Source organism: Grammomys surdaster, unplaced genomic scaffold, assembly GCF_004785775.1.
Source record: "Grammomys surdaster isolate TR1022 unplaced genomic scaffold, NIH_TR_1.0 125231, whole genome shotgun sequence".
NCBI classification, from domain to species: Eukaryota; Metazoa; Chordata; class Mammalia; order Rodentia; family Muridae; genus Grammomys; species Grammomys surdaster.
The window spans coordinates 851747-902408 of record NW_021620120.1 but is presented as its reverse complement, the minus strand read 5'-3'; the positions used below and the strand labels follow the sequence as shown (position 1 = coordinate 902408).

At 39.4% G+C, this 50662-nt stretch overlaps 2 protein-coding genes and 2 pseudogenes across 2 annotated transcripts; 2 read left to right on the top strand and 2 right to left on the bottom strand.

The window, feature by feature from the left end:
* Window positions 1–313, top strand: part of LOC114637239 — a 532-nt pseudogene extending 219 nt beyond the window's left edge.
* Window positions 314–22693: 22380 nt separating this feature from the next.
* Window positions 22694–29993, bottom strand: LOC114637261 (olfactory receptor 5V1). The gene is made up of 2 exons (XM_028785473.1): window positions 29966–29993; window positions 22694–23728 (listed from the first exon to the last, which is right to left on the bottom strand). Exon 2 carries the CDS (start codon window positions 23672–23674, stop codon window positions 22721–22723), a length of 954 nt encoding a protein of 317 aa, XP_028641306.1. The 5' UTR covers window positions 23675–23728; window positions 29966–29993; the 3' UTR covers window positions 22694–22720.
* Window positions 29994–37433: 7440 nt separating this feature from the next.
* Window positions 37434–39742, top strand: LOC114637234 (annotated as a pseudogene).
* A 5231-nt stretch (window positions 39743–44973) lies between these two features.
* LOC114637242 (olfactory receptor 12D3) lies at window positions 44974–45939 on the bottom strand. The gene has a single exon (XM_028785464.1). It carries the CDS (start codon window positions 45937–45939, stop codon window positions 44974–44976), a length of 966 nt encoding a protein of 321 aa, XP_028641297.1.
* Window positions 45940–50662: the final 4723 nt, after the last annotated feature.

Below are 50662 nucleotides of genomic sequence, written 5' to 3'. Positions count from 1 at the left end.
CTGCTTTATTGGGATTGTCATCTCCTATGTCCACATATTCTCCACAGTTCTCAGGATGCCTTCTGCTGAAAGCAGGTCTAAGGTCTTCTCTACTTGCCTGCCCCACCTTTTTGTTGTCTCATTGTTTCTTTCTACAGGCATCTGTGCCTATCTAAACCCAACCTCAGACTCTCCAACTGCTTTAGAGTTCTTATTTTCTGTCTTTTACACAGTACTACCTCCTACTCTCAACCCTGTTATTTATAGTCTGAGAAATGAGACCATAAAGAGTGTTGTAAGGAAGTTACTGTTTAGTACAAAATTCACTGGTTAGAATCATTTTTCCCTGTTGTTTCTGGCTGTTCAATTGTATACAAGAATGCTTATAGTCACTGGGATTCCTTCAAACTGTCATATTGAGAAGAGTAATATTTTGTTTTGTTTTCTTGTAGACAAACTACATTTTATAACCATGTCCTTGTCAAAGTACATTGTTTTATATCTTTGCATTTAGTATTAAATTGTTGTTCCTTCAAACTACTAAAATGTTTAAAACAGTTGTAGTATAGATTCTCTACTTTTTACCTCCTCTCACGTTCACATGCAGACACAGTGAGAATCTCAATATATTTTTTAACACTTTTGCAGAGGCAGAAATCACAAAAATAAAACAGAAAAATGATACTACTAGCCCTATGTCCACCACCAAGTTATTATTTACATTAACAGTTTATTTTTAAATTTTTACTTTAAAATTACTCTTGTCTATTAATATATATTTATACAAATGTGAAGGAAAAAAACATTCGCGTGGGTGAAACCGGAGGCATTTCCTGCGGCGGAGGTTTCCTACATACTCAAGAAAGTCCTAGATTCCAGGAGACACGTGAAATCCATGGAAGAAGTTTATTGATCATGCTATGAAAGTTGTATCTGGATGTGCTCCCTCCGCCAAATATCAGGAGGAGCTTTCTTATATGGGGAGTGGGAACGAGGAGGGGCTAGGGAGGGGAAAACATATTTAGCTATGTACTCCTGCTTTTAGATAATTCATTAATATGTAAATCTCGAGGCAGAGGCCTGTTATTCTCGCCCTCTACCTGTGTCTTATGTGACTGACCGTACAGGTGACATGGAGATGAGACCTTAGAGCGCTGGGTTCTGGGGGCGTGGCCAAACACCTGTAGTCTCAGGGTTCAACCCAGGATGCCCTTCTACAGCCCAACACAAATGTATATGATATCACTACATAAATTTGCATAATATCACAGTTAAAATTTTCCTGAAGTACTGTTTTCAATTCATATTATCTGTATATATTCACTCATTTTCCTATATAAAATATCTTTAATATTTAATTATTTTAAGTAATTTGATACATGCATTTGTAAGTTACCAATCTTTGTCTTTATGATTCTAAACAATAGGCTTATTGAATCAAAATGTACAAAACAGTCAACTCTTTTAAATGATATGACCATATTGCTTTCTAAAAATGAATTACTTATGTATCAATTATGAATGTAGGACCAAGGTACTTCTCTTCTTAAATTCCCATGATTTTATTAGTTCATGAAGAACTATGAATACAGACAGAAACTAAGAGCTGCATGAAATCTTCCCAGATGCATGGAACATATTGACAAACAGTACTCAAATCTGTTAGGATTTGTATTTTGGTAATAATCTACCTTTGCTATATTTCTTCAAATGTGTGATAGCTCATTGAAAATACTTGTTAGTTTTCATATCATTTTAATCTTATATATTTCCTTTTCTTTTTGTAGTAAGCTTCATAAGAATGATGAATTCCCTTATTTTATAGTGGGTAAAACAATTCTTAAGTCACAATTTCTACTATTCAGGCCATTTTTTATTCAAATTTTTATATAGTATACTGAGTCTTAGATTATGAAACCTGTAATAACAAAAGTTGGTCAGTCTAGATTTTCAAGATACTTCCACAAGTGACTGATCACCAGATATTTTACCTGCTCAGACATCAGACTATTCAATCCAACTTCAGAAGCATGTAAATTACATCTGATTCTCTTTGAGTTGCATATTTTCTGAAAAACTTGTGCTGGCCTGTTATTTTATTAGTTGATTGAATTACAACTTAAGCAAATCAATTCCATTTTTTAACCTTATATTTTAAATTTATTTACATGAGCATCCATATATAAATTTTAGCTGTAAAAATGCTGGCTTATCATTTCCAAATGACATGGGTAAATAGCTAATATTTTGTTTATAAGTATTTTGTTGTCTTCTCTACTATATATGTTGAATGTCTTCATTGTACTTAATAAAGTTATTTTCTTTGAGATTATTGATCTTTCAAATATATAAAATAATTTTGGGAATGTTGTGTTCTGTGACATTAAATTGGTTTTTGTCACAAGTATCAAAAGCTTTTCTCAAGACCCCCAAACAAAAAAAGAAATTTGCAATTCTTTTTTAAAATAATACATTTCACAATGCTTGATATATAATTATATTTGTGTGGTTCATTTACATATAACTTACTTTTATTAACAGTAACTCTGTGATGAACAATCAATGATATATGAATTCCATAAATGTGAGACGTTACTACTCCTTCCTTCCAAGTGAGAAAACACTTTCTCTTCATTTTTTAAAGTATAAGAATGAGTCTGAGTAAGCTGTAATATAACATGTGGAAAAATGTATTTAAGACATACCACAAAACTCAAGTTTCTTCCAGCTCCCTTTGGCCATTAACTCTATCACCAAACCCTGGGATCATTAGGTTATAAATATTATACACTGAAAAACATTAGTCATCTCGCTTTTCTGGTTGTATAAAATTTGGAGATCCCTCTTTCTTTTTCTTTTTTTTTCAAGTTGTTCAAGACATTTATTCATATAAATACAAAAGTTATTAATAAGGACAATCAAGGTTATTATTTGATCTGAGGCATCTTTGCAAAGCAAAATTGATATGGGATTTTAAATGCTAAGGACCTGATTATGCAACTTCTAAACACCCTATTTTTTTTTCATTTAATTAAACAGTATTTTAAAATTGTACTGGGTACGTCACAGGATCTCTTTGGAAGGCAGGTAACCAAACTTGGAAGAGATGAACCCAGTACCACAAATGGTACAGCATAGACCACAGTGATGACAACTGGACTCAGATGATTGCCATAATAGTGATTTACAGATTTGTAGATTGGATTCTGTATTCCAGGGACTGCTTTCTAAAGCTGAAGACCTAAACCACCAACTTTGGTGGAACTGACTGCTGCTTAGGGTCTTCTTTCTGTTTTTCTCTAAGCTGGTGTCTAATATGTAGACCAGGTCTTGTGTCTACATTCTAGATATAGGGGAACCTATATTTGCTTGGAATTAAAGCCCATTCCATGAGATGGAACCCATCTCTGACACTGCTGGAATGGCCAAGGACCTGAAACTAGATAGGCCAGGGGTATAGAGAAAAAGCTAATACTACTAAAGGAAGATAGCAATAAAATTACTCGTCACAATATTTTGGAATATTGATAGATTAGTGCATTGCTCAGGCATCATCAGAGAAGCCTCTACTTACAATATATGGGAATAAATACAGAGATTTACAACTGAACAGTGTGCAGAAAATGAAAGACTTAGAAATACCCTGTCCTAAATGGAATAGCTCTATCAAATATCTCTCCTCAGAGGTCAGAGAATTATTCAAAAGAGAAGGCAAAAAAATTTTAAGAGCCAGAGGGGATAAATGAATGTAATAGCTAGAGGGGATGGAGGCCAATAAAGAAATAAGGCTTTCTAAACACAGGAGTACTAAAGCACATATGAACTCCCAGAGACTGTGGTAACATGCCAAGGGCACCAGATTGGGTCCCAGCATTGAAAAGAGAAGTGGACACAGTTCCCATCTATAACACAGAAACAAAATGCAGATATAAAATTAGTTTTGTCCAGTGGAGTCTCACTCTTAAGGGCAGGTCCCACACTCAGTAGTAGATGGCCAACATTTGAAAAACAAAACAGCAATAAGAAAATACACTGACACTATTAATGATATTCTGATATATTTGCAGGTAGGAGCCTAGCGTAACTGTCATCTGAGAGCAACTGATGGAAACAGATGCACAGACCCACAGCCAAACATTAAACAGGGCTTAGGGAGTCTTGTGGAAGAGTCAGGAGAAGGACTGAGGGAGCCAGAGGGGTCAAGGATCCCATATGGAGACCTACAAAGCCAACTAACCTGGGCCAAGGGGGCTCACAGAGACTGAACCACCAACCAAAGATCATGCATGGACAGGATGCAGGCCCCTTATACATATGTAGCAGATGTGCAGCTTGCTCTTCATGCCAGTCCTCTAACAACTGGAGCTTGGGCTATCTCTGACTCAGACTCTGTTGTTTTAGGATTCGTTTACCTTAGCTGGGCTACCTTGTCTGTCTCAGTGGGAGAGGATGCACTTACTCCCGAGGCAACTTTCTTTGTTTTGGTTTTATTATTATTATTTAGATATCTAATTTTTTTCTACTGAGAGACAGGGTGTGATATGGTCCATTTGGGTCAGTCAACAGGGTCTAGCAAGAGAGAGAGTGGGGATGGAGGGGCAAGAGATGAGAAGGATGGAGACAAAACAGGGAATCTGATCAAGTCCTATTTATTGAAAGGAAATCCTGGGTATTTATAGGCACAAGCAGGGGAACACAGCTGAAGGCACCTTACCACATGCCTTACAGCTGTGGACACTAAACAACAAAACAGGATATGTGAGAAAAATAAAATGTTTATCAAAGTGTGCTCACCTGTTGTGGGCTGTTAAAAACCAAGTCTCTTGTCAGGGTATATGGGCTGAGATGGCTGCAAAGATGAAAAGATCTGAAAAGATCTTTTTGAAAAGATCTGGAGAGAATGGTCAACCTTGCCTTTTTAGTGAAATTTCTTTGAGTTTCTCTTCATTTAAGTTGATCTTGACTGGGCTTCCTGCAAACTGCCTTGTGCTTTAGCTATATTTGATATCTCAGGCCTTCACTGGATTTTAAGAGCATGTGGTGTCTGTGAGTTGCCTGATACAGAATGTTTCTGTGTCCCTGGCAGATAAGGACACTGTGGATTATCAGATACAATTTGTTTCTGGGTGTTAGAAGCTGACAAGAAGGAATGGGGATGAGCTGGGAGAGTGGGGGATGAGAAAGAAAGGGGAAAAATGGGTCTGCCCCAAGGGTCTGTGGAGTCCCTGTGGAATGAAAGAAGAGAGGGTAGGCAGGCCCCTGCATGTGGTTTGCTTCACAATGGGGATGAGATTGGAGAATTGGAAGTGGAGGACAGGAAGAAAAGTGAAGATAACCTACCTGAATCCCAGGTGCCAGTGTGGCCAATGGTTTTCCATGGTGTAAGCAATTTGGGTGTTTGTGGGTCAGACAAAGGGATGAAATGAGGAAGGAATGCTGTAGGAGATCTGCTTAGTCACTTTGGAATTAGGGCAGAGAGAAAAGAGAGGCCTCAGCAGATTGTCTGCTACAATGCTAAGATAAAACCGGGAAACTTAAAATACAGGAAGAGGAGGAAAATAAAAGACTGCCCACCCTTTTTTCTGGATGATATGACCAGTAGGTTCCCAGGAAGATCTTTGATAGGTAATCTTAATTGTCAGTTTGACTGGAATTAGGATCACCATTAAAAAAAAAAAGGTAGGGGGACAGTGGGCAGCCTTGTCTAGTCCCTGATCTTAGTGGGATTGCTTCAAGTTTCTCTCCATTTAGCTTGATGTTGGCTACTGGTTTCCTGTAAATTGCTTTTACTATGTTTAGGTAGGGGCCTTGAATTCCTGATCTTTCCAAGACTTTTATCATGAAGGGATGTTGAATTTTGTCAAATGCTTTCTCAGCGTCTAGTGAGATGATCATGTGGTTTTTTTCTTTAAGTTTGTTTATATAGTGGATTACATTGATGGATTTCCGAATATTGAACCATCCCTGCATTCCTGGGATAAAACCTACTTGATCATGATGGATGATTGTTTTGATGTGGTCTTGGATTCGGTTTGCTAGAATTTTATTGAGTATTTTTGCATCAATGTTCATAAGGGAGATTGGTCTGAAGTTCTCTTTCTTTGTCGGGTCCTTGTGGGGTTTGGGTATGAGTGTAATTGTAGCTTCATAGAACGAATTGGGTAGTGTTCCTTCTGTCTCTATTTTGTGGAATAGTTTGAAGAGAATTGGTATTAGGTCTTCCTTGAAGGTCTGATAGAATTCAGCACTAAAACCATCTGGTCCTGGGCTTTTTTTAGTGGGGAGACTTTTAATGACTGCTGCTATTTCCTGAGGGGTTATGGGACTATTTAGATGGTTTATCTGCTCCTGGTTTAACTTTGGTACCTGGTATCTGTCTAGGAAATTGTCCATTTCATCCAGGTTTTCCAGTTTTGTTGAGTATAGGCCTTTGTAGTAGGATCTGATTATTTTTTTAATTTCTTCAGTTTCTGTTGTTATGTCTCCCTTTTCAGTTCTGATTTTATTAATTTGGATACTGTCTCTGTGCCCTCTGGTTAATCTGGCTAACGGTTTATCTATCTTGTTGATTTTCTCAAAGAACCAGCTCCTAGTTTTGTTGATATTTTGTATTGTTCTTTCTGTTTCTATTTGGTTGATTTCAGCCCTGAGTTTGATTATTTCCTGCCTTCTACTCCTCCTGGGTGGATTTGCTTCTTTTTGTTCTAGAGCTTTTAGTTGTGCAGTCAAGTTGTTAGTGTGTGCTCTTTCCAGTTTCTTTTTGTAGGCACTTAGAGCTTCCACCAGAGAACTCCTAAACCTGATAAACAACTTCAGCAAAGTGGCTGGTTATAAAATCAACTCAAACAAATCAGTAGCCTTCCTCTACATGAAAAATAAACAGACTGAAAAAGAAATTAGGGAAATGACAGCTTTCACAATAGTTGCAAATAATATAAAATACCTTGGTGTGAATCTAACCAAGCAAGTGAAAGACCTGTATGACAAGAACTTCAAGTCTCTGAAGAAAGAAATCGAAGAAGATCTCAGAAGATGGAAAGATCTCCCATGCTCATGGATTGGCAGGATTAATATAATAAAAATGGCCATCTTGCCAAAAGCAATCTACAGATTCAATGCAATCCCCATTAAAATCCCAACTCAATTCTTCACAGAGTTAGAAAAGGAAATTCTCAAATTCATATGGAATAACAAAAAACCCAGGATAGGAGCGAAAACTATTCTCAACAATAAAAGAACTTCTGGAGGAATCACCATCCCTGACCTCAAGCTGTACTATAGAGCAATAGTGATAAAAACTACCTGGTATTGGTACAGGGACAGGCAGGAAGATCAATGGAATAGAATTGAAGACCCAGAAATGAACCCACACTCCTATGGTCACTTGATCTTTGACAAAGGAGCTAAAACGGTCCAGTGGAAAAAGGACAGCATTTTCAACAAATGGTGCTGGTTCAACTGGAGGACAACATGTAGAAGAATGAAAATTGATCCATTCTTATCCCCTTGTACAAAGCTCAAGTCTAAGTGGATAAAGGACCTCCACATAAAACCAGATACACTGAAACTAATAGAAGAGAAGGTGGGGAAGAGCCTCGAATACTTGGGCACAGGGGAAAAGTTCCTGAACAGAACACCAATGGCATATGCTCTAAGATCAACAATTGACAAATGGGACTTCTTAAAATTGCAAAGTTTCTGTAAGGCAAAGGACACTGTCAATAGGACAAAACGACAACCAACAAATTGGGAAAAGATCTTTAACAATCCTTCATCTGATAGAGGGCTAATATCCAATATATACAAAGAACTCAAGAAATTAGACTCCAGACAACCAAATTACCCTATTAAAAAATGGGGTATAGAGCTTAACAAAGAATTTTCAATGGAAGAAACTCGAATGGCTGAGAAGCACCTAAAGAAATGTTCAGCATCCTTAGTCGTCAGGGAAATGCAAATCAAAACAACCCTAAGATTCCATCTCACACCAGTCAGAATGGCTAAGATTAAAAACTCAGGTGATAGTAGATGCTGGCGAGGGTGTGGAGAAAGAGGAACACTCCTCCATTGTTGGTGGGACTGCAAGATGGTGCAACCACTTTGGAAATCAGTCTGGCGGTTCCTCAGAAAATTGGACATAGCATTACCCGAGGATCCAGCTATACCACTCCTAGGCATATACCTAGAAGATGCTCGAACATATAACAAGGACATATGCTCAACTATGTTCATAGCAGCCTTATTTATAATTTCCAGGAGCTGGAAAGAACCCAGATGTCCTTCAACTGAGGAATGGATTCAAAAAATGTGGTATATTTACACAATGGAGTATTACTCAGCTATTAAAAACAATGAATTTGAGAGGTTCCTAGGTAAATGGATGGAACTAGAAATTATCATCCTGAGTGAGGTAAGCCAATCACAAAAGAAGACACATGGTATTCACTCACTGATTATTGGATATTAGCCTAGAACCTTGAAATGCCCAAGATGCAACTCACAGGCCACATGAAGCCCATAAAGAATGAAGACCAAGTGGGGGTGATTCGGTCCTTCTTAGAAGGAGGAACAAATTACTCAAGGGAGCAAATATGGAGACAAAGTGAGGGACAGAAACTGAAGGAGGGACCGTTTCAAGACCACTCCACCTGAGTATCTATCCCATGTGCAATCACCAAAGGTAGAGGCTGATGTGGAAGTCAGGAAGTGCATGCTGATAAGAGCCTGATATGGATATCTCCTCAGAGGTCTTCAAGAGTCTGACATACTCAGAGGCAGATGCTCACAACTAGCCATTGAACTGATCATGGGGTTCTCAATAGAGGAGTTAGAGTGAAGACTGAAGGAGAGCTGAAAGGATTTGCAGCACCATGAGGAGAGCAACAATACCAACCAACCACAGCTCCCAGGGTCTAAACCACCAGCCTGGGAGCACTTAGGGAGGGATCCAGCGCTTCAGTTGAATATGTAAAAGTGGAGGGCCCTGCTGGGCATAGGTGGAAGAAGAGAACCTTGACTGCATGAAGGCTGGATGCCCCAGGGGGTGGGAATTTTGAGGGTGGGGAGGTGGGAGTGGGGGGGGTAGATAGAGGTTACATCCACAGAGAAGGAGAAGGGGTGAGGGGATTGGGGGTTCCTGGGTGGGTGGGGGATGGGGTAAGGGGACAACATAGGAAATGTAAATAAAACATCCAATAAAAAAAAAGGAAAAAAAAAAAGAAACACCTCTGCATATGCCGTACGAGTATTTTCAGAATGGTTGAACTGAGGAGAGAAGATATACTCTGGAGGTGGGTGGCACCATCCCAAATGCTGGTCCTGGGCTGAATGAAAAAAAATGAAATTGTATGTGTTTATGATGTTCTGCATAATGTTTGAAGTATATAGCTGCTTTGTTAAATTACTAAATCCACCCCATTAGCATCTGTACTGCCTCACGTAATTATGAGTTAAGCTTCCACTCCAGTATTTTGGATAACACAAGTATATTACTCTGCACAACAGTGAACACATTGTGCATTAGACTCCTGACCTTGCACCCTTTCTACCTGAAACTTTGCATCCTTTGACCAGCATCTCTACAATACTTCCTCTAACCAGTCTAGCCTATAGCAACTAAACTTCATTTTCATCATGTACAAATTAACTTCCATCAGTGAGGAAGATGGTGAAGTATTTACCCCTTTTTAGATGATCTATTTCACTTACTGCCACAGCCTCTGGATGCATCTCTATTGTAACAAATCATAGGGTTTCCTTCTGCTTTACACACAGATAGTATTGTATTATATGTACAGTATGTTTCACTTACCCATTCATTTGGTGAACACAAATTTATTTTATATCTTGAAAGTTATAAACAACACTGTATACTATAATGTATAATATAATAAATTTACTTTTTATTAATATACCTCCTTTGGATTCATATACTCAGCATGGAATGGATGGATCAAATGGAATCTCTAGTTTTAATTTTTAACAATGCTAATTTAGATTCCTACAAACCATCATCATAACCAAAGTAATGATTGTATCTCTTTCCTCCCAAAGTTTACCGGTGTTTCTCTCTCTCTCTCTCTCTCTCTCTCTCTCTCTCTCTCTCTCTCTCTCTCTCTCTCTGTGTGTGTGTGTGTATTTATGTGAAGAGTACTTAATGTGAGCTCTACCTTCTAAACAAACTATGACATCCACAGTACTCTATAGTTAACTACCAGTACTGGGTGCTATGCAAACATCTAGAGCTTATTCTTCATAACAGAAAAGTTGTACACACTAAAAAAAACATCATTTCATTCCCTTGTTCTGGACAATCATTAGTGCACTTTCTGACATTAAATGACATATTGTTAATATCAATGTACATTGAATTTTACTATTATAGATGCCTTCCACTTTCTGTGGAATTGCACAGCATTTGTTCTTTAGAGATTTGTTCGTATCTTTAGCATATTTCATTCATCTATTGGGAAATAATATGAATCTCTTTTTAAATGACTGATTACATTTTCAAGCTAAGAACTGAAATACTTCTTTGTTTTTGGTGTTTGAAAATGGACAGCATACAGAGATGCAAAATAATGGTCACTACATTCACAACTTCATGTTTTTGCCAGATGTCTCTTCTTATCTGAGGTGGATATGGATCCATTTGGTTATGGGTTGAGTGGGACATCAGCAGAAATTGTTCTGAGATCTGGGTGAACTACCCACAGTACCAATTAACCTTAAAGCAAGATAATACTTAGTCACATTATCTTGCTATATTATAGATTGCTATAAAAATTAGTCACATGCTCTAATATAAATCAGTAAGAGATCTTCTGCACTGCTTTGATTTTTACTTATATTAAATTTGTTCACCTCTTTATAATTATGAAGACTGTTCTAATAATATGGGGGAGATTGCAGCTGGAAAGTCAGAGAAAATCAAAATTTTGATTTATGAGATAAGTTTTAATAAAATCAAATAAATTAAACAATTTTACTACTCATAAAATAAGCTTTCAATGTTGAAAAAATGAATGAATGGGTTGTATAACAAGTTAATAACACAAGAATGTTCAGGTACAATGTAACTATGCCATGTGAAATCCTTATTTGTGTTTATAATTTAGGATATTTAATAGACATTTTCATATAGCTTAGAAAGTAATGTATAAATATACAGAGTATAAATATACACTGAAATTATCTTTTTCTTATCTTTTACCACTTCGATTGACTTTTTCCAAAAGAACATTGTCACTAGTTTCTAGATGCTATAAAAGTAGGGGGACAGAGTCATGGGGATGAATTTGGCTCTTTCAAATGCAATTACAGAAGAATTTCTATAATGGAGCAACTGAACTCTGAGTTTACAATTAAATGTTTCTTTGGAGGAGAAAACCATCATCACTGTCCTTTTCTCAAATAACTTCTATATCTTGGACCAGAATATGACTTTTGTAGGTCATTCAGAGAGATGATTCATGTTTTGGGGGCAGGAATAATCTAATGAGATACACAAATTCATAATTCTATTGCATATGTCTATATGTGTTTATAAATTTATACAATGTTATAGGTGCATCTAAAAGTATAAGTAAGTTTACAACATGCACCTGTTTTTTTAAAGTAGTACAAAAAGTAATTATGGGTGATCAATTAACAAGTATTAGAAATAAGGCTGTGAGTTCATAGGCAATAAAACAATAACAACAGTAAACTGTAGGAAAGAAAATATGTCAAATTGTAGGACTGAGACATAATTTTAATTGTTCAGAGTGATATTGACTTATTATTGTGCTTGAACTATTATTTGTACTTGAATTAGAACTTAAAACATGACCATTAATACTGATTATGAACTTGATAGGCTTTGCCTAAGGAGACAAGACTGGGCACAAATGTGAGAAATTATTTTGATTAAGTTAATTGAGATGGAAAGACCCACCTTAAAGTGGGCAATACCATTCCCTAGGCTTAGATCCTGGATCCTGTAAAATGAGGAAGTAAGCTGGCACAAGATTTCATCACTCCCTGCTTCTGGTATAGATACAATGTGCCCAGATGCTCCAAAAGTCCACCACCATGGTTTCATGAGCAAGATAAACTAGCCTTTACCTGTGGCCAAACATACTTTTCTGTGATAATTAATCCTGACTGATAACTTAAACTGTATCTGGAATTAAGTTGATTTACTCTATTTTCAAGTTTATCTAACCTGCCTTTGCTGACATCGAAACCCAGCCTCTTTGGCCTTTCAACATGAACTGAGGATATTTGAATCTCCAAGAATCCCCAGTGCCAGACTGAGACTACTGAGACATCCATCACACAGCCTCCTGGACTGAGCGTCTACCACGCTCAGCCTTTCTAGTGTGAAGATAGGCATTGTTAGACTACTCTCACCACACCATGTAAGCCAATCTAATAACCTTTTTCAGTTAATATTCTTCTAAAACCCCTGACTAACATACCTTCTTTCTTTAAGTAGCTCTTTCCAGGGTATCTTATTACAGCAATAGGAAATAATTCTGATATAATTGTTATAACAATTCTTTAGTATATCTAAATAATATACTAAATACAATAAATGAATAAGAAAATAAATAAGTGCATGTACACATTTGCATAAACACACACATATATAATTTGTTCATTTGGTATAGTGATGAATACATATATTTACACACACATCTACATACATGTATGTATTTCCTACCAATAAGGTTCCAATTTACATTTATTCTGGGATAGTGACCTTAATGAAAAAGTAAGCTCCTTTGTGATTTCTTTAATTTTATTCTTTTTTAACAGAAATGACTCTCATGTATAGTAGACTGGAGCTTTGTGCAGTCACCTATTTCTTTTTCTCTAAGGAGAACTTAAACTTTCTGAGAGTTTATCGCACTATTGTTATTAAGTGGCTCACTACCAAAGGCCTCTTCTGGGAGTAATTGCTGAAACTATAAAGCAAAATTGAGACAGAGGCACCAGGGCTACTTAACAAGGAGGCTGCCCCTGAGGAGAACTTTGGGGATGATTAGCATGTGACCTGTTGAATCTCCTTCCTTTTCAGAGGACAGTTTTGATCCTTAGCAATTATGCATTTGCTGACCTTATTAAAACATTTATAACATTTTAATAACATGATTCTCTGAGAGCTTCCTAATGAGCCCCCAAGGGATCCACTGGTAGAACAAAACTTTTTCTACAAGAGCAGGTTTCCAGGAGACCATTTCTAACTGCAGGAAAACTGAAAACTGAAGGCTCTAATCAGCTGTGGTTTGTTCTGTGTACAGTGAGTGCATTATTTCCCAGTACAAATAAATATCAGAGAACACAGACTCTCAGTGAAGATTAGCAAGGTCTTAGAAAGACTGTACACTAGAACAAGGGATTCAAATTCCAAATTGTTTAGTATAATATTAATATAATAAAATAAATTAATATAATAAAAATATTTCTAACAGGTTCATTCAGCCTTTTAATTTTTTAATATTTCATTAAGCAATGATCAGTCAGGTGGTAGTGGTGGTGTATGTCCTTAATCTCAGCACTCAGGCAGCAGAGGCAGGCAGATCTTTGAGTTTAAGGCCAGCCTGGTCTACAGAGATAGTTCCAGGACAACCAAGGATACACAGAGAAACCCTGCCTCAAAAACAAAACAACCAAGCCAATAATCTCTGTTTATAACTTTCAATATAGAGTAGTATAAATGCTAAGACTACAGATTTTTAATAAAATTGTAAGCATGTAGACAATGTTTCCCCACTCATTAGGAGTGTGACCAAAGGAAACAACTCTGGCCTGGGTAACAGTTCTGGAATTCAACTGTTTATCAGTAATGATGACAGTTGCAGGACCTCCCTGCTGCTATGAATGTTAAATGGGCTGATATAGGAGCTAGCCGTATTAAGTAGAGTCACAAACAATAAACTTTCTAGAAGCAGCTGTCATCGGTCAGCTAAGACAATAACCATGTATTGTTTTTCAAAATTATTCTTTAAAGTACTTTTGCTCTTTATTTTCTTTTTCAATTAGTTCATTTTACAAAAAGAAAGTCATTATAGAAATTGTGCTAGTATTTAGTTATATTTTATCCAACTGAAAAACCCATGTCTTCCACTTGCAAGTCTAATCAGGGTAGTGTGTCTAGCGCCTGTTTTCATAGCTGTTTATTTGGCCAGTGATTTCAATCCCTTCTCTGTCCACAGAGATTTAAACAGGATGGGAAACTACATCTGGGAAAAGTAACCTCTGACTAATTTCATTTAAAGTTTTAAAATATAAAAACTTAAGCCCTAATTACTGGTAACACAATTGCACTCACTCTATTCCTCACTATACAGACGTAAAGCCTGAGCAACCTAAAGAACATGCTTGAGCAAGCTGGAAAGTGTTCATGAACACCCAGATTGAGTAAAACCACAAGAATTTAAAGAACCACCAGAGGTTTCCATCCTCTTTCAGATCAGGGTGAACACAACCAGAATGACAATAACATCACAGGTAGCTCTGCAGCAGAGGGAGAGAAAAACTCTAGAAAGAGACCTCTAACTCCGAGTCAAGGAGCCTGAAAAGCAATTCTTATACTCTGAAGCAGGAAGACAGAAGCCAAAATGTGTACCTGTGGTGGTTTCCTTAAAGAAACAGAACCAGGAGACAAATGAGTGTGCTTGTGAGGAGGCAGTGGATATTTTAGGATATTGGCTCCTTTGATTATGGAGATTCTCAAGTTCAAAACCACAGAGCAATAAGCAGGAGACCCAAAAAGGAGCTGATGTTGCAAGACATGTCCAAAGGCTCTCAGGCTGAACACCAAGGGAAAAGGTACTGTTGGTATTTAGTCTAGGCTCTGCCCCACAGTTACTTGGCAACAGGTATGCCTGACTCACTATAAAAGGGGCTACTTTCCCCCTCCTCTCTCTCTCTCTTGCTCTCTTCTCCTCTTGCTTCTGCTCTCATGGCCAGCTTTCTCCTCCTCCTCCTCCTCCTCCTCCTCCTCCTCCTCCTCCTCCTCCTTCTCTCTCTCTCTCTCTCTCCCTCCCTCCCTCCCTCCCTCTCTCTCTCTCTCTCTCTCTCTCTCTCTCTCTCTCTCTCCCTTTCTTGAAACTCCTCTCTCCATGCCCTGAATAAACTTTACTCTATACTATACTTTTTATTTATACTATTATACTATATTCTAAACTCTATTCTATACTATACGGTGTGGCTGGTCCCTCAGGGGAAGGAATGCCTCAGCATGGGCCTGCAGAGGCATCTCCTTCCTCCATACCTTACCATACCCCCACCAAACATATTCCTTTCTTCCCTATCTTTTTATAAAACACAACAGGTATTATGATTCAAATCTCATTTTTTAACTTTATTTATGTTTTATTGTTGTTGCTTTGTTTCCATGCCCATCCAATTTCATGGTAGCAGTAGCATGGGTTTCAGTGGGAACAGTACTCAAAGAGCAGAAGCTATGGGTTCAAATAGAGCTACACTTCCATTAGAGAGGAGGTAAAGAAAGCATAGCCCCTCCCCTCTCTTTCTTCTACCACCCCTACACACAGAGTGATTTTGTTTCTGCCCATTTCTCATCATGGAAGGTCTCCACATCATCTACTGTCTTCTTAAATTTCTTTTTTTCAGTGTCTTAAACCTTTCTTTGTCTACCCCTTTGGTTAGGTTTATTCACATATTTTATGAAAGAAGTAGGTAAGCAAAGGGGAGATAAAATGTCCATCACCTCCAGAACAATAAACCAGCAAACTCCTAATGCTAATAAAGAATTAAAAGGATGGAAAATAATGCAACCACCACAAAAAACTACCAGCAAAATTAAAGGAATTAGTAAATATCTCTAATAATAATTCTATTTGTCTTAGCTCTCCAATTAAAAGATGCAGACTAAGTGACTACATTAAGAAGGAAGATGGTGTGCCTTCTGCCCACTTGGCTTTCCCTTTCACTGCTAGGTTAATTTACTGGCTTGCTACTGCTGCTGCTTTCTTTGTTGATGTCAGGACAAGTTTTCTAGGCTTCCAACATAGAAAGAAGACTAGTGGGTCTCTAGGACCCTTCCAAATTTCAATTCCAGGACTGTTGAGACACCCATCCTCGGGAATTTTCCCAATCAGTGTGAGACAGCCATTATTTGACTACTCCAACTACTGAGACACCTAGTCTTACAGACTTAGCAACAACTGAGTGCTGAGACTTTTAGCTATGAGACTGCTGTTATTGAACAATTTAACAATATTGTGTAAGCTGATTTAGCGTGTATGTGTGCGTGTGTGTGTGTGCACACGTGTGTGGGACTTCGTAAGGGTATTCTGGTTCATGGCTGGGCAGGTGCCTAGAACCCCAAGACTCTGCGGGAGAACCAGCAGGAGTTTGGCACACCCTAGAACCCAGGGTCCTGAAAAGCAGTCTAGTCTCCATATAATTACATTGCTCAATCACATAGGCCGGCCATTACAGCTCCTCCCAAAGTGCACAGGTACAGGGTGTGACTAGAGGCCCCAGGCCCTAGGGATTTACATACTAATGAAGGCCAGAGGGTGGAGCAAATTAAGCATGCCTCCCCAGATCCTCCCCAGATCCTCCCCAGATCCTCCCCCTTTCTCCCTCCCTATATAACTCGGGACTGCCCTGAGTTTTACGGGGGTACTTCCAGATTCACCCACCATCTGCCATGACAATAAACCCTTTTGGAACCAAGGACTTCCTCATGCTATTGGGGCCTGCTGCCAACAAAGCCTCAGGCCACTGGAACCATAGGCATTCCTCCTGCATGTGGGATCCGCTGCAGAGTGGAAGCCTCTGGGACTCCACAACTGCAGCCCCCCTCTATTTTTTCCCCACATTTGGCACATCCAACGTGGGGCCACGAACAGCCACACAGCTACAGAAACTAAACAAGCTAGCTGAACAGCCATGTCTAAGCCAACTGCAGCTGCTTAATCTCTCACCCGGAGGACCTCTGCATTCCAGACACGAGGACCCACATCTTCAAGCAAGCTAGCCAGGCCACTGAGTCTGTTAAGCAAGTACAGTCTCTCCCATGGGTGCTGCTAGGGCCTCTTTCTTCTCCCCCAACCCCTCGTTTCTCTCGGCTGTGGGTTGTCTGGTTGTGCGCCCACATGCCCCCGTCTCAGTCCTTAGGCGGCCTCTCATCAGTCTGAGAACCCAAGAGCTTGAGACCAGTCGATCCCTGGCTGCCTCAGAGCACAGGGATCCCCAATCCCTCTCATTTTTCTCAGCTGTGGGTTGTCCGATCATGTGCCCTCATGCCCCTGTCTTGCTCCTTTGGCGGCCTCTCAGTGGTCTGAGAGCCCAAAGGCTTGAGACCAGTTGGTCTCCGGCCGACTTTGGGCCTGGAGATCCCCAATCCAAGAGCTCTGCACCCCTGTGGAACCAGAGTGAGAATTCCCTGTAACGGCCGTTTCTTTTGTAACGGCCGTCAGGTTCTGCTACTTTGTAAAGGCCGGCTGGTTCTGCTGCTCCGGTCCGCAGGCCAGGGTCTAGCAAGAGAGAGAGTGGGGACGGAGGAAGGGGGAAAAAGGGGCGAGAGACGCAAAAGATAGATACAAGCCAGAGTCCAGTGGAGTCTCTTCAAGTCTTCTTTATTCTCCTCTCTTCTTACTATATTCTCCTCACTCCTTCAGTCTCCTGACACCTCTCACTTTCTCACTCCTTCCTCTACTTCCTACTTCCTCCTACTACTCACTACCTCCTACTTTCTACCTCCTACTCCTCACTCCTCAATAGAAAGGAAATCCGGGTATTTATACCCTTTACCACGTGACTTGCCCTCGTGGACAATCTCAACTGAAGCCACTACGTCACGTGCCTTGTAGCCATGGATACCAGGAGCACCTGGCAGCTGGGGGCACTAAACAGTGTAACAAGATGTTTATCAGAGTGCGCTCAGCTATTGCAGGCTGTTGAAACAAGTCTCTTGTCAGGGTATATGGCTCAAGATGGCTGTAAAGATGATAGCCACTTTCGGCTAAGAGTCGGCTCCCAACAATTCCCCATGCCGGGCAGAGCCCCGCTGTGCTTGCCTGATGTTGCAGGGAATAAACTCAGCCAAGATCCCGTGTGCTCCTGCCATGCTGAGCTACAATCCCAGCCTACTGCGTCATGGCAGACGCACGGACCCACAACGCAACAGAGACTCATGCCCATGCATGCCCATGCATGGGCCTACATCATTCCCTACAGGTGGTAGAGGATTCAGGCAAAGCCAGCTCCAAGAGTACCTCCCCCCACACTGGTGCCCACCAAGAACCTCTCCATGGAACTGTGAGTAACTCCAGCCTAGTTTACAAGACTAGGCAGGTCTCTCTCTGTCTCCCTTCCTCTCTCTTTCTCTCTCCAAGTGTTTCAGGCCAGCATTTTCTCTCTGACTCTTAGCTACCACTAGCTCCTGCCTGGCTCAAAAGACTAGGTCTATCTCTTTCTCCCTCTCCTCCACGTGTTCTGCCGTTCAAGGACAAGATGGTGGCAGCTCCCTAGCCTCCACTCTGCCCATCCCCCAGCTCCACAGAGAGGGTTCCTTCACAGCTAATAGCTGTTTCAAGCCACAGCGCCTGCTGTGAATTGTTTTGAGCACTCCGGAGTGCCTACTTCAGTCTTTCAAGTGCTGCCTGCTCCAACTCAACAAGATGGCAGCAATTCCCCTAATCTCTGTGCTCTGCCCCTCCCCCAGGGTTCAGCCTTTTGCGCTCTGCCTGCTAGCTTCTCAGGAGCAATGGCTCTAAACTCTAGTCCTCAGTGATTTTTTCCCCCAGGGGTCAGTTTTTCACAGGCTGTCTGCTAGCCTAGTGTAGACTTCCCCCACTCCACCATTTGTGACCGGCTGGTTAAAGCCCAGCCAGCTTACCTGAAGCAACAGGGCTGGCTCCCTGCTTGCCCCCTTCCCCACTTCACCTTCTAGGTCATTTGCGGCCAGCTATAGCCCAGCTGGCTTGCCTGACAGAAGGTCTGAGACTCAGTCTGCTCTCTTTGCCCCTGTGTACACAGCCTTTCACTCCTTCTGACTCTCCTATCAAACGTCTATGTTTCTTGCTTTGAGCTTTTCTTCAAGGTTGGCCTTTTTCTCCTCTACATTTAGGATTCCTAAGAAAAACAAATGGAGAATTCTTTGGCCACTCTGCTAGAGCACCCAGCCACCACATGGTAGCCCGGCCACCACATGGCAGAGCAGGCCCCTACTCTTCTACTTCTAAATCTTCCATTAATGCCTTTTCTCCCAACAGGAATGCCTAAAACAACAGTGTTTGTGCTTTTCAACCCAAAATTTTTTGCTTTTTGTTTAAACGTCTCCTTTTCTCTCTAACACTCATGATATATTCCCAACTTTTTTTTTTAATTTTTAAGATTTCTTCAAGGTTCAAAAGTCATCTAGATCTACTTCCACAAGTTAAATCAACTATGAGATCACCATTTTTCAAATCTTAATTAACAACTAGTTTCCTTTTACAGACAAACTGTGCCTGCCTACATAATTAATATGATGTTTTTCTTCCTCCAAAACAGACTTACAGGTGACTTCTAAGAGTAGAATTTCCTCAAACACCTTTGCCTTTCTAGGATCTCAACGGCACACCATGACATGCCTGGTCCCAAGTAGCCTAATGCTTACTACACACCCTTTGCACACACACACCCCTGCCTGGGTGCTGCTTCCCTGTTGTAATTATTCTACAGGTGCTCCCACAAGTCCAGCAGAGACAATGCCACCTCCTGGAACCTGCCTAGGATGCCATGCTGTCTTCTTGCAGCCACAGCACCTGACTGCAGATTCCAGAGACACGCTGAGATCCAGAGACACAGGCTGAACTCTAGACACACGCCAAGATCCAGAGACGCTCACTGAGTCCTACAGACAGATTCAGACCTTCCAGCTACAGTTGAACTCTTTTGTCAAAGTCAAATAGCTAAAGTTACATGTTAGTAAGGAAAATATAATGCCTATTTAGATTAGTCAGCTGTCATTACCCTCAAACTGTATCACCTGCGTTCAATTGATTCAATGATCCCTTGCCTTCCCAACACCCCCCTCAACTCCCCTTATCCTGTGACTTAATTTTGCTAACCCCTCTGGCCTACATAGTGCTTTATTTTGGCTTCCTCATCCATAATTTTCACCACAGACGACACAGTGACCCCCCCTTTTTTTAAAAAAAAAAGTAAAGGGGAGGAGATGTGGGACAACGTAAGGGTATTCTGGTTCATGGCTGAGCAGGTGCCTAGAACCCCGAGACTCTGCGGGAGAACCAGCAGGAGTTTGGCACACCCCCAGAACCCAGGGTCCTGAAAAGCAGTCTAGTCTCCATATAATTACATTGTTCAGTCACATAGGCCGACCATTACAGCTCCTCCCAAAGTGCACAGGTACAGGGTGTGACTAGAGGCCCCAGGCCCTAGGGATTTACATACTAATGAAGGCCAGAGGGTGGAGCAAATTAAGCATGCCTCCCCAGATCCTCCCCAGATCCTCCCCCTTTCTCCCTCCCTATATAACTCGGGACTGCCCTGAGTTTTACAGGGGTACTTCCAGATTCACCCACCATCTGCCATGACAATAAACCCTTTTGGAACCAAGGACTTCCTCGTGTTATTGGGGCCTGCTGCCACCAAAGCCTCAGGCCACTGGAACCATAGACATTCCTCCTGCATGTGGGATCCACTGCAGAGTGGAAGCCTCTGGGACTCCACAGCTGCAGCCCCCCTCTATTTTTTCCCCACACACATGCACGTGCATGTGCACTTGTGTGTGTTCTATTATATTCTGTTTCCTCTAAAGACTCCCAACTAATGTCTTCATATGCTTAACCAACCTGTCTCCCACCAATAAAACCAACTTGGACATTGTATAATTTTGATGTGATCTTGAATTCAGATCACAAGTGGTTTGTGACTTTTTTGAGTCTATGTTCACCAGAAAAATTGGTCTGCAGCTCTTCCTTACTAGATAATGAAATATAAAAACAGTAATTAAATACTTATACATACCTTTTCTGATGACTTGTTACATAACTAAAAATGTTACTCCCTCTCAAAAAGTCTACTTCATTTTCTATATATTTTATATCATGGTCTTCTACACTTTTAGAAAAATGTTTCCTAAGCTTAAGATACTCTATAACATAGCTATGTGAACCTAAAAAATTCCATTGTGATACTCTATCTTTTGATGCAGTTATAAATATGAACTGAAATACCTTACTGTCTTTCAAGCAATATGTGTGTGTGTGTTCACATATGTGCCACATCATGTGAATGCAGGCCAGAGAACAAATCATAGGTTCCCATGTGGGACCCTTGGATCAACCTCAGGTCATCTGGCTGGACAGCAAGTGTGTTTACCTGCTGGACCATCTCACAGATCTCTTATTTCTTTTGCACATAGAAAATATAGTACTGATGCTAAAATTCCTTGCCAGGGGAAATGTAAGCAATGTCTCCACTTTCTTCTAATGTTCCAAGGTTTAGCAAATGAAGATACAAGTTTGCCAAAGTTCACTATGCAAATTAGTTTATTGAGCTTACAAAGCATAGGTAAAGAGTAACTTACAGGAGTGTGGATGTTCCTCCTCTAATAGGCTGCATCTGAAGAGCATTACCCAGCAGGAATGAGGTATCCTGTAATAGCTATTCCTGGTTGTCAACTTGACTACATCTGGAATGAACTACAACCCAGAAATGGAGGGCATACCAGATATTGAGACTGGAAGACACAAGTTTCTGATCTGGATCTTGACATGGAGATCTTGAGCTATAGTAGCCATGAAAAGCTTAGGCCCAAGCAAGGAAGTACATGCTTTAATCCCAAGAGACTGAGGCAAGCAGATCTCTGAGTTCGATCTCAGTCTGGAACAAAGCAAGTTCCAGAACCAGGCAAGGTGGTACATACCTTTAATCTAGGCTACACCTTCTTCTGGAGGCCTACATAAAGGCATTGGAAGAAGGAAGATTCACTCTTGCCTGCTTGCACTTACTTGCCAACACATCTGTTGGAACCTACCTCTTCAGAATTCGACCTTATATGGCAGACCAGGTGAAACAGCTAGTTTTGAGGACTGAGAAACTCCTAGGCTTTTGAATTTGCCATTCACAGGTGCCTATTGGTGGGTTAGTTGGACTACAGACTGTAAATCATTACAATAAATTCTATTAGTAATATAAAGATATTCCATAAGGTCTGTGACTATAGAGAACCCTGACTAACACACACCTATAGCCCCATGGATGGGGATTCCTCCCCTAGTCTTCTGGCCTATATACTGTAACCCCTCCCTGAGTCCATGTTGCATACAAGTGGCAGGGAGCACCTGGATACTCAAGTAGGGTCTGTGGCACTTGTACTCCTCCATGAGAGGGTATAAACAGTAAACAATCTCAGATAAGATGATATTTTGCAAGAGGGTGCAGTCGAATGTCCCAAGACAGCAGTTGCTTGGCTCAAGGACAAGTCTTTCATGGCAAGTAATAAGCCATGAAGTCTATCAAGCAAATATGGATAGCATGAGAGAGAAACCATCTTTAGCTGAGGATGCCAATATGAAGAAGACAAATAAAAAGGACAGAAACTAAATAAGAAATTCTGTTACAGACTAACAAAAGCTCAGATATGTACACTTAGGGTTCAATATGCCAACTCTTCATTTTATTTCCAAATATCACAAGCAGGTTTTAAGTCAAATATAACTAGCAACAACTGTGTGGTGAAAGGATTGTTGATTACAGGTAAGCAAGGTTACATATCAGAAGAGAAAACTAGTGGCTGCCGCTTTCTTCCTATGGCCTTCACAGCCTCTTTGATGTCCTTATTCCTCAGTGTATAAATTACAGGATTCAGCATGGGCGTGACAACACTATACAGCACTGAGATCAATCTGTCTTTCTCTAGCGAGTAAGATGAGATGGGTCTTACATATGTGAAGATGGCACTGCCGTAATAGAGAATAACAATGAGCAGGTGGGAGGCACAGGTGGAAAAGGCTTTGTGCCTCCCCTCAGAGGAGTGGATCCTCAGGATGGTAGAGATGATGTAAAGGTAGGAAAGGATGATGCACAGGAAAGGAGTCCAACCTATGAGGATCCCAATGGACAGCAAAGCCAGTTCATTGAGGGCAGTATCACCACAAGACAAGATCAACAAGGGAGGTATGTCACAGAAAAAATAATTGATCTGATTGTTACCACAGAAGGGCAGGCGGAAGGTCAGAACTGTGTGCACCACAGAGTTGAGAAACCCACCTGTCCAGCATGAGGCTGCTAACCAGATGCACAGGGCCTTGTTCATAATTAATGAATACCTTAAGGGCTTACAGATAGCAATGTATCGGTCATATGCCATTGCTGCCAGGAGGAGACATTCTGAGCCAACAAAGAAAATGAATGCAAAGAGCTGGGTCACACAGCCTCCATAGGAAATGGTTTTCTTCTCTGACAGAAGATGCGCCATCATCTGGGGGACGTTAGTAGTAGTATAGCAAATGTCTATAAAGGCAAGATTTCCTAGGAAAAAATACATGGGTGTGTGTAGGTGGGAGTCACTCATGGTCACCACGATTATAAAAACATTGCCTCCTAAAGTACATATGTAAGTCAGAAAGAAGATGGTGAAGAGTAAAAACTGAAATTCATTCAGGTGGGAGAATCCTAAGATGATGAATTCAGATGGAGCTGTTTGATTCTTTCCTTCCATGATGTCAGCTGGTTTCTCTTTGTGAATTTGACAAATGGGTGCATTGATAATAGTCTGCAAAACAAGAAGGCAAGTGCTAGTACCAATAATGTCACCACCAACTACATTGGATACCAAACCACAAATGAAGCACTTCTTTGCAAGACACAACCCATACCTGCTGCTCAAGATATATGTACATGTTCCCAGTGTTTTTTTATCCCGGAATCAAGTCCCTGTGGAATATACAATGGTAACATTTTAAACTGAGAAAAATCACAGGAGGACTCTTATCTTCTAAGGCTGCTCTTTTGATAATGCCTAGGTCTAGCTCTTCTGCATTTACTTGGTGACAAGCAGACATGATGCATTGTAGACAGAATAGTTGATCATAACTGATAGAATCCCAGGGCTTCAGATTCTATTGTACAGCCATCTCTGCTCCTTTCCATCTTTGGAGACGAATACTAAATTCATGTCTTTTTTTTTTCTTGTTAAAATTAATGTGTTTTCGGAAAGACTCAAGTCCACATACCACATAGATATTTGTACATCCATATTGGTTTCTGTACTTGTTATAATAACTACAAATGAAACCAGCCTAGATACCCACCAATAGATGATTGGATTTTTTAAATGTGGTGCATATATGCAATGAAATTTTATGATAAAGAATCAGTTAATGGTATTCCATATAAATGCATTAACCCTGACTTAGATATAAATCAAGAATGCTGGTCTGAAAGTAGGTACAACAAATAGCTGCAGTCATTTAAAGTTTTATAAAGTAACTACAGGGCTAGAGAGATGGCTCAACAAGTAAAGGAGCTTTCAGAAAAGACTAATTACTTGAATTCAATCCCCAGAACCTGTGAGATAGAAGGAAAGAGTCAACTCTTTCATGTTGTCCTCTGATCTCCACACACACATGCCACAAACATACATGTTAATAAATAATTAAATAAGTAGTAAAACATATAGATTATTTTTATCCCATTGTTATCTATATTTCTGATTCTACTGAAAATCATCGTTTGCTGTTAGAAGTTATTTAAAAATAAAGCAAACTTTTCCTGTTTCCCATCCTCATAACACTGTTTTATTTACCTGGGGCCTGGTAAATTTCAATAGTAAGAATTAAAATTAGACTCCATGAATTTGGGATCTTGTCACTTTTACTTTTATAAATCTTTCAAGGATTTATGCCTGTTCTAGTTAGGCTTTTATTGCTGTGATAAACACCATGACCAAAACCAACTTGATGAGGAAAGAACTTATTTTAGCTTATTTTATAGTCCACCACTGTTGGCAATCCAGAACTCTAGGCACGAACCTCAAGACAGGAAATAAAGTAGAGGCCATGAAGAATTGTTCCTTAGTGGCTCCTCCCCAGAATTTGTTTAGCTTGCTTTCTTATACAACACAGAACCCATCCAGAGATGTTTGCCACCTGTAGTGGGCTGGGCCTTACCACAATAGTCACTGATCAAAGAAATATTCTATGAACTTTCTCACAATCTGGTGGGAATATTTTCCAAATTAAGGGTTCCTCTTTACCTCTTCCCAAATGATTCTATTGTGTCAAGATGGCATTTTTTTTTTTCGAGACAGGGTTTCTCTGTATATCCCCGGCTGTCCTAGAACTCACTCTGTAGACCAGGCTGGCCTCGAACTCAGAAATCCGCCTATCTCTGCCTCCCAAATGCTGGGATTAAAGGCGTGCGCCACCACCACCCGGCCAAGATGGCATTTTTGATCAGTTTTTAAGCAAGACAATACCAATCAGGGAGATTCAAGAGCCATTGGCTGATTCAAGATTCCCTTTCTGATGAACCATCAAAAGTACTATAGGAATTTTCTCACTATTTTGAAGAAATTTAGCCATAATATCTCAGCTACTCTTGTTTGGTTTGTTTTTGTTTTGTTTTGTTTTGTTTTGTTTTTGAGACAAGGCCTCATCCTGTAGCCCTGGCTGGCCTCACTACTCACTCTGGAGACTAGGCTGGCTTTGCATTCACAGAGATTTGCCTGCCTGTGGCCTCTGGAATTAAAGGCATGTATACCACACTTGGCTTCAGCTACTCATTACAAAAATCCAGTGGGATGCACAGCATTCTCTCTCCCATATTCTAGAATAAGTCACAGTCTCAGCAAGATAAATCTGTCAGAAGTAACACAGAGGATAAAAAGACAACTTCCCTCTCCCAAGAGAACGTACATACAATTGGTGGCTGAAGTTGTAATTTGTTTTATCTAGTGACAACAGAATGCTGTTTAAAAATATTTTCTTGTTTTTAAGACAATTAAAAATCATGCAATTGGATGTTTTAATGTTTGTTCCTGTAACTATTAATGTGTTCTGCCCACATTCACAGAATCAATAATTAAGCCCAATTGTTACCAATCTTCTACTTGAATGGTTATTTTAAAAAATTAAATGCTAGTGTATTTTTGCATCTTACCCAAGTTGAACACTATTTCAAGTTTTATGTTTGTGTTACTAAAAGATACTCTTCCAGAGCCTAGGCTAAGTCAATTAGTTAAAATATTTTAACTGCAAGGAGAATTATTACACAACAATTTGATTACCAAATAACACCATATATGTGTGTAATATTTATTACACAAATTATAAAAATGTTGAGTTAAATAAAATATTTTCCTTTTTAATGTCATTTTAAATGAAAATATTGTGTATTTATTCAAACAATGTATTTTATTGATTTCCCTGACTTATACACAGTTTTATACATTTTAATTACAAGTTTGAAAAGCAACTGTCTGTATTTTTAATTGCTTCCTTCACTTGTCATGAACTATTATGAAGATTTTCAGTGGCAGGAAAGGTGAATTGGATAAAGATTTGCATTTTCATAATGTAATGTCTCTTCATCAGAATAAATGAATTCTGTAATACAGCATTTATTCCTCTACAAAAGAATCTCCAAATTCTAATCTCTGATCCACATCTTATCCAACTTAACTCTGCCTCTGCTTTCAAGTTATTATTTTTTTAAATTTTTACTTCTGTGGAAGCATTAAGCCAACCCTGTAGGCTCATGTTTTCTGCTCATTTTATTTAGCAAGCATATTTTCATAACTCTCTGCCTGCCACATATGGGCTAGTTTACTAAAGATGAAAACAGAATTTGACCATGCACCAGAATGATATACTGAAGATTATCTTGCATAAAATATTTTCATAATATCTAAAAAATCATAATTATTACTGTAAAGGAAAGCAGTAAAGAAGATGACCTGGTTTGAAGACTAGTTAACAAAAACTTTCAAGAAAAGAAAATTTATGTGAGCCTCATGAATGAACCTGAGTTGAGTAGATCAGGCAAGCTAGACGTAGAAATCTCTTCATGTAAAATAAAGGACAGATGAAAAGGCTCCAGGTGTAAAGGCAGCATGAGACCTTAGTGTAGGCAAAGACGCTGCTCTTCAGGGAGCAAGGGCAAGAGACTTCTTTGGGAAAGATAAAATCATTAAGATATATGAGCAATAGAAAAAAATTCAAGGACACGAGATGTCTGTGTTCTGACAAAGGTAAGTGTTCTCAAAATAAAACATAACATATTTATCAAAATAAGACAAGCATTTGAACAATGAAACTGGGGTGGAAGTGGGGGTGGGAGAAGAAACAGATGAAATGAGCCCATTGGATTTACTCTTTCCATCATTCAGAAAAGAGTCACACTGGAGAGCTGGGTTGGAAAGAAATGGAGGAGCTGGGTGACATCAGGAAATGCCATCCTTAAAATTCAAAATGAACAAGGAATACAAGTTTAAGATAATAACTGACATAAGCTAAACACTTTTTAAACGAACCATGGGATAAGTCTCATGACATCTCGTTCTGACAAATGCACAATACAAAAAAGTAAATATAAAATAGATATGCCGTGTTAGAAAACTTACGGGGGTTAAATTATTTTCTTAAAATGGTACTAATTTAAAAATGGCAATATTGAGAGGCACATTTCAGTCCATTTGAAGCCACAATGAGATCCTAGTTTAACAAATGGTCTATGGAGTTTCTCACTGAAACAAAGACAGCAGGAAACAGTCTACAGCTGGAATGGATCATGGTTCAGTTGTGGCCATGTGCAACTAGAGGCATCTTTAAGATATCAAAGAGAATCAGTACTTGAACTTTAGAAGAAATGTATGTACTAGAGAGATAAATTGTGATATATCAATATGCATGTGAATGGAAGCAGATGAAGAAAGAAAGGGAGGAAGGAACATGGAGATGGACATTTTTAGGGCCTTGATTAATTGCCACACTGGTTAACTAAAGAAAAAAGACCGACAAAGAAAAAAAATAGAATAAAGAAAGCCAGGGAATCTCCAAATCAGACTTGAAGTATAAAGCCTGGTGCAAGGAAGATGTTTGTAAATACAAGAAAAGCCCTAGTTAACCACTCAGATATTTTTCATGAGGAACTTTTCCTGCTGATGACTATACCTGAACAGACAGGCCTTATTATATCAGCAATCTAGAGCCTAGTGACACAGGAAGGAATGGGGTCACAGGTCCATCTCCCTCTTCAGGATCTGCTTCACACTCAGAGGCCCTCAGACACCTAGGTTTTGACACCTAGGCTCACACTCAAGTCTCCTGTTCCATGAGGACTTCTCTTCTCTCCTTTCCAGTCCATCAGCAAGTTCCCACATGGTAAAGCAAATAGAAAAACTGAAACCATGAATGTTTCTCCACTAGGATTACTTGCCTTGAAAGTTCTCCCCAGACAGGCTTCATAAGTCTAGTATTTATAGACACACAACCTGTATGTTTCTCCCTAACCCTATTTCTGTCTGTCAATCTTTGTTCAAACCTCAATTTAAATGCCACCTTTAGTTTCAAACACAAAAAGATGTTTCTTCCATCCTGGGAACTCTGCGGGCCTTTGTTTCAATATCAGCTATAAACCTTAAGTATAATCTGTTTATTTTTCTGACTTTCATCACCTATTCTGGTGATAAATCTTTTCAGAGTAGATACCACATCTTATGTATTTTCTAGTAAAGTAATGAACATACATGTTAAAACATTCAGCAATAACCCAAACCTTTGAAACATCAGACACTAGCAAAATTTCCAAAAAAGAATGAAAGAGAGAAAGAAAGAAAGAAAGAAAGAAAGAAAGAAAGAAAGAAAGAAAGGAAAGAAAGAAAGAAAGAAAGAAAGAAAGAAAGAAAGAAAGAAAGAAAGAGAAAGAAGAAAAGGAAAGGAAAGTTCTTTTCTTTTACATGATCAGAATGCTGAAAACCTTGGGGGAAGTTCCTAAAAAGCATATCATTATTCTCATAGAAACCAAAGGAGTTATAAATTTATTGTTATAAAGAATTACTAAGGTCACACAGTTAACAACTCCACATTAAAACCAGAAATAAAATATTTCCATTTCTAAATCACGAACAAAATTCTGAAAGCATTTCCTAAATGAAGTAGGCTAACTCAGCACCAAACAGCCTGAGCACAATAAATCACTAATAAAAAAATAAATGCTCACTCAGAACTACAGGGGAAGTGACCTTTTTTCTCCCCTTGCAAAACCAGACAATATAACACAAAAAAAAAGAAAAATATTTCTTTTTCTTTCCCTTTTTTTCTTTTCTTTCTTTCTTTTTTTTCTTTCTTTTTTTTTTTTGGAATCATGCGTGGTAGGTAAGAACTCAAGAACAGTTTTTAAGCACCTACAGGGAATGTTTTTCAAAACATTTAAAGGAAAAGTTTCCTCTCTGTTCAGGACTTTCATGTCTAAAGAATCTAATGTCTCTCTTTAAAGAATGTATTCAAGAGAACAACCTTAGAAATGCAGAATCTTTATATAGCCCAGGTCTTCTAAAATATGCCTTGTGCAGAGCACTGGAGAAAAGTGTATTGTCCATTACCTGTCACTGAAAGCACATTAAAAAAAACACATGTAAAATTGTCACACAAGAGCCCAATAATAAATAAGAGATAGATAAAACAGTATCAGACAATTCTTGTGAGAAACACAAAGTATCTTCCTTACTGTTCTCTGCAATCCAGCCAGTGGTTCCTTTATTGAAAAAGGAATCAGCAGGCTAACAAAGACACATTACATAGAAATTAAATTATAGAATCCCCCTAGTTTACACAATCAACCCACTCCTGCCCCTCATCTTGGGACGGAATGTTTGGATTCTTCACCTTGGCAGTTCTCTGATCCTCACACCTTCCTTTCCCAGCACTCAGTCTTTCATCCAAAGATCAAGACAGAAAAGTCTGTCTCTAAGAGTAATGGAGTTATAGCTATGCAAATTAAAACTACTTACTTAGTTGAGATAAAAAATTCTCAACAGAGATCACTATACAGACTCTATAGGTTGCTGTAGCGTTGTGTTTAAGAGGTGCAGAATAATATCCCTAGAGAGTCTAAGAGTTCCAAGAGCAGCCTCAGTCTCTGCAGGCAGATTCATGGGACAATACCCTCCAGACATAGAAAGTCCCACATCTTGCTTTGGTTTGGTTTTTCCTATTTTCATCTGCAAGATGAGACCACAGCTTTATGTGGAACTGAGATGTCTAAAATTATTTAAGGTTTCCTTTTTCCCTACTATGACTTCAAGGTCTTCTGACTTTTCTTTCTGAAACTGGTATCGTGACTGTGCCCAAGTGTTTGTCTCTTGTCAGTACACTGTGAGAAAGTGAGAAAACCATGCCAGCTCTGAACACTGAACTGCCTCCCCACACTTTCCTTTTTCTCTTTCCCGACTGCCACTCTGATGAAATTTTAGAATTCTTTGAGCTGCAAATTCCTTCTTGAAAATAAAGCTGTGGGTTTGTTTTACATTTTAATTGTGATTAATGTATTCCTTTACAAAAAGACAATATATAAAAATTTAACATAGTGTCTACCTAGACCCTTTATGTCTCCCCACCCAATGCTGAGCTCAGTATTCCAATTTTATCTACCTGAAATAGGTAGATAAAATATCTCCTATTTTATCCACTCTTGTTTTGGACATTTGATCCCACAGGGTATGTATACTGGGGGACCCTGGAGCAGATGAAAATTTGTCTAGACTGTGGGCTGCAAAGCTCAGTGATACCAAGCAGTAGTTCCTGGTATGCAAAATGAGAGAAACTTCTAAAGAAAATGCAGCCCTGACACTATCATGCTCATTACCATCTGGCCTCAAACAACATTCACTGTGCAGTGAGAACAGAGGAAGCATAGTAGAGTCCACAGGTGACCTCTGAGATGACCCTTTCCTATTGAAACTGATAAGACAGATACCAATGTCAAAGAGCTGGAAAGAAGAGTCTTTTTTTAAAATTTTTTCTCAAATCATAATTCATTCACACAGGGGTATAAACACAGAAAGGCAGGATGTGGGGAAGGGAATGACACTGGAGTGTGGGTATTCAGGGGGAATACAGATATCTTCAGAACCGGGTATCGGCTGGGTGAAGGTTCAGGGGACAAGTCACTATGACTCTGCCTATGACTCGCTTGTCCTTATCTAAGTTGGTATTGTCTGCCAAGGCTACCTATTTACAAGGTCTATGACTACTCAGGCTTCTAAATTTCCACAAAAGCTGCCTGTTGATATTAGCTTATAGCCATCTGTTTTAATGTTTTTCCACTGAGACCCAAGTCTTGGTGTTTGTATACATGTATGACAGGCCTATTTCTGATTTTAGGCCTATGGCTGATTTTAGGCCTACAGTGTGTAAGCAGGGCTGCCCCTGACATCTCCTCCTTCTCTAAGTATAGAAGGGCTGTGGCAATTCTAAACTTGCAAAGGTGGGGATAGAGGCCTGACCTCCAGTATTTGAAGGGGACCTTGTAATGGCTCCAGGGAAAGAAGAGTCTATTTTGTCAGATTTCCTTTTCTAATTTTTTTCTTTCGGTTTTCCTAATGGTCCTAGGTTTTGTTCATTTTTTATTAATGTTTTAGCATAGCAAGGGAATGATTTATTCATTCTTGCATTTTGAGATTTATGTGGCACATTTGTTCCTCTTTATCATCCCTCCTACACTCCCTTCCCTCATACCCAAAGCCACAAGCTCCTGACCAACTTCCTCTCCAGCTTCTCAACGTATGTCATATTACCAACTCTCCCTTCTTTCTCCGACCTTTAAGAAAATGTTCTCTCTCATGATCTCCTTTCTAGTTTCATGTCTATGTTATGTGTATGTGTATTTGTGTGCATTTGTGTGTGTATAAGGGGGGGGGGAGAGAGAGAGAGAGAGAGAGAGAGAGAGAGAGAGAGAGAGAGAGAGGAGTGAGAAATTATACATGAGACAAAACATAGAATTTAGCTTGGTGATTCCTTGTTCTAACCACATTTCTACAAATGCTCCAATTTTATTTCAAATAAAAATTCTGCTGTGTGTATGTACACTAACACCACTTGCTCATCTATTGGTGGAAGCTAGGCTGGTTCTGTTTCATAGCTATTTTTTAAAATGTAGTAAAAGACAAACAAAACATGCAAGTATCTGGTATGATATCTTAAATTCTTCTAACATATGCCTAAGATGTGTATGTTTGAGTCATAGAGTAGGTATAATTTTAGTTTTTAAGAATGTTTCATAATAATTTCCATATTGTCTGCACCAGTTTACAATAGCATCCCAGCATCAGTTGTCATATGTTTTATGATAGCCATTCTGACTGGGGCAAAATGGAATCACAAAACAATTCTAATGGATCATTCCCCAGGATACAGATGTAAAACACTGTTTCAACTATCATTGGCCATTATTTTTTAAACTAAAGAAAAAAGTTTTAATAAAACTATAAGAATGAGGGTATTTTTAAAATGTTTGGTGACAAGTAGAGAATCTTCTGTCATGTGGAGACATTTACTTGACAAAGATGATTACTGATGGCTATATGTCCATGTCTCTTTCTTCAATTTATTTAAACCATTTTATTTACTTAGATTCCAGTCATTGCCCCTCCACCTTTGGTTCCCCCTCCCACATTTCCTCATCCCATTCCTCCTCCCCCTTGCCTTTGAGAGGGTGCTTCCTCCACCCCCAAACTCCAGGCCTCTCCCTTCCCTGGGGCCTCAAGTCTCTCTCTAAGATTAAGCGTATCTTCTCCCACTGAGGCCAGACCAGCCAGACCTCTTCAACACATGTGTCAGGGGCCTCTGACCTGCCCCTTGTATGCTCCTGGTTGGTGGCTCAGTCTCTGGAAGCTTCCTGGGGTCTAGGTTACTTGAGACTATTGGTTTTCCTATGGGGTCACTCTCCCTTTCAGCTTCTTCAGTCCTTCCCCTAATTCAACCATAGGGATTCCTGACTTTGGTCCAATGGATGGGTGTGAGTATTTTATGCCTTCTTTTAAGAACTTCCTGTTCAGCTCACAAACTTGATTCTTGATTGCACAATTGAAAAGTTAGTGTTTAACTTTGCAGTTCTTTATATATGCTATGTATCATTATCTGTCTAATATAGAGTTGGTAATAGTTTTCCATTTTATAGGCTTTCTTCATTCCGTGATAGACAGTTACTTTTAGGTGTCCTGCCCGCCATTCAGGTACTGAGATAGGCAGGCCAGAGACTGATGACCTCTGACCACTAACTTCCTCTTACAGTTCTTAAGGCCAGAAGCTGATGGCTTCTGGCAATTGACTCCTACTGATAGCAGTAGGGAATAAGAAGAGAGACTTAATTACTTGGCTCTTTCTCTTTAACTCGGGGACTTGGAGCTCATTAACTCTTCTTGAGCCAGAGAGAAAGAAAAAGGATAAAGAGAAAGTCATGTATACACACAGACACACAGACACACACAGAGACACCACATACACACATACACACACACACACACTCACACAGGCCTAGTCATTGGTTTCATCAATTTCACAAGTGCACATACAGACTTATACACATATATACGTATGTACATACATACATACATACATACATACATACATACATATTATACACATACATAAACACACACACACACTCACATGGGCCTATTCATTGGTTTCATCAATTTCACAAGTGCACATACATACTTATATACATACACATATATTATATATGTATGTACATACATACATACAGACATATACACATACATAAACACACACACACACACACACACATATATATTTGGTGGATGGAGCAGAGCCCCAACAGCCACACTTTTTTTCCTCTCAGTCTTTTTATAGCTTCTTTAACAAAAAGTTCTTTATAAAATTACCTCACAGATAAAATTACACAAAAGGGAGTTACAGGAGGATGTCGATAGTAAGTTCAAAGTAGTGTTTCATTCTAAGTCCAAAGCAACGGTTTCACATAATCTTGCTCTATCATAGTGCATAACTGGCTTCATCCTTGAACCCGACATAGAATGAATGTTTTTCATTGATCACAAATCTATCCCAAGCCTACTTTTCTTCGTAGTACAATTTATGAAAACTCCTTGTATTCCTTATTGTGTAGCCTTTACTTACTATTGTATGAGAAAGGAGGACATTCTATTCTTGATTTTAATTTTATTACATCATTCTGGCAAAACAACTAAAACCATCTCCTTAAACTTTCTTCCTAAAATTATTTTAATCAAATCAGGAATTCTATAAAGTCATTAATACTTCTAAACAGCATTAAGTCATGAGAGCTTGTCCTCACATAGGAAATTTGCCTAGTAGGGTGGGCTGATGCCCAGGAATCGTTAGGCTATGTGATAGTGGCAGGAAAGATATATCAACAGTAAGTAGCAATCTTGGGATGAAGTCTCTGGGGTCCATGTCTCTCAGAACACACCAATCACAGCCATGCAAAATGATAGGCCATCTCCAGAAAACTCATTTGCTTGCCGTAACCATTCTTACATGGCTTGTATCAGTTACTATTGCTATATTGAAGCTCCTACTTCATATTGTCTTAAAAATATAATAGCATAGACTTTATCAAAAAACTTGAAGCATTTTTCCTGATGTTCTCCTCTGTTTTAAAGTTTCAGATCTTACATTAAGACCAATGTTTCATTCTGAAATGGCTTCCATCAAGAGCATGAGATATAGACTTAGCGGTTTCTATGTGAAGAAATTCTATTTTCCATTCTTTATATGTTAAACAGCTTTCTTCAATATGTATTTTTTATACCTTTGTCAAAAATTATATAACCATAGCTATGGAAGGATATTTCTGTGTCCTCAATTCTATTTCAGTGTTTCAATCTGGTTTTGGTAGTGCTATACTATGTCTTTAATGATGGCTTTGTAATATAATTTAAAATCAAGTGTAGTAATGCCTCCAGAATTGTTTCTGTTTACAATTCCTTTGGCTCTTTGGTTATTTGATGCTTCCATATGAACCTTGGGATTGTTTTATATAGTTAGGTTAGAAACATCATTACAATTTTGGTAATATATCCATTTTACTACAGTAACTCTGCCAACCTATGAAGATTCTGTTTCCCAGTGTCTCCTTCAGTTTCTTGCATCAGTATATTAAATTTTTCTTTGTAGAGGTCTTTCCCGTCCTTTATTAGGTTCATTCCTTCATGTTTCAGCTTTTAGAAAACCAGCAAAAAATGAGATATTTTTCATAATTTATTTGTCAGCAAGATCATTATTGGTACATTAAAAGCTATTTTTGTATGTTGTCTTGAATGTTGTTACTTTGCCTAATGCCTTTATGAGTGGTCTGGCAAACTCACCAGAGTCTCCTATGTTATCTACAAATTACGACAATTTGACTTCTGTTCCTATTTGTGTTTCCTTCTTTTCTCCTGCCTTATTGCTATAGCAACAGCCCCAAGTTCTATGTTAAATAAGCAGGTGGGTCAGGCAGACACTACATTTTGACCTTGATTTTATAGATGTGCTTTTTTTCTACATTTAGTATAATGATGTCTGTAGATTTGTTATATGTGGCCTTCATTATAGTTTACTTTTATAAAAGCAAGAGGAGAAACATGGAGTTATTTTTCCTCTGAAAATTTAACAGGTTGGATCAGAAAGGGCTTTGGGGAGATTACTCCCACTTTCTTGCTAGGGTGTATTGTCTGATGCAGGTGACAGGTTGTTACTAGGTTGAAATCCTTTGGCAATGCTACAACTTCATAAGATACCTTCCACCTTCCCTCATGATTCGCCCACTCTCCACCCGCCCCCGCCACACACACATACATTAACAGGATCATGCCATTAAGAGTACAGGCATAGCAAATTTCCCAGCAGTGATGAATTTCCACTAAATATTTTCTAGGACTGTGAGAGAACAGAAAACAATGTAACCAAGGTAATCTATCCTAGTTCACAAGGCAGAGACACTAAACTTACCTGTTTGATGCTGCTACCATCACTCTTCAAATACTTCAAATACAGCTAATACTTCTTTTTTACCAGGGATATAACAGCCTTTCCCATAAGGGTGCTCCCTTAGCTTCTCTTGCAACACTGCCCCCCACCCACATGTGTCTGTGAATTTGTGTCCAAGTCAGTTGACACAATGCTTCTTGGAGACTGCTCACTTGCTTATTGACTAGAGAGGGGAGACATTTATAGTTTTAAGACATGAAAAAAATGTGTAGGCTTCTGCTCTTGATGGCCAAGAGGATTGCCTTTATAATCTTCTTTGAAGACTATTCCCACCAAACTAGTTGTGCCCTCTCTTAGAGATGCAGAGGGTCCCTTGCCCTTGTCTGTTTGCTGCCCATATCTTAAACCAGGTTATTACTAGGTTGAATTCCTTCAGCAATGCTACAACTGAAAAATCATAAACAGCTCTTAGGACCCATACATATTTTTGCAGAGTCCCAGATATTGTACCTGTGGCACTTAGAGACATTTGATCCAAAACCCTTCCAAGGTGTGCCCATCCCCTTCTCTGGTGCTTTTGCCTCATGCCTGTTGTCACTGTATATTGCTTTCTTTTTCAAATCTAAGGTCAGTGTGTGTGGATTTCACCTCCTCTCTGTCTGATTTTTACTGCTTCCCTCACATACATTTTCCACACAATTCGTGCACCCCTCACCTTCTGTTTCAGACTCTAGGTGTCTGTGAGCCACCATCTTCCCTGGATGGATTCATATGGTTGTACTTAAAATTCTTCCATTGCAAAGAGCCATGAAGAAGCTAACACTGGTATCCTTTCATTGTCACAACAATGATGGACATGGACATTCACATTATTGAAAACAATTCCCCACACATACTATTTTCACTGATTGTCTTGTATACTTCAACCTGTAACTTAACAGGTTAAAGGCAGAAATATATATGAAAATCTAGCAGTGAAAGACATGCAAAATTGTAGCAAGTAATAAAAAAATCCACTCTTCTCAGTGTATTTTCAGAAATAGTTATCTTTCCTAAAACATTATTTCTATAATAGGTTACTAAAATCTAAGAGAATTTTTAAGGATTTTTTCTAATAAAAAAATTGATAAATACTGATAGAGACAAATCATAATTAGGAATTTACCCTAATTCTTAAAGCCATACAGAGACTAAAACCTTAGCAAGACTTGGGGGAAAATGTAAAAATGAGCTCTGGATACCGGTCAGGGGTCTGGCCAAAGGCCCAGGTATGTAAGAAAAAGGTCCTAGAGTCTTCTTAGGGGGATTCCAGCAAGGGAATTCCTCACAACCCTGGAGTTTTCCTTCTTTTGTAAGCCAAATAAAGATCCTCTGCTTGGATACTGATGACTATACTCCAATTCTCATTCCTATTGGGTATCAGGTTCCTAGAGAACTGCTGTTGAGCTTCCTCATTGTATAAGTCACTGAGGACCCAAAGGGACTGACTCTCTTCAAATCCAGAGAATGGAGACTTCAGCATTCCTCACTCTCCACCTGCTGCTGGGGGCTTCCCTTGCCCTGACACAGACCTTTAACGGTGAGTGCAGGTCTCTAGGAAAGGTCTTTTACAAGAAGAGCACCTGGGACGCCCACCCAGCCAGACTTTTTCCAGTGGGGCTACCCATATCCTCCTCTCCCTTAAGCCCTGCACCTCCTGCTTCCCTTCTACCACCTGCCCTGGATCCCCATGGGGGGAGGTTCAAGCCAGACATCAGCCTTTTACTTCCTCCAGGCTCCCACTCCTTGAGGTATTTCGACATTGCAGTGTCAAGGCCTGGCCTAAGGGAGACCCATTACACGACTGTAGGCTATGTGGACGACACAGAGTTTGTGCATTTCAACAGTGAGGCAGTGAATCTGAGGTTTGAGCCTCAGGTTCCCTGAATGGAACAGATAGGACAGAAGTACTGGGATGACCAGACATGCATTGCCAAAGTCTCAGAACAGGAGATTAGAGTGTATTTTCAGAAACTGCGAGGCTACTACAACCAAAGCCAGAACAGTGAGTGACCCTGAGCCAGGTGGTTGTCAAGCCTCTTCCATATCCCCACATCACCAAGTTTGGTCTAAGGCTGAGAACACAAAGAGTATTGACCCAGAAGGGCTGAGGGGCCTATGAGCTGTTATGGTTCTCAGTTTACGTCCAAATCTGGTTGGGTGGATAGGAATAATGAAGGGGCCAAGTGGGCGGGACTAATTTGTGGGACCGGTCCAGGTTCTCACACCATCCAAAGGATGACTGGATGCTACATTGGACCAGACGAGCACCTACTTCACGCATACCGTCAGTTGGTCTGTGATGGACAAGATTATCTCACTCGGAATGAAGATTTGAGCACCTGGACTGCAGCAGATGAGGCAGCTGAGATCACACGTAGAGAATGGGAGGCAACTAATAAGGCTGAGATCTGGAGGGTCTACTTGGAGGGTCCTTGCCAGGTGTGGCTCTTTAAATACCTGATGATGGGAAATGAGACTGTACTGCGTGCAGGTATGAGGGGCAAATAACTAACTCCTCCTGATGAACTGGAGCTCATGTCTTCTAAGAAGGGAGAAAAATGAGATCAGCTAGAATTCTCTATCTCTCTGACTCCATCTCTTTGTGTCTCTGTCTCTCTATCTCTGTCTCTCTCTGGGTCTCCATCTGTCTCTCTCTGTCTAATCTCTTTTGACTCTGTCTCTCTTTCTGTGTCTCTGTCTCTGTCTCTGTCTCTCTCTCTCTCTCTCACACACACACACACACACACACACACACACACACACCCCAGGAGAGGAAAGAATGATCCTGGGTTTCCTGGCCCAACATCAGAGGATGATTCTCCAGAGGACTCACTTTTCTCCAAAGTTTTAGTTCAGAATCTGTCTCAGAATAGGAGAAAAGATCCCTAAACTTGCCATTCTCTGCAATCTTCAGTTCATGGCCTCTCTGAGGTTAGATTTTCTGGCCACACTCAACAATATGGTATGGCTGCAGTGATGTAGAGTTTCTTGGTCTCACTCAGCCAGGACAAGATTTGCATTTTTCCTGGTAACCCAGAGTCTCCTACCTTAGGCTAGTTCACCTTGATTCTAGAACTTTTCAAGAAATCTATTATCCCAGATACCTGGGCACCATTGCTCTGTAGGTCTGCACACATCCCACCCTATTCCCCTGTCTATTCTCAAAATGTTCACAAGAATATCACCGAGTCCCCCCCAAAAATGTAAATGGTCAAAATTTCCAACTCTTCCTCCTTAGATCCCCCAAAGGCATATGTGACCCATCACCCCAGACCTGAAGGTGAAGTCACCCTGGGGTGCTGGGCCTGGGTTTCTGTCCTTCTGACATCACCCTGACCTGGCAAAGAGATGGGGAGAACCAGACCCAGGACATGGACATTATTGAGACCAGACCTGCAGAGGATGGAAACTTCCAGAAGTGGGCAGCTGTGGTGGTGCCTTCAAGGAAGGAGCAGAATTACACATGCCATGTGGAGCATGAGGGGCTGCCTGAGCCCCTCACTCTGAGATGGAGTAAGTAGGATGTAGGCACACAGTCTGTGGTTAGAGAAGGCAGAAGCCCTTCTGGAAATCTTGACCAGGGTCAAAGTTGAGATCTGGGGTCAGGGTCCTATATGATTTCATTTCTTTCTAGGTAGACCACCTCAGACTTTCACTTTCATCATAGTAGTTGCTGGTGGCCTGGTTCCCTGGGAGCTTCAGTGGCTACTCTTGTCATGTGGAAGAAGAGCTCAGGTGGGGAAAGTGGCAGCCTGAGTTTTCTTCCCAACTGAAGGATTCTAAGCCCCAGATAAGTTTTCTCTGCTTCTTTGTTGGGATGGGGTGTGGCCCATTATTCCCAAAGGCACAATTCTGAATGTCATAACCCAAAATATTTTAATCTCAAGAGATCAAAATCCCCCAAATGCAATTTTTAATATGTATCCAAAACTTAAAGGGATATTTATACACACACACACACGAAAGAGAGAGAGAGAGAGAGAGAGAGAGAGAGAGAGAGAGAGAGAGAGCATGGTAGAACGGGGGTCTCTGTATGAACTCAAATACACTAACAAAAAACACTGATGTTGCATTATGAGGAGTAAACCATATTCACAAAGGCCTAGATGGACAAACAAAATGTGTAAATGTATATCCCTATGGTTGTCAGTTATGTGCAGGGAGCATCACACCTGCAGTTGTCCGAAATACTAGAATAGACGATGTAAGTCTTCTGGGACTGTTAATAAAAATTCATAGTGGAGTTCCACCAATATCCAGTCACCAGAAGACCCAAGATCTTAATAATTTTTATCTACCCACATGAAACACACCAAATGACATCTCCAGTTATTAAGGACAATTCAGTCTTCATACTGTGCCAAGCTCACAAAGTCCACACTGTAACACATCTTCATGGACTCAGTTTTGCCAAATATGTAAACCGAATTAGAACTCTCAGAAAAACCTTTACACAATTCGAACCTCTGTTATTAGAAATGATGTAAGAATGAAATAAACAATACTTTTTATATAATGCTGAGGATTGTTTTATTCTTGTTTTATTTTTATTAATTTATTTATTCATTTACATGCCAATCCCTCTCCCCTCAGTTCCTCTTCTTCTCCCAGTTTGACCCTTGCAAATCTCTCCACCATTACTCCCTCTTGAGTTCTCATTCTGTAAGTGGCATTTGACTGTGTCCAAGTATCTGTCTATTGTCAGTACCATGTGAGAAAGTAAGGATCTCAGCCTTGCTCAATTCCAGTGTGTGTGTCAATCTCCTAAGTACTTAGATAAGCTATACGTTTGTGTTCAGATGAGCTGTGGAATGTGAAGACTGCCAGAAAAAGAACAGGGAGAAGAAGAGAAAGAGAGCACATGTTTCTTTGAGCTCAGGGTGAGGATCTAATACTTTAGTGGCCACAGAGAAACACTGGCCTACGTCCCAATCAATAAAGATCCTGTCTCCAAGAGTAGGAGGGTATCTATATTAAAATTTTGGCGTATAGAATTTTTTTAAAAATGGACTGAAAACAGGTCTGTGTACCAGTCATGGGGTGGGGGGGGGCATGTGTCCTAGTAGGAAGTGATACATGATATAGACTACAGAGTAGTAAATGAGGTTGGTGATCCACTATGAGGAGGTAAACGTTACAGGTAAAGATATCCAGAGTGCAGGGAAGATGGCTGTTACTAGAGTGTTCAGTGTTCACTTCAGTGACTTCTTGGTAAGGATAGATATAAAGAAAATAAAGGAATTTGTCATAAGAGTGTCTTCAGGACAGTCTTCCAGAGCAATGGGATCATTCATGCCCTTAGGAGAGGATCTTAGCTATTTTCTAGAGAGATATAGGATCTAGGATTGGTGAGAGTCATTGAGAGATGAAAGGTACAGCCAGTCTTGTAGGTATAAAACAGAGCAGAAGAATGGTTTGTGTGAGTGTTGCTGCTATAAGCCAACAGATTCTATGTGGTTATTTTCCAAGGATCACTCGGCTTTACAGATGAAAATAGAACAAAAACAGAAAGGGTAGGGGCTTGCTTAGTGGTTAAGAGCACTGATTGCTCTTCCAAAAGACCTGGGTTCAATTCTCAGCACTCACATGGCAGCTCACAGCTGTCTATGACTACAGTTCCAGGGGATCTGACACCTTCACACAGACCTACATGCAGGCAAAATACCCATGCACATAAATAAAAATAAATACAACACTAAAAATAAATAAATAAATAAATAAATAAATAAATAAATAAATAAATACCAGTAAGACTTGGAAGACCTTGGGAACAGTGTAGGATATTATTCGGCTTTCCAGATAACAATCAGTGATGTTGATTCCTAAAGCTACATATGAACAGTTGAGATAAGGAGATAATGGAAATGATGCATTTTGAAGACAAATTTTATACAGTCTATTACTAGACCAAATCCAGAAGATAGAAGAGTTTTTTGTTTGTTTTAAGGCATTGAAATTTGGACAATATGATTACCAAGGGAATTACCTTCACTTCACAAGGGTAGGATCCTGACAGAGTTTCTGCAATAAGAGCATCTGCTAAGCTGAGGGGTTAAAGGCCTTTCTACCATGCCCAAATTATGCAGTGAGTAGAACTCAGGACATGAGCAGAGGCCTAGGCAGAGGAGGGGATACACTGGAGAGATGTTGGCAAAAAGAGATTTTGTTAGATGAGAGACTTGGAGATATTTTGTACAACAGAGTAACTCTAATTTTACAACAATTAATTGTATACTTGGAAGTTGCTAAAAGAATAGATATTAAATGTACTCCTCAAAAATTATTTGTAACTTGGTGGTATTGCTAATGCATAAAGTCATGTACATATTAATCAGCTTCATTTAGTTTTTCCACTGTGAACTTACACAAAACACCATGCTATACGTAATAAACATATAAATTTTATCTGTTAATTAAATTTTAGTTAGATACTTTAAACTAATCTATGCTAATACAGAAGTTACTCTCAGACTCATCTTTGCATGCTGCATTAACTTTCTGGGAAAATGAGGAAACACAAATACTTGTTCCCCTCATATAGGACACTAATAACAGGCCAAAGAATTGCTACTCCAAAATCTAACTTGGTAAGCCAAGAAAGTTAGTGTTGCTTATTGAAGCATGTGTGAAGCCTGCCTACAAGAGTGTGAATAATATGTGGGAGTCTACATCACTGAAGAAGCACCTTCCTCTATCTGAGCAATCATTACCAGTTTATGTATCCTTGGGGAAGGACAATTCCTCTTGTATCTAATCCACAGACTCATATGCTGCCTTGAGAGACACCTCCTGTATCCCTTGTGACTTGTGACTTGATGATATTTGTTTTTCATGGTCCTGTGCCCCATCTCCAACATCAATAACAAAAACCACTTGGAGGTGGATGCCTAAAGGTTTTTCCCTTCTCTTTGCCTCAATTCTTGAGTACAGAGGGAGGCTGTGAGGCCAGGTGTCCACTGGGTAGCTGATGTTAGTTTTATCTGGAGGTAAAACATGTGGAAGGACTTTGGATCATCAAGTGGTTAGGAATTGCTTTTCACCAGCCTTGGATCTTCCTTCATGCTCTAACTCCTGCATTCATGGCTCTCTGACTGCCTCTTCTGAGTTTAGAAGGTAGCCCCCAAGAAGAGCTTGATATCCAAGAACTCTCATGTCTATCCTCAGTGTCTGACTCTCTTCTTGCTCTTGCTAATCCCAGGAACTCCTTCATCTTAGTTTTATGAAATATATAGCACATAGTTGTTGTCTACAGTTACTCAACTGGACAAAGCACCCAAAACTTCTCAATTCTAACTAACTTAGTACCTACTGGTTAACCTATTTCCACTCCACTTTAACCAGTTCTTTCCTCCAGCCTTTGATAACCACTGTTCTAGTCATCACTTTTAATAGCTCAACTTTTAAGTTCCATATCTAAGTATTATTGCTGTTTAGGAGAACAGGAATGGCTTCATTTTCTCTTCTAATTGAAGAACTAAAAGGCATGAAAGAAGTATTACCAGAAATCTTGAGGAGTTTCAGCAGAATCATCATGTGATTCCTGGGAAGTCAGAGTCCCTTCTTTGGGGTTCTTAGTCCCATTATTAAGCAAATTTAAAAACAGATACAAACTGAAGCTGGAAGGAAAACATAACTCAAATGGAAGCTAGAGAGAAATTTATTAGCACTTAAAAGGAAATCCCAGGGCAGGCAAGTTGCAAATCTCACAGCTGTCAAGAAGGAAGGAGAAAATGAAGAAACAAAGGAATGAATGAAGGAAAGAAATGGAGATATGAAGAAACAAAAGCCATGTTGCTTGAGATAAGCAATTAAAATGTCATAGTTACTTACTGAGTTTAAAAGTCTACTTAGGCTCTGGCCAGCATCCAAAAGAAAAAGACTAGAAGAAAAAGAAACAGTTACACCTTTCTGAATCGGAAGTAAAAAAGGTGGCCTACTCAACCCAGTCTCATGGAGGGCTAGGCTTGGCTCCAGGGACTACATTAGTGAACAAGAATTCTTGGAAGGAAATGTACATTATCTTAAGGAAAAAAGCCTTCTTGGGGTTAGTCCCTAGCTGGGTTCTTAACCAGCCCTACTAGACTAACCCTTAAGGGAGGAAAGTAGGGCATGTCTCTACCCACAAGTAGATTGCATTCTCACAGTACCACCCTGCTGTCTTTGTATGCCTGCCATATGTAATTTAACATTAATCTCCTGCTCTATGTTGTTATAATAATAGATTTCTTCCTTCTTGCAATTGAATACTTTTCCTCTGTTTCAGAAAAGCCTGACAGAACTCAGAAAAGTGCTGTGCTCATGATTTTAGTTTATCATAGACAAGGATACACATTAGAGCTGGTGGAAAGGACACAGAGAAAGTTCTGTGAGGTCCTTAAGGTGCACAATCCTTTCAAACACCAATCTTCAAACATGTGAACTTCACACTGAGTATTGAGTTTCTACTTAGACTTCCTTGCATAGCTTTATAGCTGAACTTAATCTCTATCCTCCTTCACTAAAGAATTAAGCTACTGTCAACTGTCCAATTTTCCATATCTAATCATATAATCTTTCTGTTGTAATCAACCTCCCATCTGAGGTTTGACTGGAGCCTACCATGAAGCCTGTTGTTAACACAGACTCAGGTATAAGTCAAATGGCCTATGAGTTACTAAGGTTACTTAAGGTTTTCAAAGTTCTATTCCAGGAATCAAGGACAAAGGACAAACAAGTTGTTTAATATATATCAAGAACTTGGTCCCATCTCTCTCTGTCCCTCCTGTGTTTTTAAAATTTTCTACAGCATTTAATTACTCTAGTATATGTACTGTGGATATTGTGAAAACCTTTTACACATTAAAATTTATATTTTAAAATACTGTGGAATTCGCTTGTTTATTCCCATGTGATTTTAACTTCCTGCCTTGCCTGAAATGTTCATAAATCCTGAGAGAGGGAAAAAAATCAAGTTAACTTGTCATTTATTAGAATGAAGTATCTTCATGTACTTATGATATGCATGTCATTGGTCTCCTCCATGTAGCTGGTTGTCTTTAAACAGCTTCTTCCCAAAGTTCCTTTTCAGAGCCAACATCACCTCTTTGTTCCTAAGAGTATATATCAGTGGATTCAGCACTGGGGTGACTGCGCTATAGATAATGGCCACCATCCGATCTTCACTCATGGAGGAGGCTGATGCCGTGGCAGGGCGGATGTATGTAAAACCAACAGGTCCATAGAAAAGACAAACCACCATAAAGTGAGAGGTGCAAGTGGACAGAGCCTTTTTAAGCATTCTGCAGGACCTGTTCTTGAACATAAGAAAGGCAATGATGTAGAAATAGGAGAAGAGTATGAGGAGGAAGGCCCCCATAGATATACTGCCTGTGACAACAGAAAGAAGCCACTGGTTGAGTACTGTGTTGCCACAGGCCACTTCTAAGAGGGGCTTGACATCACAGAAGAAGTGACTGAGTCTGTGAGTGTGGCAAAAGTTCAAGTGAGCAGTCATGGCAGAATGCAGCAGAGCATAGAGGAAGCTGGTGAGCCAGGCCGTAGCTGCCAACAGGATGCACAACTGAGGGTTCATGATAGCAGTGTAGCGGAGAGGGCTGCAAATGGCCACAAAACGGTCAAAGGCCATCACAGCCAGCAAGATGGCCTCCGTGCTTCCCAGAAAGTGGAAGAAATAGAGTTGAGTAATGCAGCCTAGGAAAGATATGGTCCTATGCCTTGAGAGAAGGTTGATGAGAACCTTGGGAAGAGTGACGGAAGAGTAACAAATATCCAGGCAGGAAAGGTTTCCTAGGAAGAAGTACATAGGGGAGTGGAGTCTTCTTTCCAGAGTGACAATCATTAATATAACTCCATTTCCAACCAAATTCAGCAAGTAAATGGTTAAAAACATCACAAAAAAGATGGGCTGCAGTTTCTGAACACTGGTCAGGCCAAGCAAGAGGAACTCATCCACTGAAGTGGAGTTCTCCATCACTAGGGGAAAACATAAGTAAAATAATGTGTTCTATTTTTCTGAATTTAAAACATTACTCTGAAGGGACTATGTGAAACATATGTTGACTCTATGGAGGAACTTACGGTGCCCTTCTATGTATATAACATTTAGGAGTCATGGTCTCATTTACTTACAACAGAGTTAGAGATTGATGTACCCGATAGATTCTGAACCTGTAAAATGGTTTTTGATTAATAAGTGAAGCATGCTAGGACTAAACTAAATACATAAGGGCACTATTCACAGGACCTTACCATAACCTCATACAAAGCATTCAAATCAAGGGTTGAACCTGTTGAAAGCACACAGACTAAGGGAATAATGATTTACCTTCTGTTTCAGGTCTTGGGAATCATACAGATATGGCCTAGTGAAAATTTCTCCACTTCTCTTGAACCCAAGCAGTCAATGATGGACTTCTACATCCTCCTTGATGACCTAAATCTTTCAAGAAAAAAAAGAACATTATGAGTTTGAGGCTAGCCTAAGCTACAATGTGAGACCATGTTTTAATAGCAGGAGAGAGAAAAAAAATAGAAAAGACAAGGTGACAGAAATTATAGGGAGAGAGATAGGGAGGGGAAGGTAGAACCCACAAACTTCAAATATCATGTAAGTAAAGGAAACGTAGAGTAATTAGCACTACAGGATTGAAGCTGTGGTGCTATGTGTGTAGCTGAGAAAAATCTTGAAATACTGAGAGCTGTAGAAATGTGACAACACCCTATTTTCAGCCCAAAAAAATACCCCACAGTAAGATTTCCTTGAAAGGAGGGGAGCTAGTAGGAAGAAGACAAGGCATAGCATGAACATTGAGGTGAAGGGAAGAAGGACATAGTAAATTAACAAAGAAAACTGCCATTTGAAAAAGAAAGCAACCACACGAGTTCAATAAAAGGAGGAGCCCTCAGACTGTGTTGAAGCATTGGGAAAGAATATGGCTATTTTTCACTATTACCCACAGAAGACTCTCTGTGAGTTAGAGATCCAGAATATCCCAGTAAATAGCTTTAAAAGTTAAAAGAATGAATAATATGTAGTCAAATCTACAATCAGGAGATACTTTTACATTCCTCTTAATACAACTGATTAAACAGTCAAAGGGTATGTAAGAATATGAAAACCTGAACAATATAACTTCACAATTTTGTTAACACATGTAAATCACTGAACACAAAAATAAAAGGATTCATGATTTTGTTGGGGCACATTGAACATTTACTAAGTCAAGCATAGACTGAGGTTTTTTTAAAAGCTTGTAATCTTTTTGTTGTGTTTTGGTTGGTTGGCTGGTTTTATTTCAGAAAGCAGAACTATTCAAACTGTTCTTTCAAACATGAACCTGAAGAAAATAAGATGGAAAAGGTAACAGGAATAACAGGAATTTTACAATAAAAAACAAATACACAATAGAGAAAATTCAACAATCAGAATCAGAAAATTATAAGGGAATCTAAAAATCTTACTAAGTGCTAGTTTCCAACATTGTAGAATGAGGTGTAAGAAGGGGCACATGTATGGCTGTGAATGTAAAAAAAGAATAATGACTGATCCCCATGAACACACTATTCTGCACTTTCCTTGGCGGGGTAACTGTAAGGACACATGATGAAATTATGAAGACATAAATACAAACACAGAATTGATGAGTGTAAGGGCAGCTGGGTAATCCTTAGAGTGATGAATTGCTGCAGTTTATTAACTTCTCTGTGCTCTCTATTTTGGCATTTTATTGTTCTGCATAACATGTTCAGATTAGTTATCATCAGAAGCACTATGGAAATTTCATTACATTATCAGTGAGTCAACACAGACACCAAGGAAATGCCTGCCATGAACACATGTGTAGGAGAAATGTTCTAAATGTAACTGTTGATGGTGGAGCATTCCAAGAATCATAAATCATACTAACTGACACGTATGGTCAAAGATATGGGGTTACATAAAATAAGTGATGTAAGAAACATATCATACAATAGTTCACAAATTATTTTCATTTTTCTGATAATAGAGTTCTCCCTACCCTACTAAAATCACTTCTACAGAGTCATGTGTATTTAACACCAAATACAACCTAACTTGTTACTAGCACTGGAACAGAACCTGCTTCTCTGATGATCATTGACTTTAACAGATACTAAGAGATGAATTCTATAATCCATTGCTCTCTCTCTCTCTCTCTCTCTCTCTCTCTCTCTCTCTCTCTCTCTCTCTCTCTCTTCTTTTTCTTATCTCCTCTCATTCTTGTATGAATACAAGTGCCTAACTCCACCACCAGATCTACTAAAGTCATACACTCCCTGCCATATATTTACAACATAGTATATGCTTGATCACACAGCCTATCCTGAGATCTGATAATCTCAAATATACCAAGAGTGTATGCAAAAAAATTACAAACAAATTAGGAAAATAAAAAATTTCCAGACAGTGACTTGTCCAGAGTGAACCTACTCTATGATGTAATTTTCACAAACTGCAGTCAAAGATGAACCCCAATTACCCTCACTCACCCATTGCTGTGGTCTGAACTTCCTTTTATCAGGGTGGGGGGGAGACTCTAAAAGTCCATGTGAATGCATATTCCACATAAGCCAAGATCTCAGGAGGAAGAGGATCACTAGGTGCTCTGCACATATATAACAGTTGCTTATCTTTGGATCCTTTTCCTCCAGCTGGGCTGCCTTGTCTAGCTTCAGTAGGAGATGTGCTTAGTCGTTGCAACTTGAAATGACAAGGCAGGTTGATGCTCTCTAATGGAGAGCTCCTCTTTTCTGAAGAGAAATGGAGGGAAAGGAAGAGGGAGCGACTGGGAGGAAAGGAGGAAGGGGAAACTGTGATAGGTACGTAAAGTAAACAAATAACTTAATTAATTTTTTAAAATAAAGAGTTCAAAGAATTAGCTCAACTTCACCACATAGAGATTTCCACACTAGTTTGGACTATAGGATACCTTGTCTAGGGAAGGAAAGGAGTGAGGGATGGGAGAAGGGAGGGAAAGGGGGAAAGAGAAAGATAGGAATAGGGGGAAATGAAAGACATTTTCTCCCAATATCACCTTTGCCTGTTAGTCTAAGCCATAGTGCATACTTTAAAATTGATATATGAACTTACTTATAATTATAATACCTAATCTCAGCAGATCTCACTTTGTGGTCTGACAGAGGGAAAACCAGAATGAATCCTCTCATACTTCTCCAGTAGCATCTTGGGCATTAACATCTTGGGGTTTTCTCTCCAAGGAATCATTCTGTCCAAATTTCTTTTCCCATAAGAATCAAGTCACTTATTTTCTTTTTGTTCTACTCATTCATTGATGTTAAAAATAATAAAACTTTGGTAAAATCCTTTGCCAATTACAAGAGAGAAAAAGGTGGTAATAATGTCAAAGATGGGGAAGCACCACAGCAGTCCTTGAGAAATCCAACATATAGTGAATGCAGAAAGTCATGAAACTTAGAGCAATATACTGCAAATTAAGCTGAGTTCTATAAACACCGTGAATCATTTATGATCAAACATGGAGACTGAGCCAGGCATGGTGGCACACACCTTTGATCTTGGCAATCAGGAGGGACAGGTAGGAGGACTCTGTGAGTTCAAGACCAACTTCATCTACAAACTGAGTCTAGAACAGTTAGAGTTGAGACTCCCTGTCTCAAAAAAACAAAAAAAGACAAAATAACATGGAGACAGAGCAATGGGGCTGAGTATTTAGCTAATTTACCTGTGGGTACTGGAATTTATATAGACACTTGACATTAGTGGAATGTGAACCTATTGAAACAGTGCTATTATTATTAATTAATTTTAACAATATTTATATAATTTTATATAATATTTATATAATTCATAATATTTATATAATTAAAATAGATAATTTATATAATTTTGAATATTATGTAAGATATATTTACATGTCATATATTTGTATATTTATATAATTAATGTGTACTAGTAATGTAATATAATATATTATTCATATAATATTTATATTCATTTTAACTTATTAATATTTCTGAGTATGAGTTGAGTAATAATATATTTTACGTCAATTCATCAAACTACTAAACCTCAATAGATTCATTAAATTTTATCTTAATATATTTGTTTTCATGGTATCCTTGTTTTCTACATTTCAGAACTGTTTTCCCTACAATGCAGCTAAGTTGCCAACTGTGTTAGAGAATGTGCATCCAAGTCAGTTTCCTGTGACTACACGAACTCTAAGAACTCTTGCTTGGATCCCCAGTGGGATGGAAGGATTTTAAAGCTTGCAGATAAGAAAAGCTCAGGGGTTTCCACTCTTAATATCCAAAAGGTTTGATTGTAAGACCTCTTGAAAGATTTCTCACCAGAGCACCAGTGAATGTGTTAAGAGGAACCGAAGATCCATTTTCTAGTGTGTTTAGTGACCAAATTGAAGACCTTCTATCTTAAAACTCTGTTTTGCAGAGTGGGAGACTGTGCTCTGTCCATGGAACCAACAAGGTTTCCATTTCTCTGTTAGTGAAAGCTATGCATAGAACTTTCTCCCTTCCATATTTTTCTCTCCCTCTACCTCCCCCTCTACCTCCAGTTTTCCTTCCCTTTCACTCCTTCCTCTCTCTCCCTCTTTCTTCCTTCCCCTTCCCTTCTTCGCTCCAGCCCTTCCTGTTTATCCCCTTCTTTTCCTGATCTTTCTATCTTCAGTCCTTAT

Bases quoted from the DNA above. Each gene is read 5' to 3' on its own strand.
- LOC114637261 (XM_028785473.1), bottom strand. From the start codon at position 23,674: ATGGAAGGAAAGAATCAAACAGCTCCATCTGAATTCATCATCTTAGGA.
- LOC114637242 (XM_028785464.1), bottom strand. From the start codon at position 45,939: ATGGAGAACTCCACTTCAGTGGATGAGTTCCTCTTGCTTGGCCTGACC.